Consider the following 72,089-nt stretch of genomic DNA (forward strand, 5'->3'; position numbering starts at 1 on the left):
CCTCATCTTGCTTTTTCTTGATTTTAGGAGCTCCATCTTGAAACGACTGTAACTCTGTACTTTCGGATTTTTAAGTTTTGATATTGTGACTTGTAGTAGCCCTCTGTGTTCTCTTTCCAATGCCACCAGTCTGATCCAAATTGGATTCTCCAAGAAAGCGTTATGCATAATCTCCCAAGATGACTTGATTATAGACATTTCTAGAAGAGTGAACTTGTATGAAGTGCCACGTGTCAGTTTTTCAACCTTTGGCTCTAAAACAATATCTACAAGAAACTACAGTCCGTCCTATTTTTGTACCTTCTTACGAAATTTCAATCCGATGCTCAGATAGAAAGTTATGACGATTTTCCCCAGGTCACATGATTGGAATGTAATTTAGGAGTCTGCAAAAAGACCAACTTCCTGAGATCATATCTCCGCAAATATAGCGGGAAAAGCTCTGAAACCAAATGTTATGAAACCAGCTCAAGAAAAGATAGAAAATATAGATCAACGCCTTATAATTCAGCCTCTTCGAGGGGGCAACCTCCTTTACATTACATAAATGAAAAATTATTGGATGATACAAATGAAAAGACCTCCTTTCTATATATAGGAGTCTAAGGGGTCATAACATAATCAGAGCCGACATAACAATAATAATGTAAGGGCACAATAATAACAATAGTGGGCTTCTATGGGGCACAATAGTAACAATATGGGCACTACATGGGTACATCAATATAATAAGTGGGTTGTACTAATAACAATAAGGGGTTACACTAGTAGCATAGGGGCCTAACACACTGCCTGCGCGATCATGCGCAAGAGCCTGGTCCATCGACTCGGCACACCAGTAGTGTGGCGCTATAACCTCAAAGGTAACTCATCGGTCTTGACATCCTGAATACCGAGAGTGAGGCCCTTGATCTGATCCTACAGCACTACCAGGGTCTCTGATATGTCCAGATCCCAAAGGACGGCCCTCCCTACAGCCTCTCCTGCTGGAGCATCATCTGTTGCCCGTGGGCATGCCACTGGTCGCACTGGTCCAATATCTGCACACACATATGAGTTTGATTAGTCTTGATAACATTAAAAAACACAAAAACATTATAAAACTAATAAACAAAGATGTGGTCGAATCATTTTACCTATAGCACTCCACTGCTCGCCAGCTAGTAACGCCAAATCCGGGTCGCCTTGGAAATCCATCCCGACATATGGATACTCTGCAAAGACCATCTCCTAACAGTCGAACCACTTGAAAAAGGCATCAAAGAAGGAAATTTGTGACTGAACAACATGTCTGGCCATAAGATCAACCCATCTCTGCATCTGTGGTTCCCTCGATGTTGGCAATCCCAGTGAAATGCATCCGTGGTTCCCTCGGTGCTGGCAATCTTAGTGAAATGCATCCATGGTTCCCTCAGTGCTGGAAATCCTAGTGAAATGTTCTGAGGCTGCATCAGTGGAATCCTCTCCAAAGCGAAAGCAGTCAATATGGAACCGTAGCCAAAATTCTTGGATCTTCCATTCTTTACTTTGGAGAGCTGTTCTTTTATGACAGGAAGTACTGCGTCGCACTAGTTGAACACCTTTGGTTCCAGGCATTCCAGGGCTTATTACATGTAAGATCTATTTGCCAAGTGTAAAGTCGTGCTACCAGCCAATCTAGCAAAATTAAATAAACTGGTCCTCAAGGGTTGATCAGTGACATCCTAGATATTGATCTTGCCATCTCTGCTGGGTTGAGATCCATCTCTACAGAACTAACAAATGTAATCTTTCACAGATTCACCTCCACGGGCGGATCCTGATAGTGAAAGAGGGGCACCACACCTCAATAACCCCGTCAGAAAGTAAATATCCTCGACTGTCAATGGAATAGATTTGCCTCTGATCTAGAATACCTGGTCAATCGAATCCCAAGCATCGAGAAAATACTGCAACAAACTGATTTGTTGCCTCATGCTGGATATGCAGAACTTCAGCAAGCCACAGTTTCGTAATGCAACAATTGTACCCTGGTCATGTAAGGCAATCATGTCCTCTTCTTCATGTTCGTGTTCATGCCATGTGACAACCATCTTGATCCAACAAAAATATAAAATGCAAACAAAAGATGAGTTAGGATCCAAATTTGAGCAAAAATAGGAAAAAAATTGATAAAAAATCACTGTGTAAAGATGCCCTTCTACACCCTTCGCACCCTGCCTTTGAGCAAGGTGGGATGCATACTAACTGGCCTATTGGTAGCTCAGTATGAATCACACCTTTCGATACTGGCTATGTGCGATGATTGGGGAATGAGATCTTCAAACCCCAGAGGCCCAGAAAAGTAAAAAATCTAGCTCAAAATCAAGAAAATATGGAATGAAAATGAAGAGCTTAGGGTTAGCTCCTACCTAGTCCTAACGTTGCGGAGAATAGTCCACCAGATCTCCCGAAATCAAATGATGAAATTTGTAGGGAAAACCACTCCAGAGCTCCAAAATCCCAAATTTGAAATGAAATGATGAAAATGAAAGGTAAAACTACCTTTTATGTTTACTATTCACGTACTTCAAGTAAAATGTTAGTTTTAATTCATTTTTCGTACATATATATGTATTTCTAATTAATTTGATGGAGTGTTTGAGCAGGTTAAACGACCGTCGAAAGAATCTCATGTGCTAGACAGTGAATCGAACATATTTGACCACTTGTCTGAGCATAGTTTCCGCAAGGTTCAAGCTCGTTAAAAAATGAATCCGCACCCACACTGAGCATATGTTATTGCATGGTTCAAGCTCATTAAAAAATAAATCTACCACAGGGCATACGCCCCCCCAGAGTTCAAGCTCGTTAAAAAATGAACCTACCTTTGTTAAATAACCTTTGTGATTGCCATTACTTCAGCCTTTTGAGCCTTGGTTGTGTTCCTGCCATCACCTCCATTTTTTTGGCCAATCATACGCTTCCACTTGATTGGTTACCCATTTGAGGAACAGCTGTGATGAGTGGTCCTATCAGCCACCCTCTTCACATCACCATGTTTTGAGAAGTTCCAAACTTACCCGAAACCAGTTGCTACCCTAGACACCACTCGTTCCTAAAAAATGAGTCCTCTTTAAACCCTTTTAAATATGAAAAGATTGTCGAGCAATTGGACTTTCCAGCTCGTTAAAGTGTTGGGAAATTCCATCCCTCCTGTAGATCTTAATCTTTTTCAGACCTGAGGGATTATCTTACAAAAAAGTTCGAGCGCTTGTCTTTTTCGGCTCACTAAAGTGATCGAAAAGTCATCCCTTTTGTATTGTTTTAATCTTTTTCGGACCTAAGGGATTATGCTACGAAAACGAACTGTTGGAGTTTCCTTTTCATCCCTTTTCAAACTCTCCAAACATGAAAAGGACGGAGTTATCCTTGTCGTTAAACTCATTAAAACAATAGTGACAAACTTGTCCACCAAGACAAGAACGAGTTTCACTATCACTAGACTCACTAAGAACATAGCGACATGTTTGCCTGAAGGGAAAATTATAGAACAAGCATATGTTATCCTTCTCAAGATTGATAAAAATAAAGAGGTATTGGTCAGTAATGACTAGGGAAAAAGGGAAGAAAACTTGAAAACTTTATGGTAGCAGGTCACTCTTGAACATGACACTTTCACTCCATCACCATGATTGAGTCGGGTTGGGCTATTTCGTTCACCGGTCATTTCACCATTGGTCTTTCACCTCATCCATTTTGGGGTTAACGCTACCAATCCATCTCAGTGTCGCTAATATGCTCAAGAGAAGTCATTCAGTTGAGAATTCACCATCCAGTTAATGCCTCATCCACTGCAATACCTTCAACCTCCATTTTTCATGACTGCCATTCTTGAACCTTGTGTCGTCGATCATTTTCACCTCCAGAAAATCATTTGCTTCGTTTCATGTTGTGGATGTGGGATACATTAAGGCCCTCCTATGACAGGTCACTTCTTGTCGACATCAGCTCATTATCCAAGAAGTTGACTTAGAAACAACCCTTTCAGTACTTTGAAGCTTGCATGCCTTACTGGCAAGTTTCTCACTTCTGGCGAGAGGTTGACATCAATGGCCTTCGACCGAAAGATTTTGCGTGGTGTTTGACATCGGATAATATATTCAAACCACATGAATTGTATTGTAGTACCTTGAGGGTCATTATCATTATTGGTGATTCCTCTCACATCTGTTAATAGCTTACATTATTGGCTAGTAATCAGGCGATGTCTTTCCATGTTTGACTTCAGAACATCTTTTCACATGGATTGACTTGTACATCGGGCGAAGATTGAACGAGTTTGAAGACCCCGGATCTAGTTTCATCCATCCGAGCTGCGATATATTCATGGATATAAAGACATCAAATGTACACAGAAGTTGCACAAATGGTCATCCAAGCCAGGGACGATGACCCTATATATGAAGAATCACCAGTCTGCAACTATAGACGATTTTCTATTCTATGTACATGAAATGAATTTATAAAGCTAAGCATGGGAATGCCCTCCTCAGCTAGATCATGAAAAATTATATTATGATGATGTATTGTATTGTATCTTATACAGGTCACCTTCCAGTTGTGAAACTTCGGATCCTCTTGTTAAATCATTTCACCCGACATCAAAGATTTATGAATTCATGCTTTAGGGGGCAACTGTTATAGACATATTTGGGCACTTCAATCCCAATCTTATATGTCAATAAACTAGGTCTCTTTAACCCCTAAAATTTTTGTTTCATACCCTAAAAGATCATGGTCAACTAATTACATCATTCCCCAAAAGTTACACATGAAAAACCATCCAGAACTGGCCTAAACTGGACCATACTAAAAGCTCCACTGTCAGGGTGCGATGCATACTAACTTCTACACTAGCCAGGTGCGATGCATACTGAAGAGGCCTTCTATGGGGTGCGATGAGCGAGCATGGACAAATGTTCGAGACAGTTTGCTAAGTGGATGCTCATGGAATCTCTTAGAAACTTCTCCTATGACACTTGCCTCTCTGAATTCACCCATGGATGAGTAAGAGATCCAAGAAATCTCCAAGTGGAACCAAAAACAACAAGTGGAATGACACTAATAAAAAACCCAGAGATGACTCACAGCCTTGCATACATCTATAAATGGATCCCTCATTTGAGAGATCTGGAGGCTGGAATTTTGTAATTTGTAAGGAAGTGTTGATAGTTTGTGTCTGAGAAAGAGCATTGTATTGTTGGGTGATCTTTCTTTTCATGAGGTGAAGAGGGCTTTGATGCTAGGAAGATGATGCTAGATCAGATAGCTGGGTTGTAGTTCTCCCTTCTATTTTAATAAAGTTCTTTTAGTTTTCCTCCATACAATTGTGTATTTGTGAATGTTGTCATTTGCGAATGCCATTGTATTTTCATTGATCTGAATTTGAAACTACTTGAAATTTGTTTGCAAGGTATTCAATTCAGAATTAAACATGTTTAAAAGACTTCCATGTCTTGCAGAAAGAAAACACATGAAATTTTCAGCTGTTCATGACTCATTTAAGCATAGCAGAGTTAATTCCTTTTACTGTTTAACACATTAAAACGAATTTGTTCTACAAAATAAATCAACCACATATGCAAAAGAAGTTGATAAAGCAGTTCACCCCCTCCAGGGCTACGTCTGCTGGGTCCAAAGCTCCCAACCGGGCTTGTCCTTGTTTTTATTAAATGCTCAAATTGAAAATACAGCTGAATAGAAGCATCTACAGGATAAATAGATGGTAGAAATGGATTTAGAACACTTGAATCCTTCAGGATTGACTATTGGATCACCTCTAATGGGTACCTGCAACCCTGTACAATCTTCCCAATATTGGGCCCTAGTGGCTCCTAGAACTTCCATGGCTTCAAAACGTCTGAAAATGACCTCTGATGGCTGTAAGAGCTGCACCAATGGCTTCAGAAGGTCGAAAATACGCAAAATAAAAAAAATAAAAAAAAAATCGTCCAAAACCGACTTTCCTAGCCAAAGTTATGGCCATTTACTCCCAACTGCCAGTTTGGCCTAACAAAACCCTAGTTAACTTTAGTTACGGCCAGTTAGGCCTGCCAAATATGGCGGGACCGCCAAATTTGGCGCTCCGCCAAATAATCCGCCAGCTGTAACTGCAGTTCATAAATGCGCAAGTGACCACAATATGTGGTTGGCGGTTTCCCTCGGATTTTGTGTTGGTGGTTAGTGCTGAGCTCCTGGTTCCCGCGTCGAGGTCATATGGAGGGCGGGGGCTGGCGCTTAGGGGTTGGCCCCCTTAATTTTCCCGCTGAAATGAATTTTAAACTTCATTAGCTGAAGGTTCCGCCTTTTGACCAACGGATGGTCCTGTGGGCTAACGGTAAAGCGTGGTACTCTTAAACCAGAGGTCGGGGGTTCAAAACCCCATTCGACCAAAACCCATTTTAACACACTGCCCATCTATTCCGCTGACGTCATCTGGGGCCACGTGGCACCCTCGGATTGGCTGTTGAAAAGGGAATATTCCCTGAAATATTCCAAGGAATATTCTTTTTTTAATTTTTTTTTAAAAATTCAAATTTCTAATGTTATTGAGCCAACTATTCTTTTTGCCATATCTTCCTCATACGGCGACCGTTTTTCGAACCAGTTGCGGCGCCAGAATCGGGAGGACGAGAAATTTCCAGACGTTCAACTTTGAACCAGTTCTGAGCACTTTAAATTTTGAGCATTTTTACGACACTTAGGACATGAGCACCTGATCACGCCTCCCCATTGGGAAGCTTTTGGACCACAAAATCCTTCAACTACCTGTTAAAGAGGTGAGGGTACAGCTCCCTCACTCTATCCACCTCCATCCACTTTGCCTTGTTCGGTTTGCTACCTTTGAAACCAACCCGAACATAATCTACACTGCCCCTTCTTGAAGTGCGTGTCCTTCTGTCAAGGATTGTATCTTCTTTCATCTCATCTAAGAATTCTGGCGAGAAATATTCTATAGATGGCAGCTGAACAGCACTTTCATGATCAGCAATCAAAGGAGGTTCATACAAACGTAAGTTCTCCACATTGACAACAGAATACATTTGCATGTAGGAAGGCAAATCTAATTGAAAAGCATTATTTCCAACCTTCTTGAGGATTTTGAATGGACCATAACGAATAGGCTTCAGCTTTTTACCTTCTCCTTGCATCCTTTCCTTACTAATGTACAACCATACCTCATCCCCTTCTTGAAACTTGTGATCGACTCTATGCTTGTCGTATCTTTCCTTGTACTTGCCTTGACTCTTCTCAAGCTGTTCTTGAATTTGTTGATGTATTTGCTGAATTATTTCAATGAATGACCAAGCTTTTTCAATATCACTATGTCCCTCAATGGCAACATCTTTCTCAAGAATGAAATCAAGAGGTGATTTTGGCAAGTAACCAAAACAAGCTTCAAACGGTGAGGTGTTTGTGGAAGAGTGCTTGGCACGGTTGTAAGCATGTTGTATGTAGTGTAAATGTTCATCCCAAAGCTTGGGATGCTTGCTGCAATAACCTCTCAAGAGGTGCACAATGGTTCTGTTCACAACTTCGGTTTGTCCATCTGTTTGCGGATGGAAAGCAGTACTTTTCTTCAACTTTGTGTCCATCATCTCCCATAGGTTGGACCAAAAATTCCCCACAAATCTGGAATCCCTGTCACTAATAATGGAAGTAGGCAAGCCAAAGTGAATCCATACATGATGAAAAAATAATTCAGCAGTTTGTTCAGCAGTTATAGTTTTCTTACAAGGCATAAGTATACACATTTTGCTGAAACGATCAACTACTACATATAAATAATCATGTTGCTTTCGAGATTTTGGAAAACCTCCTACAAAATCCATAGAGATGCTCTCCCATGGTCTAGAAGGTACCGGCAAAGGAGTATACAAACCAAGCTTCCTATTGCTAGGCTTGCTTGTAGCACATAATGAACAACCTATTATGAACCTTGAAACTGAATCTACCATGCGAGGCCAATAGCAATACCTCTGTAGATGTGCAACTGTTTTGCTCACACCAAAATGGCCAGCAATAAGAGAAGAATGAGCTTCTCTTATGACATTTATCCTCTCCCCCTGTGGTATACACAACTTGCCCAAATGAAACAGCAAATTGTTATGCATGTGATAATCATTTTCCTCTACATGATTCCCTTTACTCAAGTTAGCATACACATCTTTAAAGTCATCATCAGATGCATATTGTTCTATGTAACTATCATGTACAATGGAAGCATTCTTAAGTAAAGTAACAGCACCAATAATAGGCTTTGAAAGCATATCAGCAACCTTATTCAAAGTACCTTTCTTATACCTTATTACCAAATGGAATTGTTGCAAGAAGCCCATCCATCTGAAGTGTCGTGACTGTTGTAACTTTCTTTGTGATTGCAAGTACTGTAAGGGCTGATGGTCGGTATGTATAACAGTTTCTTTGCCCATCAAATAGTGTTTCCACTTTTTGACGCTTTGTACCAACGCATACAACTCCTTATCATATGTAGGATAATTTACAACAGCACCATTAAAATTTTCAGAATGAAAAGCAATAGGTTTACCATGCTGTAGAAGAACTGCACCCATAGCATAATCACTAGCATCGGTTTGTATCTCAAATGGTTGTCTCAAATCCGGTAATGCAAGGACTGGAGCTGAACTAATCTTCTCTTTCAAAGATTCGAAAGCTTTTTGCTGCTTGCCTCCCCATTGGAAAGCACGCTTCACACTTGTCACTGCATGCATAGGAGCTGCTATAGAAGAGAAGTTAGAGATAAACTTCCTCCAATATTGAGTTGCACCCAAAAAACTTCTTACCTCTGTTATGGATTTGGGAGTAGGCCATTTCACAATAGCCTCAATCTTAGCAGGATCAATTCTCAAAGCACCTCCTCCTACTATGTGTCCCAAATAAACCAAAGAAGTCTTTCCAAATTCACACTTTGACATTTTAAGAAATAACTGATTCTTCTTCAAAACATCAAGTACTTTCTTAACATGCATGACATGATCTTCTCTAGACTTGCTGAAAATTAAGATGTCATCTAAGTAGACAATAACGAAATCATCAAGAAAAGGATGCAAGACATCATCCATTACCCGCATGAAAGTTGCAGGTGCATTGCACAAACCAAACGGCATCACAAGCCACTCAAAGAGTCCTTGTTTGGTTTTAAAGGCTGTCTTCCAAATGTCACTTTCTTCAATTCTTACTTGATGATATCCACTACGCAAGTCTAACTTAGTGAAATATCGAGCATCTTTCAGCTGGTCTAGCAAATCATCTATCCTTGGGAGTGGGTAACGATTCTTTACCGTTATCTTGTTCAAGGCCCTGAAATCAACACACATACGCCAAGTGCCATCTTTCTTTGGAATCAATACAATCGGTGACCCACATGGCGAAGTACTTGGCCTTATGAAACCCTTGTCCAACAAGTCCTTGATTTGCTTCTTTATTTCAGCATTCTCCATAATAGACATGCGGTACATGCCTATGTTTGGAAGAGGACAATCTGGATGCAAATGGATTTCATGTTGAATCTCCCTCTTAGGAGGCAAACCTGTTGGCTCCTGAAACATCTCATGATATGCATCAACTACATCATACAGATCTGATTTAAGTTTTGGATCACAATTTTCAAATGACTCATGATTCACATCAACCTTGGGCTTAATCATAAGAAGAACAAAATTCTTACTTGAATTGACCAGCCTTTTTACCTGTCCTACATTCACCATCGCTATATTTGTCTTCTTACGATGAGATCTAACAATGAACTCCTTGCCATCTTTGAAAAGATGATATTTGTTTTCATGGCGATGAAAGATAGCTTTCCTGTCAAACAAGTAGGGACTTCCCAAAACAATTCCTGCTATATCAAAAGGTACCACATCAAGTTCAACTGTCAATAAAATGTGCAGTAATTGCAAAGCGCAATGTGCACTTTCTTGAAACTTGTAAATTTTCATCCTTGCAAATCCATCCAAGTGGATATGGCTTCAGATGTGGAACAGTCTCAAGTTTGAGCTGCTTGACCAAGTCCTCTGATATAAGGTTTGCTTGTGACCCACTATCAAAAAGTGTGTCAATTTTAGTATGTTTTGAAATCACCCTCACATGAAACAGTTCAATTCTTTCTTCCTCATTAGGAGCTTGTACATGGCAGTTTGAGGTACTAGTACTGGCTTGAGTTTCAGCTTCTTTTCCCTTCAAGTTTTTCAATCCCATGGCTGTAATTTTGGTTTCATCACCTGAATCTTCCCCTAAATCTTGTGGTGTAGATGTAGCGGCAGCAGTTTTCTGTTTCCCTTTGGATTTGTTAGATTGAGGTCTTTTTTCAGGATGTAATTTCCAACAGTTTTTCTCCTCATGGCCTGGTTTAGAACAGTGTTTACAGATCACTTTCTCACTCTCCTGCTTGACAGATGCATTCTTTTTGCCCTTTCCCTTGGAGGTTTTCTCTTTGTTTTTCCCCTTGGGGGGCTTGCTTCTACCCTCTTCAAATGTGTTTTTTCCCCTTGCCTCTAAATGGGTAGCTTGGACACAAACCTCGTCCAGGCTAGTAGGGTTAAACATCAAGATGGTGTGTCTAAGGTAGCTATGCAAGCCACCGATGTATTTTGGCAGGGTTTCTTGGGTCTGTAAATCTACCCCTAACAAGAGAGCTCTTCTCCTAAATTCTTGGGTGTAGTCTTGGACACTCTGACCCTTAAGTTGTCTGAAATTTTGCCAGTTCATAATGGCTTTCTGCATGTGAGCAAGAGGATAAAACTGTTTTTTAATGGCTAATAGAAATTCAGGACATGTTAAGGTAACCTTACCAAATTTCTTGATCTCCTCTTTAGTCTTGGCCTCCCACCAGACCAATGCTGCTCCATCCATTCTCAAAGAAGCCAACTGAATCTTTGTGGCATCATCATGCATATTTTGGATCCTCAAGTAAACTTCCAACTGCCTAATCCAGTTGTCAAGCTTTTCTGCATTCACTTCACCATTAAACATAGGTAATTCGAATTTTACATCAAGCTTCAAAAAAGGACTTTTTCCAGAGGATCTATGCTTATGAACAGAAGAAGACGAAGATGAAGAGGAAGAAGGTGAAGATGGGGGTGGTGGATCACCATTTCCTCCATGTCCTTTCTTGGAATGATCATCATCCTTCTTACCTCCTGAAGAGCCCTCTCCTTCATGTGGATGTTTGGACCCTTCTCCAGCCAATTTCTCATTTCTTTCTTGGTACAATATCCTCACCATTTCAGTGAGGTCCAAGAAAGCCTTTCTGAAGACTCTTTCTTCTTCTCTTGGATCTGTCTCTATAGGAATTTCTCCTTCATGTTCAGACATCCTTGAAGCTTCTGCTGAGACTCTTGAGGGTGAAATTGAAGGTGGAGGTGATGGCTCTCTAACCTTCCTTGACTGAGGATTCTCTCGTTCTCTAGTCAACTGTCCTTCCCCTCTTTTAAGTTTCAACCTGGTAAGCATCAATACTTGCAAGACAGTTAGAAGATCTTTGCACAAAAAACCTGAGCTTTGATACCAACTTGATCTGAATTTGAAACTACTTGAAATTTTTTTGCAAGGTATTCAATTCAGAATTAAACATGTTTAAAAGACTTCCATGTCTTGCAAAAAGAAAACACATGAAATTTTCAGTTGTTCATGACTCATTTAAACATAGCAGAGTTCATTCCTTTTACTGTTTAACACATTAAAACGAATTTGTTCTACAAAATAAATCAACCACATATGCAAAAGAAGTTGATAAAGCAGTTCACTCCCTCCAGGGCTACGTCTGCTGGGTCCAAAGCTCCCAACCGGGCTTGTCCTTGTTTTTATTAAATGCTCAAATTGAAAATACAGCTGAATAGAAGCATCTACAGGAGAAATAGATGGTAGAAATGGATTCAGAACACTTGAATCCTTCAGGATTGACTGTTGGATCACCTCCAATGGGTACCTGCAACCCTGTACAATCTTCCCAATACTGGGCCCTGGTGGCTCCTAGAACTTCCACGGCTTCAAAACGTCTGAAAATGACCTCTGATGGCTATAAGACCTGCACCAATGGCTTCAGAAGGTCGAAAATACCCAAAATCAAAAAAAAATTCGTCCAAAACCGACTTTCGTAGCCAAAGTTATGGCCATTTACTCCCAACTGCCAGTTTGGCCTAACAAAACCCCAGTTAACTTTAGTTATGGCCAGTTAGGCCCGCCAAATGTGGCGGGACCGCCAAATTTGGCGCTCCGCCAAATAATCCGCCAGCTGTAACTGCAGTTCATAAATGCGCAAGTGACCACAATATGCGGTTGGCGGTTTCCCTCGGATTTTGTGCCAGTGGTTAGTGCTGAGCTCCTGGTTCCCGGGCCGAGGTCATATGGAGGGCGGGGGCTGGCGCCTAGGGGCTGGCCCCCTTAATTTTCCCGCTGAAACAAATTTTAAACTTCATTAGCTGAAGGTTCTGCCCTTTGACCAACGGATGGTCTTGTGGGCTAACGGTAAAGCGTGGTACTCTTAAGCCATAGGTTGGGGGTTCAAAACCCCATCCGACCAAAACCCATTTTAACACACCGCCCATCTATTCCACTAACGTCATCTGGGGCCACGTGGCACCCTCAGATTGGCTGTTGAAAAGGGAATATTCCCTAGAATATTCCAAGGAATATTTTTTTTTTAATTTTTTTTAAAAAATTCAAATTTCTAATGTTATTGAGCCAACTATTCTTTTTGCCATATCTTCCTCATACGGCGACCGTTTTTCGAACCGTTTGCGGCGCAGGAATCGGGAGGACGAGCACTTTCCAGTCATTTAACTTTGAACCAGTTCTAAGCACTTTAAATTTTGAGCATTTTTACGACACTTAGGACATGAGCACCTGATCACTCATTGTATTTCTGATTCTACAATGCTTATGATATAATAGATCAAGATGCTTTGATGGTGTTTTGTTACTTTGTTTCTACAGGTATTCTCTAAGCGGGATAAGTAGGAGAGGAGGTGCAAGCTCTGTCGAGGGGGAGAGAGATCAAGCAAGGAGTTAAGCGGAAGATCCAGGTTGGTTCTTTTGCCTCTCTCTTATCTGTTATACATAGAGGAAATCACAAATTTCTTTAAACTATTTGCTTCTAGGGTAGCTACCAATCCTAGAGGGCTAGTCGATCGAAAAGACACTAGTTTTCCCAGAAACACTAGGCATAGTATCTCCACAATTTTCCAAGGCATCCACACACCAACCAACAATCTATACTAACATATGTAACCATCAAGCTAAGGTTTGCAACCAATGTAAAAGCTAAGTACCATCTTACTGGCATAAGTACAGTCCTGTACCAATCAACCATGTGCATAAACAATCACATACTACCAGGTTGACATCAATGCCAACCAACACCAATGCATCTCTTAGCACCAATGCTACTAGGTTGACATCAATGCTAATTGAACAATTGAGCCATAATGCCAACAATATCCCCCTTTGGCATTGATGGCAACCTGAGATAAACCAACCAACTAGCCTCTAAAAAACTCCTCATTCACTCCCCCTTTGACATTAATGGCAAAGGGCTAAGCTATCTAAGAAAGCATATTCGAATAAATACTACTCCCCCTGAACACTAGTTGTGTCTCAACAAGCAACAATAACTATAACCATCAATACAATGTGGACAACATCATACCATAACCAAAAAAAATAGAAACACATCATATACATTAGCAATTTCAAATCATAATGCATCATTGGAAATCAATACTCCGCATGGTAGCAAGACATCAAACAATAGCAGTAAAACTCTCCATGAACACCACTCTCAACCAGTGGTAACAACTCTCAACTCTATAGCACCATGGGAAACAATAACAAATACCATGAGTAGCATCACTCTCTCCATTAGCATAATAGCATAATCATCAACAACATCTAATGTGAGCAGCAACACATCATAAGCAGTTATAGCAGCAACCTCACAAAGCTCAGCAACACAACTACAACAACCTCACTCTCATCGAAAACAACAAAAACATAATGTAGCGACAACAACAACAAACCATGTTTGATCAAAAAAAAATACTAGATATGCTCCCCATGAGCATCATCATTCTGTAACCAATGCCTTCTAGTTGAAGGCTACACCCCAAGAATCAAGAGATTGACTACACAATATGACTGATATATAGTACATGACTGAAATAACACCCATCAACCCATTTGAACGGTTTCCCTCATCAATGGATACTAAACGTTAAGACTCTTTCTCCAACATAACCATGACCAATTATATATAATAAAATGTAGTACATGACTGTATAATGAGATATAAGGTTATAAAGTGACTATGACATGACGTACAATAGCTGAAGGATGGTTGTAACAAACCATAATGACACCAACTTGTCATGACTCATAATATTGCTAGCATCAACTCATGACAACATAAACTCAATGACATGAACACTTGATTACATGGCTTCATAGACAAGATACATGACTAGAATTGATGAAGCATTGGGTTGTTACATGACCATAACTTATGACGAAAACATGCCTCTCCCCAAGACATGCTCAAATATGCTCCTTGACCAACACTAAATTTTTTTGGAAAACCAACAAGATGATGAATGATCAAAAATATAAATCTCATCATGCATACAACCATCCAAGTGCATAATATAGAGCCATCGTCTAGTAGCAAATGAAGTGATAACAACAGTAACCGATCATCATGAGATATGAAATAGTGACCGATAATAGCATGTAGCCATGGCATCAACTCAGTAGGATAAAACTCCAATATGTAGCAGCAACATAAATATAGCTCATGAACTTGCAGGAACAACATATGACCATCATCATCCATAACACATCAATCAACACATCTATAAGGTAGCAACAATAACATGTCAAAAATATGTGCACCATTTTTAGTACCAGGAATCAAATCAACACATCTCATCATAAGATAGGCCTCAAACTAATTTTGCATCAAACCATGGATCCATAAAATAATAAATCTGATTAGAAAAACCTCCAACTAGTATGAACATATCATGCCACTAATAATCAACAAACCATATATGCATAATGCCAACAATTAAGCAACAACTACTAATCATCAACATGGGCCAAAGTAACAGCAATCGGCTCTGTGGCTCGAAGACACAGGATGGCTAGGGTTTACCAATCCCCCAGCACCGTCGACACACTGTGGATCAGTGAAGGGACCGCGACAGCAGGAGGTTACCTGTTATGAAACCAGCTCACAAAAAGATAGAAAAGAGAGATCCACGCCTTAGAATTCAGCCTCTTCGAGGGGGCAACCTCCTTTACATTACATAAATGAACAATTCTTGGATGATACAAATGAAAATACCTCCTTTCTATATATAGGAGTCTAAGTGGTCCCAATATAATCAAAGCCTACATAACAATAATATTGTAGGGCACAACAATAACAATAGTGGGCTTCTATGTGGCACAATAGTAACAATATGGGCACTACATGGGTACATCAATATAAATAAGGGGTATAACTACAATAGTAATGGGGTAATCACTAGTATTATAGGGACCCAACATGCCCCTCTCCTTCAAAAAAGTGTTGTCCTCAACGCTTGAGTAGTTCAGGATACTTCTGCATAAAATTCTCATCCTCCCATGTGGAATCTTCAGCGGATAAGTTCTTCCACTTGATAAGGTACTCTGAAATTGATCGATTTCGTAGCTGTCGAGTTCTTGTTTCTATAACTGCTTCCGGTTCCAATATAATTTTTCCTTCTTCGTCAAGTTCTGGCAATATTGTTTGAACTGGGAGCTTGTCGCCTATAACCTTCTTTAAGCATGAAACATGGAAAACTGGGTGCAATCGAGAAGCTGCAGGAAGCTCCAATTTGTATGCCATAGTACCAATCTTTTGCAACACCTTGTATGGACCATAATACTTTGGTGATAATTTATTATCCTTCTTAGCTTGCTTGAGGGACATTTGCTTATATGGTTGTAGCCGTAGGAATACCCAATCACCTACATCAAAACTTCTTTCACTGCGATGTTGATCTGCCTGTTGTTTCATTCTATTCTGTGCCAACACGAGGTTATCCTTTAAGAGTTGGAGGACTTGTTGTTGATGTTCGATGTGATGTTCCACTGCCTGAACCTTAGAATTTTCTCTTAAATATGATGTGATGGATGGTGGTTGATACCCATAAAGTGCCATAAATGGGGTCATTTTTGTTGCTGTATGGAAGGAAGTGTTATACCACCATTCAGCCAGAGGCAACCATTTGACCCATTGTGTCTGTTTATCAGATACAAAGCAACGAAGATATCCTTCCAAACATTTGTTTACTATCTCAGTTTGCCCATCAGATTGAGGATGATAAGATGAGCTATGAGCTAACTGAGTACCAAGACAAGAAAATAATTCTGTCCAAAAATTTCCAGTGAAAATGGGATCTCTGTCACTTACAATAATCTTTGGGTTTCCATGTAGCTTTTGAATTGTTTCCATAAATGCAGTAGAAACTGTACTGGCTTTAAATGGATGTGATAATGCACAAAAGTGTGCATACTTGGTAAGTCTGTCAACTACCACCATGATGACACTCTTTCCCTCAGACTTGGGTAAACCTGTGATAAAATCCATTGAAACCTCCTCCCAACGTTGGCTTGGAATGGATAAAGGTTGTAATAGACCCGGTGTCTTAATTGTTTCAACTTTATTTTGTTGGCAAACCAAACATTCTGCCACAAACTTTTGAATATCTGATTTAAGGCCATCCCAAAAAAATTCCTTCTTAACCCTGTGGTAAGTTTTTAAAAATCCTGAGTGCCCTCCTAAGGGAGAAGTGTGCAATTCCATAAGAATCTTTTGTTTTAGCTGGGAATTCTTACAGAGGTATAAGCGATCTTTGTACCATAACGAATCATTTTTCCAGCTAAATGTATCAGACGTACTGGAATCTTGTTGTAGCTTTCGAATAAGTGCCCACACTTCTTCGTCATTCTTCCATTCCTCCCTTGCTTCATTTATCCAATCTGGTTGGATAATAGAAATGGCGCACAACAATGCTTCCACATCCTCATCCTTTCTTGAGAGTGCATCTGCCACCACATTTTGCTTCCCTTTTTTGTAGATGATTTCAAAGTCATAACCCAACATCTTTGTGACCCACTTTTGTTGCTCTTCAGAGGATAATCTTTGTTCTAAAAAGTATTTAAGGCTATCATGATCTGTTTTTACCTTGAAGTGTCTTCCCATTAGGTAGGGTCGCCATTTCTTAAGTGCATGGAGTATTGCCAACATTTCCTTCTCATAAATAGCTTTGCTTAAAAACTTTCCCTTGATTGGACGACTTTCAAAAGCAATGGGTCTTTCATCTTGCATTAGAACAGCACCAATTCCATTTCCTGAAGCATCACATTCCACAATAAAGGTTTTTGTGAAGTCCGGTGTAGCTAAGACCGGTGCTTGGCACATTGCCTCTTTAAGATGTTCAAAGGCCTTTGTTGCTTCCGGAGTCCATGAAAATGCATCTTTCTTCAATAATGTTGTTAGAGGTGCTGCTATTCTCCCATAATTCTTAACAAACTTGCGATAATACCCTGTCAACCCAAGAAATCCTCGCAGATGCTTTATGGATGTGGGGATTTTCCATTCCTTAATGGCTTTAATTTTGCTAGGGTCTACCTTAACTCCTTCATGAGATACAATATGACCCAAATATTCCACCTCCTGGACTCCAAAGAAACATTTGGATCTTTTTGCATATAATTGTTTCTCCTCCAATAGTTGTAGCACCCTGTCAACATGTTCAACATGATCCTTCCAAGACTTGCTGTAGATTAGTATATCATCAAAAAATACTAACACAAATTTTCTAAGGAATGGTTTGAAAATTGAATTCATCAAACCTTGAAATGTTGAAGGTGCATTGGTAAGGCCAAAAGGCATGACCAAAAATTCATAATGACCCTCATGAGTTCTAAATGCCGTTTTCGGAATGTCTTCAATCTTCATTCTGATTTGATGATATCCTGAACGAAGATCCAACTTGGTGAAGTAAATTGATCCATGCAATTCATCCAGTAATTCATCAATGACAGGAATGGGGAACTTATCTTTAATAGTGAGCTTGTTGAGCTCCCTATAATCCGGACACATGCGCCATGATCCATCCTTCTTGTGCACCAATACTACTGGAGCAGAGAAAGAACTTTGACTCGGTTGAATTATACCAGCCTCTAGCATTTCTGCAACCATACGTTCAATTTCACTTTTTTGGACATAGGGATATCTGTACGGCCTGATGTTTGGAGGAACACTTCCTGGAATCAGATGAATAGCATGATCATGATCACGCATAGGTGGGAGACCTTTGGGAGTCTCAAATACCTTGGAATGATTGTCCAGGACTTTTTGGAGATCTGGAGAAATAGATGATTCCAATGTGGAAACATCTAGCGAACATAATTGTGCAATTACACCTCTTTGCTCCTTTTTTAGAAGCTTTGTCATACCATTAGAGCTGATTATCTTTCCTGGTTTCCCTGCAATACCCCTTAATTCAACTTCCTTTCCTTCCACAGAAAATTTCATGAAAAGTTCTTGAAAATTAAAAGCTATTGTACCCAAGGATTGTAGCCATTGGACTCCTAGTACAACATCAGCACCTCCCATTGGAATGGAAAGCATTGGGCTAGTCAATACATATTCTCCCATGGATAGCTTGATATTATGGCACTTTCCAGAGCAATTTATTGTTCCTCCATTTGCAATCATCACTTGACACTCTGGTGCTGGATATAGGAAGCAATTCAATTCTTTTGCTACCCTACAATGAATAAAATTGTGGGTGCTTCCTGAATCAATCAACACTATTACCTTTTTCTTCTTGATTTGTCCTTCTATCTTGATGGTTTGAGGAGTGGTAATTCCCGCCAATGCATTACAAGATATGGTCGGATTTATTTGTTCTTCATCTAGGCTTTGTTCCTGGAGTATATCTTCTTCTTTTGACCTTTCTTGCTCCTTTTCTTCTTCCTCTTCACAATCTATGTAGAATAATTTCTTCTCAGCACACTTATGACCTTTGTGTATTTGCTATCACAATTGTAACAAAGCCCTTTTGCTCTTTTTTCTTCCAATTGTTGTGGTGTCAACCTTGTAGGTTGTGGAAGACTATGGGCAACAACACTTCCATCTTTATAGTTGTGAATGGTATGCTTCCTAGTTGCCATAATTTTGCTTTCCATTTTTCTTGCTAACCTGAATGCCTTCTCTAATGAATCAGGTTCCCAAAGGCGAACATCATGTTGGATATTATCCTTTAAAGACCCTATGAACACATCAATCCTATGCTCCTCTGGAATATCTTTTACCCTTATGTTCAATTTTTGGAACTCCTCAATGTGCTCCATTATTGAACCCTTTTGTTTGAGACTTATCAATTGGCTAAAAAAAGTGTTGCTTTTTGTATCCTCATAATGTGCTATCAATTCTTCCGTAAAAATTGCCCAAGTGATAAATTGTTTACGAGAGCAAAGCCATTGATACCATACAAACTGATTTGGTTCCAAATATAAAGTTGCCATACGTACCTTTTGTGTGTTTTGCACATTATTGAGATCGAAGAATTGCTCCATCTGTAATATCCATGTGGCGGGATCCTTGCCATCAAACTTCCTCATATCGATTTTTGGAATATGGTGGGTCTTCGATCCAACATTAGAGTCTATGGAATCATGATTAACATTTCTTTTGTTCACATCATGAGTTTCCTTTACAACCTTTTCACCATTAGTAAGTATTTCTTGTAGAAAATTTGTCAAATCTGTCTTCAAATCTGCCATGTCTGTCTTCAAATCTGTCTTCAAACTTGCCATGTCTTTCTTCAAATCTGTCTTCAAATCAGTCTTCAAATCATCCATCTTAGCTTCCATGCCCTTTATCTTAGCATCTGTTAGCTTTTGTGAGCGTGACATTTGTTGCACTTGTTCTTGTAATTTTGATATATCATGTAGCATTTCTTCCTCTTCTTCATGAGTCATGCTAGAGCTTTCAGGTTCCTTACTAGGTGTTTGCATTTTCTTTCCTCGGGGCATCAGTTACCGATAATAATGCTTTACTATGCCCTTTGAATTCCTTCAAACCAAGCTTATGCAAAAATAAAAAAAAAAACTACACACCTTTTTTTTACTTTGTAGAAGCCTGATATTGAATCTGATGTATCTCTGTAATTTCGAATCATCCAATTCTGAAATTGTGATCTGTAGTAGCTTTCTGTGTCCTCTTTCCAATGCCACTAGTCTGAACCAAATTGGATTCTCCAAGAAAGAGTTATGCACAATCTCCCGCAGTGACCTGATTATAGACTGTTTCAGTAGAGCGAACTTGTATGAAGTGCCACGTGTCACTGTTTCAACCCTTGACTCCAAAAAATATATAAACGAAAACTAAAGTTCGTCCTCTTTCTGTAACTTCTTACGAAATTTCAATCCGATGCTCAGAAAGAAAGTTATGACGATTTTCCCCAGGTCACCTGTTTTGAGTGTAATTCAGGAGTCTGCAAAAAGACCAACTTCCGCAGATCATATCTCCGAAAATATTGCACGAAAAGATATGAAATTTGGCCCCAAGGTTCAGCGCCAATTCTTCTCAAATGGGTTGTTTTTACGACTTCTGAAACGTCACCGAAAAAAAGTTATAGCGAAAATGCCACGATGACCTGTTTGGAGCAGCGAAACCCTAGAATCCAAAGCTCTGATACCAAATGTTATGAAACCAGCTCACAAAAAGATAGAAAAGAGAGATCCACGCCTTAAAATTCAGCCTCTTCGAGGGGGCAACCTCCTTTAAATTACATAAATGAACAATTCTTGGATGATACAAATGAAAATACCTCCTTTTTATATATAGGAGTCTAAGTGGTCCCAATATAATCAAAGCCTACATAACAATAATATTGTAGGGCACAACAATAACAATAGTGGGCTTCTATGTGGCACAATAGTAACAATGTGGGCACTACATGGGTACATCAATATAAATAAGGGGTATAACTACAATAGTAATGGGGTAATCACTAGTATTATAGGGACCCAACATTACCGCACAAAACCAGGCGCTGGCTTAACCGAATCGTGGAAGCTGTCAAGGAGCTGGCTTAGCAGCAGACCAGAAAATAAATCCCCTGTGCCAGATCGATCCCCGAGGGCATTACGATCTTCACATGGGTCCAAAACGAGCTCTGTTTACCTGTATCAGGAGCCTCTCTACGGTGCGCCGTTTGTTTTCACTGTAACACGACATGGCATGGGCGATACAACCCACCAGCGCCCAGATCTGCAGACAAAAACATATGGCTACCTTGATTCCCCTGATTCAGTACTGCTTAAAGACAAGGGAGAAATGTTCAAGTCGGGAACGGCTATGCAATTAAGGGCAGAACAGAACGATGCGCCAATACCACACAGTCGGCCAGATCCAGCAAAGCGAGGGCTCCACAAGCCTGATCTACTTTGCATGTGCGCAGATCCGGTTCAGCGAGGGCCTTACAAGACTGATCCACTCTGCACGGACGCAGATCTGGTTCAGATCTTCATCAAATCAATCGAGGGCAAACACTTTGGCATGTGAATCAGTAAGGGAATGAGCATACTTGAGTTAAAAAAGGAAATCCAGGGTCTCCTTGGAACCCCAGCGCATCTTCAAAACCTCATATGCTCAGGGCACAGTTTGCAGGACTACCAAACCCTCCAATACTACGGCATTGCCACAGATTCAACTATTTTTCTAAATCTCAGACTGCGGGGCGGAAGTACCGGAACCAGCTCAAAAAATACAGGTTCCTTTCGGGATGCAGTAAAAGGGAAGGAAAAAATGAAAGCAGCACCGCCATCAGAATTACCAGGACCCTACATTGTTGAACAGAAGCCAGAATCACCAACGCTACAAATATCTATGCCAGAGGTAACGAGTTTACATAACGACTTATCTAATAATGCAGTAATTTGTAGATTTAATGGCTTCTGGCCAAAATCAGATGCCCTGCACCAATGAATCTTCTCAACATGGACATCTAACTGTGAAATTTACCTATGCCCTAAAGGGTTTTTTATAGTTAGATTTAACACAGAACAAGAAAGAGACAATATAATCAATCAGGGGCCTTGGTTCTGGGGCAGTGCTGGCCTCTTCACCACCCCCTGGTTTTTTTATTTCGACGCCAATACAATGATAGTCTCGAAGATGCCAGTATGGGTAAGGCTACATGGGCTCCCTCTACATTTTTGGCATCACAGAGTATTAACAGCCATTGGGAATACCCTTGGGAAATTCCTCAAAATGGATGAAGACAGAGCTATCAGGGGAATATTTACATTTGCAAGAATATGTGTAGAAGTGGACTTGAGTCAGGGGCTACCTGACCACATCACGTTGAACTTCAATAATTCTCAATGGATTCAACAACTTGACTATGAGAACACAGCGTTTCGGTGTAGGGGTTGCATGCAAACAGGGCACCTTCAATACGACTGCCCTTTTGCTCGAAAGGATCCCAGGAGAACTAAGAAACAACAAAAAAAACCCAAAGGCTGGCAGCATATTGACCCATTGGAAGAAGAAGACATAAATGTGGACCCTACAGAGAACCAGACACAATCAGACACTCAAATGAGACAGAATCAAAATCAGGAAATAAACGCCCCAACTACTCATTTGGGGCCACACATTTCAGATCTACAACCAGAGTTACAAATGGAAGTAAGTGGCATCAAACGAACCCATGGATCAGAGGGCTCGGAATCTAACAGAGAACTTCAATTGATCCCAATGGAAAATCAGATAGCTATTATTACATCCACACCTGTCTCCGGAGGGTGGCGACAGGTGGAGAAGAAGAAGGGTAGGAAAGTTTAGGCATGCTGGAACTTATCTTTTTTCTGTCATTCTATTTATGTTACTTCCTGTCATTACAGGAACAGTCATCTGCTTTTTTGTGTTATTTCTCTGTTTGCTGCCTGTCATTATGGGAACAGCCATTTGCATATGCCTCTGGCATCTACAAAATGTAATTTTATCAATATGAATAAAATTACGACTTTTTTCTACGGGAAAAAATCAACATGGGCCAAAAATGAACCATAAGAAGATCTACTAAATGTAGAATAGGCCAAATAACCACTAGTCTCCTCAATTAGAGAAATTAACACAGGTGATAAATCATGTGACCAATAGATCAATATCTGATGGAACTAATATCACATCATATGTAAGAAAAACCAACAACAATAGAAAATCCATAGGCATAAATATGGAGCATAAACACCATCAACATAGCTGAATCACAATTATCTCATCTGCAAATGTATTGTCTCTTATAATCATTTGAACTAATGCATCAATGCTCAAAATAACCATCAATCTAAAAGTAATCAACTGCATGCATTTCTCATATAAGGAATATAAACTCAAGGAAGTTCCCATAAACCTCTAATAGCTCCTACAATGGCCAACGTTAGAAAAATATATCATCATGAGAAACATACCAACCTCCTCCAAATAATCTCATGGACCGATATTCCATCAATAACCACTAGAAAATGAAAGTATGTGAGATGCTTCCCCTACACATGTGCCATCTCTAAATAGTCTCCTGCAACAAACAATTATTAGTGATACAAAATCATCACAATCATCTACAACATAATTCTCATTCAAAATTTTCAATATGACAATAATTTTAATGATTTTAATGCAATTCATAATACTACCATATGCTTCCCCTGACACCATGTAGGCCTTAGTTTTTAGTGGGAGTGATTTGCTTCTCCTTTCTTCTCCATATCGTGTGTGGATTCCCTCTAGCATGTGGATCATTTTCTGTTCTTTTCCCTTTTATAAAATCATGAGGTTGTGTCTTGAAGACCTTTGGAGGAATCTTTTGGCATTGTTTACCTATTGGTTGAAGCTTCTACTAATATTCATCCTTGGAGTAAATTGAGTATGATTTACCCGATGAGTATTTTTAGGCCTTTGCTGATGATTGACATATTGTTCACTGGTCTTTACAGCATCAAGATAGCTTCCGGTGGAGGTCGATGGCTTTTGTGATTGAGATGGTTCTTCAGTAAATCCAAGACTTGTCTTTATCAGAGGAGAACGCTAAACTTTGATGATTTCATTTAAAGTTTTTGATCCTTTAGAAAATCTGAGATTAAGATATTTTGTCTTCTCAAGTTATTTTCTTAGACCCACAATTTCACATTCTAGATTTTCATTGTGTTTTTCTATTTCAGTGAGTTGGTGTGTCAACATATCTATGATCATATTCTTTTCTTCTAAACAGATTTTGAGTTTAGTGATTTCTTCAAGAATGTCTTCCTCTTCTAAGGCATCCAAAAAAACATCATTGTCATAAGACATGAGTAGTCTATAATCTTGTTCAGTTTCATATTCATCACTATTAGATAAACCATCACTATCTTCATGCGTATAGTAACTCTTTCTATTGACAACCTATTTTTCTTATTTCCTTTTACATATTCCTTTCCCTTTGCATATTTATCTTTATGAAGACATTTGGCAGCATAATGACCTACTCTACCACAAGCAAAGCATTTAAATGGTAGCTTACCTATGAATCTTTCGGAACCCCGTTGAAGCTTCATGACAAAATTTACCTCATCTACTTCTTCTAAAATGTATCCTGGTTCATTGTGCTCTTCCTTTTCTTTTCCTTTGTTGAAGCTTTAAAAGCGACTTCTCTAATATCTGATGGACCTCCTTTCCTCATTTCAAAGGTAGTTAGGATTCCATGGAGTTGAGTCACAGTAATAGTTTGAAGATCTTGTTTTTATTCTATGGCAGACACTTTTGACTCAAATTTAGAAGACAAAGACCTCAAAATTTTCTCAGCTAAAGTAGCTTCCTTTATCTCTTCACCCAGATTCTTCATACAATTAACAATCTCATCTATACGTAAAAAGTAACTAGCAATACTCTCATCACTATGCATCTTAAGAGTTTCATATTGAATTATCAGAGTTTGAAGCTTAGCACATTTTACCTGGGAGTCTCCTTCATAGCTCTGAATGATTTTTTCCCATATCTCTTTGGCTATCTTGAGCTACATGACTTTGACAAATTCTGATTCTGACAGACTTCCCAATAACGTATTCACAACTTTGGCATTGGTCTCGTATTACTTCTTACCTGTAAAGTCTGAAGGAATTGCTGTTGGAAATTGATATCCTCCTTCCAAAATTTCCCAAACATTGGCTCCAAGCGATTGTAGATAGTCTCTGGTTCTTATTTTCCAATATACCAAGCTTCTCCCATTGAATATTGGTGGTCTAATAGATCCCATGCCTTTGTTATTATTCATCTTGAAAGATTTTCTTTCAAGCGATCAAGCTTCTTCTAAAGGACCTGGTCTCATACCAATTGTTGGAAATAATACTGAGAGGGGGGAGTGAATCAATATTATCAGTTCAATAATTTTTCATTTCCCAATAGATTTATATATGCTACTTCTATGAAGTGAAATAGCGTGTACACGCTATTTTTATTAGAGAAACCAACTTATACCCAGAGAACTTATGATTTAATCAATTTATCATGTGTTGATCTTTAATTAGTGCATCAGTAACTTGTTAAGTAGTGCAGTAAAAACATAATAAACAATCACACATAAGCAACACAAATGAACACCAAGATCTAAGGTGGAAACCAATGTGGGAGAAAAACCACCTACTATTGTTGCTCTGTCTTCTTTTAATAATAAGAAATTCTATTTACAATCTTATACTGGTGCAGACTCATACCAGTACACAAGCACCCACCTACAGAATTCTACAACCTTCTCTCATTTTCCAGCTTCTACTAGAAGGGAGCTACAACCCACTTGCTCTTGTACTAGCCAATGTGTTTACTAGTATGTAGGTGTTGACCTACAGAAGGCTACGATCTTCTCTCTTCTTCCAGGGACCACGTTTCATAAATTTTTCGATTGGATGCTCCTGGTACACAACAATACAATTGAAAGCCTCATTTCATCAAACTTTCATATTGGGACCATCAGAAGCTTTGAAACTCAAATTGCATCAACCAACAATCAGTTAATCTGAACAATCAGATCACTATCATCAAAACACTGTGCTGAACCCACAAACCTGCATCATCATTTAGAACCAGCTGTAACCTCAAAAATCATGCATCAGAATGTATACGCTACTTTATTGAACCCAACCTACGTGTATACGCTACTTCCTTTAACCAAACTTGCGCATACCCTCAAAACTACTAAAACATAAAATTTCTGAATCAAGTTTGTACCAACCAGCAATATACTGAACATCTACTGTCAATTTATAGAGCTTTAGACAGGATGTAGCAGAGTTAACCCTTCTTACTTAGACAATCAATCAAGCAGACACCAAACTCCTTATGCATTTAGTTTTGCATTCATATTTAAGAAGAATTCATTAACAGACACCAGTAAAACAACATAACTGATCAGATAAATTAGTCAGATTTGAAGAATAATCTTTTCTTTTGTATACGCTACTTAGAAGAGTAGAACCTGCGTGTATACACGCTTTTAGCGAGACGAACCAATGTTATTCCATACTTCATACAAACCCATATCATGACATTTAAAGAATAAAACAGGTGTACACAATTAGATCTAGCCCAGCCAATATCAGATCATTCAATGATAATTCATTTCAAGTCTCATGATCTTGATCCAACATTGAATTCAAGGTGCACATAATATTTCATATCAAATCACAAACACATCCCCTGCAACATAAAATATACTTCAAATAGAAGTTTTCCTTAGAAAACCCTTTTACTTGCACACCCTGGCCTTATGATCTTCTCCTCCTTATATATTTTTAGGCCTTTCTCAATACCTCGGACCAAAACCACTTACGACTTGTGGTATTATTGGACGGGATCAAATAGTCATTACTCTGCTCAATATTGTGGGCTAATATCATGGTATTGACCCCTAGTATTGTTTACTCTTAAATTTCCTTTATTTTCCAACATATATGTGCTTTTCTTCTTGTGAAAGTGCATGTATACGCATACACTCTTTTTGTTCTATGAACCAGCGCGTATATGCTATTTTGACTAAGTGGACGAGTGTACACATCTTAAACTACTTTACATCATCCTTTTCCTTTAACTTCTTTTTTCTGATCAGTAAACCTTAGTTCCATCTGCATGTTCTTCTATACCAATGCCTTGTTACATCTGAATAGACTTGTTACATTGTGAGTTGCCTTTCATCAAAACTAAACTGACCTGTGAGTGATTTGCCATCAAGGACAACACTTGTATCATAATGCCAACATTAGGTCCCTATAATACTCATGTATTCCCCTTATTATTATTGTTAGTGTGGACCCCTATTGTTATTATTGTGCCCATATATCCCCCATGTTGTTATTGTTGTGCCCCATAGAAGCTCACTATTATCATTATTGCACCCTTACATTATTATTGTTATGTAGCCTCTGTTGGGTGTGGAGCCTAATTATCTTCTTTATTCAGAGGTATCACCGCATTGGACCCCAACTCGTAATGTGGTGGCAATGCCTCTCGTCATATTTTCACTGCAAGGGGGGTTGGGGGGGGGTGGGGGCGGGGTGGGCGGCTGCGATATTTGGGAGCCCCCCCCTAGTGGGGGATCGGGGGTAGCACCCCCGAAGCTCAAAATAGATTGTAAAATTACCGTGTAAAATGTTGTAATTTCGTAGTCAATCTAGGTTGTTCATTAGGTGGATATATGACGGTAGAAATTATGTTTAATTTAGGTTTTTTTTCCCTAGAAGGCAACCCCTCGCTATATATGAGGGAATTGTATTGCATCTATGTATATCTGTATTTTGAATGAGAAAGAGAGAGGAGATTGTGTGAGAGCGAAGAGGGAATTACAGCGAATCTGCTGTAGGTTGTATCTCTTCAGTTTGTTGGATAATATAAAAGGAAGGACTGGTTGTTTCCCATGGACATAGCCCAAATTGGGTGAACCACGTATATCTGTGTCTCTCTTGTTTTATGTGTTTTTTGTGTTTATATTTCTGCAATATGTTTTATGTGTTTCATTGCTCTGTAATATATAATAATATTATAGACTCTAATTACATTGTGACCCCTTAGACTCCTATATATACCAAGGAGGTATTGTCACTTGTATCATTCAATAATTGTTCATTTATGCAATGTAAAGGAGGTTTCCCCCTCAAAGAGGATAAATTTTAAGTCGCTGATCTATCTTTTCTATGAGATGATTGCATAACAAGCCCCATCTCAATCAACATAATATCCTGGGCTATCTCAGAAAATTCTTGGGCCATCTCAACAAGGTCCTCCAAAATGTCTCACTAAGACACTTGAAAGTTCTCATCCTAGTGAGGTTGGAAAGACAAGAAAGTGAAGTTCTACTAGACAAAATAGAGGTGAGTAGATGATTATGATTCAGTTGTTGATATGGACGTTTCTTATGATTTTGAATTAAATGTTTCTATTAATTTCGAACCAACTTCATTTAAATAAGTTGTTTCTCATTATGAATGGAAAGAAGTAATTCAAAAAGAGTATGATTCTCTTATAAAGAATGGAACCTTGAAGCAGGTGGACCCTCCATTTGGATCCAAACCAATTGGCTGCAAGTGGGTATTGAAGAACAAGTATAAATTAGATGGCTCACTTGACAATCACAAAGCAAGGATTGTGGTAAAATTTCTTTGATAGAAAGAAGGGGTCTATTATGAGGACTCATTTTCCCCCACAAAAAATGGGCTACTATCCAGACTCTCTTTTCCTTCACAACTCAGAATGGATGGGAAGTCCATCGAATGGATGTAAAAATTGATTTCTTGAATGGAGATATAAATGAAAAGATTATTATGTTTCAACTTGAAGGTTTTGTTGTGAAAGGACAAGAGCATAAGGTATGCAAAATTATCAAAACCATGTATGGCCTCAAACAGGAACTGCAAGCTTAGTATAAAAAAATGATTGGGCATCTTCTAGTGCATGTAGATGATCTATTGATCATAAGTAAAAATGTTAATTATATTGCACCCATAAAGAAATAATTGAGGAAAGGACTTGAGATGGAAAATTTGGGATATGTCCACTATTATTTGGGTATTGAAGTAACCCAACATCAAAAATTTACATTCCTCTCTCAAAGGAAGTACATTGGAGATTTGTTGAAAAAATTTGGCATGGTTGAATGCAATCCTTTTTCGACTCTAATGGAACAAAATTTAAAGCTCATCCAAAGAATGAAATAAATTTGAGGATGCAACTAAGTACAAACAACTCGTAGGAAGCCTTAACTACCTTAATACTACCGGACCAAACATTTTATTTGTTATTGGAATCCTTTATAGGTTTATGAAAAAACCTTGTGAGGGCAATTGGTCTATTTCAAAAAGTGTTCTAAGGTACTTGAAGGTGACTCAAGACTTTGGACTCAAATATGCACAGGTGGATGACTTCAGCTTGATTGGATACTTTAATTCAGACTTTGATGGAGATAAAGAAAATGAAGTATATACTTCAGGCTATGTTATGAGTTTTGGATCAGGAGTTGTCTCTTGGAGGTCACAGAAATAGTTAGTTGTAATAGATTCCACATACAGAGGCAAAATATGTGGCAGCTGCAGAAGAAACCAAGGAGATTGTGTGGCTTAGGAAAATTTTTGAATATTTGTAGAAGAGACAAGTGCACTATACTCCTCTTCTAATTGACAATACTTTTGTAATTAAATTTTCCAAGAATCCAAAATTCCATGATTGAACCAAGCATAAAAATACAAGTATCATTTGATTTGACATCATGTTGAGGCCAAGACTATTCACCTACCCCATTGTTCCACAAATGAGAAGGTTGTATACATCTTCACCAAAGAACTTGGAAGAGAAAAGTTTGAAAGATATATGATGTCAATCATGATAATATTCTTCCACAAAATATCCTTCATAGCAGTTTTACATGTGATCCACACTCATCTATAAAATGTTTCCCACTTTTCCACACCAGTCATTATACATATCATGATAGGATGGAAGATTTTTTAGAATAATATTTATGTGCAATGTTTCCTATATATATTAACATTTTTTTCTTGCACATGTTAGATTTTTCTTTAGATATTTTCAATTTTTTGTCTTTATTAATGATTCATTTTTTTTTAATATACATATGACTGTACTCTTTCATTTGTCTAACAATCTTTGTTGGTATTTCAGTGTTGATGTTTTAGTGGGGAAATATGAATTTATTAATTCAATTAATTTTTTTGAAATTGATGAAATAAATTTATAATTTCAACTCATGGTTATGTTTCATCGTTTTGTTGTTCCTCTCAAAATCAACCTTCATGATTCCATACAAACTCCAATACTTGAGATCGTTCCAAAATTTTCCTCCCAACTTTCATCCAAAAGCTCTTCCTAGTCTCTACCATTTTTCAACCTAATTTTATCAACTAAACTAAATTTTAGTTGGTAAAATTATCGATGAAGGAATTCTTGTTACATAATGAATTTTGTGATAGAATCAAAACAAGGCTAGACGAATCTATTCAAGAAAAGTTTCCTGTAAATAAGAATAATTTTTTCTTGCATATATTAGGTATATATCTAGAAATTTAACTATTTTTTCATATAGCATATTACTAATTCATTCTCTGTTACTAATTTGTGTTATATATATGTTTGCAGGATTAAAGAAAATTGAATGTCTCTATTGGAAGATTGATTTTACCTAGTTCTGGTTGTCTTTGTAGGTTAGAATTGGTTTAGGAGTATATTAGTTGTGTTTTAACAATTCACTATGTTTATATTCTAATATATTTTATTCACATATGAACTATCTTGGTGAATCTTCAAATATTTTCTAGAATATATGAGAAGGAGAAGATGAATCGACTAAGGATTTTATTCTTTTAATTAATAAACTTTCTTTGATCCAACATGTTGAACATTTCCTACCTCACAATTATCTTTGTTTTGAACAATATTAGTTAGATATTTGTTTGCTTGATATCATATACTAACAATGAAATCAAATGTGATTTACAAAAGAATTATTATCTTAGTTCTCCGCCTACTAATAAATATAGAATATTATATGTTGAAATCGTATACCACTTTATTGTTAAATCCCTCTAGAAGAGTTAGTTGTGAAAAGTAATTAATATTGATGATGAGACATTTTAATTCCAACTAGTAGTTATGTCATGATTTCATCATTCACTTTTATCTATAGGGTCACAAGGATAATAATAGGAGGACAAAATTTATACCTAAAGAACTAAGAAGGAATTCACCTTTTTGAAAATTTGATAGCTACTTGGTAAAATTTTGGGGGAAAATCATTCTTTTGTAATCAACATTGTCATTTGTAATAATATTGTTTGGTTTTTACTGTAAGGAAAGAATAAATGTTTGAAGAGAACTCCTAGACTTCTCATATAAATGTCTCTTCAATATGTTTCTCAGACCTTATTGTTTTGGAAATTTTATGATACCCCTTTATCCTTTTCAATTACTTCTGAACAAACATCTTGATATAAACAATCTTTAGAGTTCTAGTGTTTTATAAGAGCATAAGGAAAACATTATTTAGATAAGTATAAGAAGTTGTTTCATATGAACATGATATCAAACATGTTTAGGATAAAGTATAGTTAATGAGGTCAAATATGTGAATATGTTTCTTAAATCAAATATTTTGAATGATACATTAATAACTATTAATTATTTAGGAAATAATATTTCCTTCAAAAGGGCTCTCAATAGAAAAACTCATCATTCCATTATTTATATCATCTTTTATATCTTGATGTGTTGTATGCCTCTCATGTGCAAAAAAATGCGCCTGATGTTATGAGAAGCTAAGTCTCAGTGATATGCAGTGTACCAATATGAAATATGAAGGAGTGGCTTCAGAATCATTTCAACTCCCAATCATTTGTAGTATCAATTGCAAAGTAAGAAGGAAAAATGGCGTTTTTTCAATTCGTTATTTAGAAACAAAGGACATTTTCGTAGTACGAAGTGAAATATCAAGTTGAAGACAAGCCATCACCAAGATGCTCTTAGGGAGGTTAACTTCACTTTTCATCTCTTATAGTTATTTATCATCTCGATCATGTCTACATTCATCAAATATCCTATCTCTAACTTTTTGTTATCATTTAAGATTTACTAGGATCTCGTTAGTAGATACTTAATGTAATGTGTTTAATCATGAAGCAATGAATATTTGGAGGCTCTCATGTTTTAGTCATAACTATATGATCATTTTAGGAGTTTGGTATGACTAATTTCCTAGAATAACAACCTCACTGATAAATATAATATGAGAAGAACCTATCATAATCTTAACATAAATTAAAACTTGTATTGATATCGCACTAGTAATGTACTTTTCCTTTATGTTAAGATACACATTCACATTTTGTCTGGTTGGACTATTGTTTTTGCACCTTTTCATTATTTTCTCTCTCTTTTTCCATGTTTTTAAAGTTATTGTTTTTCTTTCAAAATTTGTGAGGTTTCCTATGACCTTGTTCTCCATAGTCCTTTGAATTTATGTACAGTTTCTTTGCTTTGCATTGGATTTCATTTGGAAGTTGATTTCATCTTCTTTTCAAAGATGTATATAGGAATCCCTTCAAGGCAACGCAAATTGGTGGTAGAGGAAATTTATACTCTACAATTATGAATGGGGATTTTATTTAGCTAAGAATAACTTTATTAGGTTTCCATTCCCCTACATTGGTGAGTGACTATGGAGGAACACTAGACCTATTTCAAATACTATGGTTCTATTGTACATACAGGAAAGAATCTATATCAATATTTTTCTTTAAATCCCACCCCCTATCCCACCACACTTCTACATTGGTAGATTAGGGGAAGGATTTTGGAGACAGATCCATTAAGTGTTACATCTATTTTCTCTAAGACATAGGAAAATATCTTTTACCACCCTGCTCTCTTCACCCAATTACCAAATGCAATTTTCAAACAAACTAATTTAAAGGGTGGAAACACAATAGATTTGAAAGCACTGAAATGTGTGGGAAGTACAAGTAAACTTTTTGGGGATATAGATGCTCACTTGCAATCGGGCTATGCATGTATGGTATCAAGACATCTTTGTTGGGGCTATCGACACTTGCAGGTAGTGAAACAATGTCGAGAAAAAGAGATAATATATGCACATAATGGATGCTTGCTTATCATAAAACTCCAACAATATATCTTTCCCATTCAATCGTATAAGAATAATTTAAAATGAATCCCCCTATTTTGGATTCATCATTTAAGATTGAGTAGGTATCAAGTGCTCAAATATTTATAAATTTATATTATTTTACTTGTCTTATGTGGGACCCATAGAAATTAGTGCTGTTGACACCTAATCCGAAACGGATGGGTGAACTGGACAGTCATCAGGAAGATGAACTGATCCGTTTTATTTATGTATATAAATATGAGTTAGCTAATGAATAATAGTACTCAGTTTTCTCTCCCGCTCATTCTGGAGTTACCCTGGCCTGACATGGTATCAGAGCTCAGGTCCCAGTCCCTAAAATAGTTGTAACTCCTCTGCTCTCTGGCGCACTAGCGCTGCATCTGCCTGAGCGTTTGCCTGACATAACGCTCTCTGCTCTCTGGCGCACCAGCGCTGCCTCTGTCTCTGAGAACGTTGAAGATTCTTCCGTTGAGGAGATTTGACACCGATTATGCAGCACGTTTCAGGTACATTCCGCTGGTATCATCGAAATTCCGCTTGAATTGTTTTTAAAACGCTATATGCGCATACCAAACGACTTTTCTCTGAACCTATCCACACATTCATTGGTCGTTTCTGCTGAGTTTCATGGTAGCTAACCGCAGGCTTCTCAATAGGAATTGCAGTCGTTGTTTCTCCTCACTTTCATAGCAAGCCAGCACTCAAGTCAAGGGTGATACCACAAAATTAGTCTCCTCTGGACCAAATCCTAGAAAGGCATTTGTGTATCTTTCTTCAGGAATGTCTCGCTTTCGAAGAAGCTTCATTCCCAAGCATTCAGTATAAAATTTTATAGTTTTGTCTAAATCCCCAACACGATAGACAACATGCAGTAGCCTGCGTTTATCCTTTTTAGACCACTCTTGAAGACTTTCCTCACTAACCGCGGCATCTGCTTGTGCCATATTTCCGTCAGCCCTCACATTATTTGATGCTTTGACTCCAAAGAATCTTGCCTGCTGAAAACCAGCTCCAATATGCACCAGGGTAAGCCTGCGAGATAGAGCACCAGGCCTTAATGCGGTTCGAACACGCGCACTGTTTGTTTCTCTGAAATCGAATGCCGGCAGGAGGGCTGTGGAAGAACGCAAAGCCAACGGCTGAATTGAAGATGATGCCATCATCACCATCCTCGTCATTTGCATGCTCTGCTCTGCTATGCTGCTATTTGGAAAGAGTATTTTTTTAAGTCTAAGGTAAACTTCACTAAGAAAAAGGGTGATTCAATATTGATGATACCATATGTACACGTTCCACAGAATCGCAGACTAAGTTATGTGAAAACTATGCTAAGGGTACATGCACTTTTGGGGATAGATGCAACTTTGCACATGGTGCGAATGAGTTGCGGGAGCAGCCTGCCGGGTCCTAATCCACTCAGAAACTCACGAGTGCAGAAAGCTTAATTGAATATTTTATTATGTTTTGTTTTAGAGGCATAGTCACCATTAAAGTATTAAGACTTGTTAGAAGAGAAGTGCAGTGTATTTGCGCAGTTTGTTTATGTATTTATGATGGCAGTTTTAAGTATTGAGTTGTAAGCGTTTTCAAAGGGGTTATATGATCAGTTTTCCTGACATAATATTTCAATGAAATTCTGATGCCTTCTGTCACACATTAGAGGGATTTGTAGAAAATATAGTGCATAAGGCTGTAAGGAAGTTCTCTTTTTTCAAGCAGAAGTATTTTTTTTTACAGAATGCATTCAATCATTTCTATGGTAGGAATAGTTCTCACTGGCAAGGAGAACTATTCTGAATGGTCTCGGATGGTAAAACACACCCTCATCTACAATGAGCTGTGGAAAGGAGTGTGTGTCGGAGAAGAAGACAAAGACCCTGTGCAGCCTACATCAGATAAAGAACTTGTCATTTGGGAAAACAAGAACAGCAAAGCCTATGCATTGATCGCAGCATCTGTAAATGAAGAAGTAAGTCGTCATATTTCATCCTATTCCACTGCCTTTGAAGCTTTACAAAAGCTGAAAGAACTCTATGATTCACATTCTCCACTTGAAGTTGTTCAGCTCATGATTAAACTCTTCACTCTTGAACTGAAAAATAATGATCCCCTTGCTCTTGCATCTGAAATAAAGTCTATAATGCATGATATTAAATCCACTAAGGTTGAGCTAGATATCTCTCTTATTGCCTTTCTCAAAGCACTCTATCCTACCTACTCCAATTATCTTGAGTCTTTACAAGCAAATGGAAATCTTAAAGACATAACCTTTGAGTCTCTTGTGAAAAAGTTTGCTGAAAGAGAGAAAGCCTTTGGAAAGAAAACAGTCCCTGAATCTTCTGAAGAGACTGTTTGCCTTGCTCATAAAGAAAAGCATCCTGCTCAAGATTCTACAAGAGGAAGAGGTGGACGAAGAGGAAGAGGAATATACTTCAGAGGCAGGGGGGCAGACATTCTCAAGCAGAAAAGGCAGATCTGCATTGCATTCGCTGCAAATGAAATGGATCACATGATGCTTCTACATGCAAGCTACCATGGGACAAGATTGAGTAGAGAAGAAATCAGCAGAAAGGTAAAACTGATGACACAGATAAAGGTAAAGCACCTGAATCCGCTCACTATATTGAGGCACAATGTAACATTGGAGTAAATGAAGATTTGTTTAATGCTTCACTTGCTTCTTCGAAAAATGACTGGTTGCTTGATTCAGGAGCAACCTGTCATATGACTCATAGGAAAGATTTTTTTGAAGAGTTCACTGACAATGTTGATGGAGCAGTATACTTTGCAGATCAGTCAAAAATCAAGCCATCAGGGCTTGGCACAATCAGGCTTAAACTACCTGGTCTTCCAGACTTTCTTCTGGATCATGTTCTATATCTCCCACAGCTCAAGAGAAACTTGTTGTCCCTGGTCCACATCCGCCAGCAAGGTCACTCCATTCATATGTTTGATGGAAAGCTTGAGGTAAGAAAGGCATCTGACCATTCACTTGTCATGAGGGGTATAGAAGAAGAAAGACTTCTTAAACTGCAAGGAACCTCTGCTCATGCACAACATTTTTCATATATTTCTCATCATGAAGAAGGTACACTTCCATCAAGTTTATTATGGCATGCTAGATTTGGACATTTAAACTATGATAGTCTCCGCTTGTTGAAGAAAAATGGTGTTGCTGGTTTGCCTACAATTCCTAGAAAACATAAGCAATGTGATGCTTGCATTCTAGGAAAGCATAGCAAACAATATTTTCATGATTCACATTCAAGAGCACATAGGAAGCTTGAACTTATTCATTCAGATTTATGTGGTCCAATGCTTGTTCCTTCTGCAAATGGAAATAAATATATCATGACATTTATTGATGATTACACCAGAATTTGTTGGGTTTATTTATTGAAGAACAAATCTGATGCTTTTCAAACATTCAAGAATTTTCATAAATGGATTGAAAATGATGCACAATCTCATATTGGGTCTATTCGCACTGATAATGGAAAAGAATATACATCAAATGAATTTGAACACTATCTTCGCCAACATGGGATTAAACATCAAACAACTGTGCCTTATAATCCTCAACAGAATGGTGTAGCTGAAAGAATGAACAGAACAATTTTGAATATGGTACGATCCATGCTTTTCTTCAAAAATGTAAAGACAATGTTTTGGGCTGATGCTGTTCTATGTGCTGCATATATAAAGAATAGATGTCCATCTAGTGCTATAAGAAACAAGACTCCTTATGAATTGTGGTATGGACATGTTCCTTCGGTAAAACATCTCAGGATTTTTGGTTCCACCTGTTATGCTTTAATACCAAAGGTACATAGAAACAAACTTGGTGCTAGAAGTCGTAAGTGTATCTTCCTGGGGTATTCAAACACATCTAAAGCATACCGCCTCTATGATGAAGTAAATAAAAAGTTTGTTTTATCTAGAGATGTCATTTTTCTTGAATCATCCAAATCTGACAGTGTTGTTGAGCGGCAACTTGATCGCTTGGATAGATTCACAAAACCAAAATCATTTCAAGAGTTTGATAATCAGATTCCACATCTTGAAGGGGGGATTCCTATACTAGATCAACATGTGGAATCTTCTTCTGAAGAACAATCTCCCCTGCATGACACTCCAACAACGGATGATGCTTTAAGTGATGTAATTGATAGAATTGGGAGACCTAATCTTGATTTAGTCCCAACTCAATCAATAGAACAGCCTGGACCATCTCATAAAGGTCCCCCAAAGTGGCTGACAAAGACACTTGAAAGTGTTCATCCTGATGAAATTGGAAAAACAGGAACCAGAAATACAAACCGACAAGATGGAGGTGATGTAGATAACTCTAATTCACCTGTTGATATGGATGTTACTTATGATTGTGAATTGAACTTGTCTACAGATTTTGAACCAACTTCCTTCAAAGAAGCTTCTTCTCATGATGAATGGAAAGAAGCGATGGAGAAGGAGTATGATGCCCTCATAAAGAATGGCACTTGGAAGCTGGTTGATCCTCCATTTGGAACCAAACCAATTGGCTGCAAGTGGGTCTACAAGAACAAGTACAAAGCTGATGGCTCACTTGACAAGCACAAAGCTAGGCTTGTGGCAAAAGGTTTTGCACAGAAGGAAGGGGTCGATTATGAGGAAACTTTTGCCCCCACAGCAAATTGGGCAACCATCCGGACACTCTTTGCACTAGCTGCTCAGAACGGTTGGAAAGTCCATCAAATGGATGTAAAAACTGCATTCTTGAATGGAGATCTAAAAGAGAATGTTTTTATGTCCCAGCCTGAAGGATTTGCTATGAAAGGACATGAACACAAAGTATGCAAACTTGTGAAGTCCTTGTATGGCCTCAAACAAGCACCACGAGCCTGGTATGAAAAACTAACTGAGCATCTTCTGAAACTCGACTTCAATCATTTTGATCTTGATGATGCAACTTTATTTGTCAAGAAAGTTGGCAAAATAGTTGTATATCTTGTGGTATATGTAGATGATCTTTTAATGACAGGGAACAATGAAAGCTATATTGCATCCATAAAGAAAGAATTAGGAAAAAAATTTGAAATGACTGATTTGGGCTATGTTCATTACTATCTTGGCATTGAAGTAACCCAACATCCAAAGTCCATATTTCTTTCTCAAAAGAAATACATTGGAGATTTGTTAAACAGATTTGGCATGACAGAGTGCAATCCTCTTTCTACTCCAATGGAACAAAACTTGAAGCTCACATCTATTGAAGGAAAGGAATTTGAGGATGCAACAAAGTATAGATAGCTTGTAGGAAGTCTCATCTACCTCACTACTACTAGACCAGACATTTCATTTGTTGTTGGAATCCTCTCCAGGTTTATGCAAAAGCCTTGTGAGGGACATTGGTCTGCTGCAAAAAGAGTTCTAAGGTACTTGAAGGGAACTCAAGACCTTTGAATCAAGTATACACAGGTGGACGACTTCAACTTGATTGGATACTCTGATTCAGACTTCGATGGAGACAAAGAAACTGGGGTATCTACTTCAGGATATGCTATGAGTCTTGGATCAGGAGCTGTCTCCTGGAGATCACACAAACAATCAGTACCAGCAGATTCCACAACAGAAGCAGAATATGTGGCAGCAGTTGAAGCAACGAAAGAAATTGTGTGGCTCAGGAAAATCCTTGAAGATTTGCAGGTAAAACAAATACAATCAACTCCACTCATGATTGATAACACATCTGCAATAAAGTTGGCCAAGAACCCAAAGTTCCATGATCGTACTAAGCACATCAATACTAAATATCATCTGATCCGACATCATGTTGAGGCCAAAACAATCCATCTCCATCATTGTTCCACAAACGAGCAAATTGCAAACATCTTCACCAAAGCGCTTGGAAGAGAAAAGCTTGAAAGATTTAGAACGATGCTTGGACTCACCAACATCCCTTCATATTAAGGGGGGGAATGTTGACACCTAATCCGAAACGGATGGGTGAACTGGACAGTCATCAGGAAGATGAACTGATCTGTTTTATTTATGTATATAAATATGAGTTAGCTAATGAATAATAGTACTCAGTTTTCTCTCCCGCTCATTCTGGAGTTACCCTGGCCTGACAAGTGCAATGTTTGAGGATATTTTGAAACTTGTCACATAGTTTTTAATATATATAAACCCATTAAATTGACGCCATAGATAACTTCTTCATCCCAATGTGTTACTGATTATTGATGACTCAACAACTCCCCTTATCTTTTCTCGAAAATAAAGGGGCCCCTATATAAAATTTTGGAAATATTTCCTTGGATTTATTTTCGTTTCCTATTTTCAATGATTTTTAAGTTTTTAAGTTTTTCATTTTTGATAATCCCATCGTCTTCGTCTCATCAAGACCTTTTCATTGATATAAAACTTGCCTCATATTGACTACTCAATCAAAATTGTGGTTGTTTGAAGTTTTACATTTTTCTCCACTGGTTTTATGAGGTGCCCTGACACATGGTAGCCTACATAGCATGTTGACATGGCATAGCCCATGTGACCAAAAAAATACACATAGTGCTTCCAGATCACCACCACATGTCACTGCATCTTGGCCACATTAGTATCCAAGCACGCATTTCCACATGCCATGTGGCACCTCCAAGAGGTTGAAATATCAATTTTGCTCGACACATAATTTCCACAGGAAACCTCTATGAGGATGCCACATCAGCAAGTGGGTCCCACTACTTGTCTCTTGCTGGGTTTGGTTTGGTCCATTTCGAGGTTTTGGCATTATTGGCAAGAGGCACAAACATGAATTTTCTTCACTGGGTGATGAGAATTTTTTCGTTCACTCCCATAGGATTTTGTTTACTCTCAGCAAGAAACATTTCCAAATCTGGAAATTGACAAAAGGTGTAGTGGTGGGAGACAAAAAATTTTCCATTTATGCTTTCTATCTCTCTTTCCTCCACCACTTTTTATTTCATATAATCCTAAAATAGAGGTAAGAGGCACAATGAAACTATGGGGAACTACATATAGTTTCATTTTTTTATTTAACTCACACAAGGTTTGACTTTATCTTGTCATATGTGGGCTCCAAGGTTTATTATTTTATTACCTAAACATTACCATATGCCATGTTTTAATTTGAGTTAATTGAGACCTCACAAATGAGTTTCTCAGCATTGTCGAGAGGTATGTTGGTGCGATGACATGGAATTGATGGAAATATATGTCGTGTTGACCTTCATCAATTACATCATTAATTCACGAGGATCCCTGATAGCCTAAAAATCAAAACCATTGGATTGCAACAAAACTAGGACCAGATCTGAGAGCTCGTCACAACGAATCTAATAGCACAAATGGCACCTCAATTTGAGGTTGTATGTGAAAGTTACGCCCAATCAAAGCTCTCATCAAACTTTGAAAAAATGAAATAGTTCGTAGAGGGCCGGTTAAATTTGGATCATCGCTGAAATTGGAAGTCTGTCTAAAATCTCAGCTAAATTCGATAGATCTTTGCTAAACCTGACGAAATTTTTATTTAGATCTTAAGATTTTGTGATCCATAATGTAATAAGCATGTCTTTCAGATTAATCACATCAACATTAGTTGTGGTTATTTTGGGTGGAATCCCCAAATCTGGTGGAATATGCTAGCTTTGGAGGCAAAACTATGGCCCAATAATATGGGGCCACGTGGCCCAATCAGATGGTTCCATGTGGCACATAATGGATGGCCAAATGGCCCCAACCAACCAACCCATTTCCAAACGGATTTGGTGGTCAAATGTTTTGCCTGGAAAAACGGTTATGTGCTAAACCATATATATATATATATATATATATATATATATATATATATATATATATATATATATATATATATATATATATGCTTAGCAACGATGACGATTTAATTCCAATAACAAAAACAAACGGTGAACAATATTTTACATTGGCAGTCATAATCATATGTTCAATAGTTTAACAAACATATATATGTGTGTGTTTGTGTTAAAACGGGTGAATCAATAATCAGTTGGTAGTTTAATTCAATGGTTCGGTGGCTCAATGAAATTTTAGCAGCAGTATAAAGCGTGGTCTCAATTAATCAATAGGTTTTAAAATATTGTCAGTAGAGTGTTTTAAATATTTGTTTGGTATATAAAAATGGGCTGGCAGGAGAGTTGACCCTGTGACCCCACTATACCCAACAGCCTACAATACACTATGCAAACTGGTGTGCTAGTTGGGTGGACCTTGTAATTCCATTTGGAACCCTCCTACATAAACTCATCATTTTCCAATTGAGCGAACAGGGGGGCGGACAAGAGAGCGGAATGTCGAGCGGAGGCTAGATGGAACAATGTGTGGGTAGTGGAACCATGAAAGTGCAAAAGACTAACACGCCGGGTTTCTAGGAGGAAGAACCCTATAACATAGTTTTCAAGGAAGGTATATTTCATGGGAATATTACCTAGAATATTTTTATAATATTCCTTTTAGATGTTTTTGTGGAATATTGAATATTCTCTAGGGGGTCCAGAGATGATGGTGGCAAAATATAGCTGACTTTATTGTAATTTTACTCAAAATTTCACAAGGATTTCACTGGTGCAGTTAGAGTTTGGATTTAAGCAGTAGATCTCAAGGCTCGTGGTAGAAGTCCTCATATTTTATTAATTATTGGGCACAAATATCGAGATAGTGATGTACCTTTCAGAAGTTGGTCATGTTTACAGTCAAAAGTCTCAGAAGGACGAGACAAACTTGTTAGTGTTGTGATTGTTGTGTTTTGAATAGTGGAACTTCAAGTCACTTCTAGGATTGGAGGTATAATGATGTATTTTTCCACGCACTGATTTTCATTTTTGTTGAGATGAACGAAGTGGCATCCCCACTATTGATGCAAGGCTTGGAGACATAGTCCGCATTGGACAAACTCCATTATCAAACCCTTTGTGTGCATTGACTTTATGGTCTCTTTTGTGTCTCTTCTTATTTAAGTGTTTGCACATATGGTTTTTACATGCTCTTTCATTCAATTTTGTTAACATCAACCGAAGAAAAGATATTGGATAATGCTAGTATCACAGGAATATTGGATCAATCATTGCAAGGGAAGCTTAGGTCGGGCTGAACTTGGTCAATCGAATCCCAAGTCCCGAGGGATTTTTCATAGTGCATTCTAAATACATATGGAATCATGTGGACAATCGAGAGGGTTGGGTGATGTGGTTCCAAAGTTACATTTATTTATTTAATTTAATTATTCATGTATGTTCTACTCATGAAGATTTTTAGTTTGAGTTCATTTATTATATTTTATTTCTCAATTTTAACTCTCCATTTAAGCCAAAACATATACAAGTGCACCCTCCACCATGGTGCCCTCATTATTCACACAAACCATGATGGAGGAAAACAATAATATAAACACATATAATTTCATTCTCATTTCCCCCATGAATATGGGACTACAATTTTTAATTTTTTAATGTTTGATAAAATGCACCAACCGTTAACCATAATGCACCTGAAATTTTACAGGACTCTGTCTTCCAAAGGCCATATCTCGTGCTATGGGGCACAAAATTATCCCACGATACCTCATTAGAAAGATTAAATCAAGAAGAAAAATATGGGATGAAATTTTTTAGGAAAATCTAGAATATAAATGATCCTAAAATTCAACAAAAAGGGCTACAAATCTGGAACAAACTAAGATCTCTGTGTGGATTTTTAGGAAAATTTTGACTACCAGAGCATCTTCTTGATTGTACCACATTAAAATGTCATCTATTGACCAATAATGCAACAAAAAAAAATGACTTGGGATCAAATTTAGGATTCTATTTTTAATTGAATTAATCTTTCTTACAAGGATTCGTTTTGAATGTTTTTACATCTGAGTTTTGGCTTTTGATTTTGACATGGTTTTTAATGATAAATTGGTTGATATTTTTGTAGGAATGTTTTAAGGCAATCACCAGTTGGAATATTAGGATTAGTGAGATGAAATCTCTGAGCTAAAATCAGATCTACCAACTCTTAAAAAATGAGAAAAAAATCTTCATGAATTGTCTTGAAACATCTCTCTATTTTGAATTAAATTGTATGACTATATAATGGAGATGTGTAGAAGAGAGGGGGGTTTCCAATTCTTTGAAAAGTAGAAGGAATTTGCAATATTGTAGGGGGATTTTCTTGGAGGAAATTAGCTACCTACTAAACTAGACCCAAGAGATTTTTATTTCATAACCAATAAGAGCATTGTTGATCATATTTGACTACGAATATATATGTCATTCAATTTTGATTTTTCTTATGTTCCATATAAGTGGTTGTTGTTTGATTTATCTCTATTGTTAATTTTATATCAATTTATGCTTATTTAAAACTAATATTAAGTTATCTTTACATAGTTGGTTAGTTTAAAATCAACATTGAATATTGTATTCAAGTAGACTTGTATGTGTTAGTTGATAATTGTTTAGCAGTCTAATTACATGCTTGTCTTTATTCTAATTATTGTTATATTATATTAACTATTTCCATTATATGACAAGTACATTTATATCTTGAATGCAATCATAGCTATCTAAATCTAAGTATGTGCATATAAGGATTTGGTAACTACTTATTATATAACTATATATGCATATATACTCAAATTGTTTTAGGTGATATGAATTGTTTCTATGACTTGTTAGTTCATCTTAACCCTACGTTCAATCCTTGTATATTTATCATTTGCTTTTGATTGAGGCTAGGACTATTCATTTCCTTAATCAAGATAAGATAAATTGAGTTATCTTTAATGATAGATATCTCTTTCTATTGTTTGCATATTACCTTACATTGTATTTTCATTTAGGAGAGCATATCAGGAAGTCTCCGTTTTTGAAGAAAATCTTCCAGGTGACAATTGAGCCCACATACAAGTCGAAATCATCATCCCAAATGGAAAGGGTTCTAATTGGGGTCTTTGGCCAGGTGATTTCTAAAGTCTTGATATGGTCATTTTCTCCAATCAACAGAGATTTAATACACCCCTTTTAATCTTTATTAAATTAGAGATTAAATTGCCAAATACAATATTTTCAAATAATAAATTATTAACATGTGAAATATCATTCTGCATAATGGGATATGTTATCAACCAAAGTTTAGATGCATACAATAACAACAAAGGAAACATTCATAATAGACCTAAATAACCATATATTTTGACAATGTCATTTTATTTATCACTAAATTTATGATTGGCGTGGTTAACTTGATTTTTTCTTTTGTCATTAGTTTGTTTATAATTAATTTGAAAATGTGTGTTGTATTTTTTGGACCCTATATTAGGTGGGCAGATCTACCTATGGTTTTGTGCATGGTTTTCTCACATGGTTTTGGGCATGATGGTTTTCTTCCCATGGTATTTTGTAGATCCGGTCAAGGGAACTATGGTTATGTTCTAATCCATGGTTAATGGATTGGGGTTTATGGATGCTTTAGCATGTATATATATATGTATTGTAACATTGAAAGAAATATGATGAAAAATCAATCTGGTAGTCTTGTTTTGGGATCCAGGGGAAAATATCTGTGTATATTTGTTTTATGTTTTATAACCTCGTCATTGTTTATTTTATGTTTTTAAGAATTCGTTTGCAAGTAATTTATGTACAGGGTTAAAACCTACATTTGGTATCTAAGTTATTTTAGCTTCACGGGAACGCCTTTGCTGCTAAGGGGTTTTGATCGGGCCTGTGGTAGACATTGTTCAGTGGGAGATCTACGAGATCAATTCTTGCAGTGAAAGAAGATGGCGAGCAATGGAAAGATAGAGATCGAGAAATTTAATGTTCACGGTTTTGAAGTGTGGAAACTCAAGATGGAGGATCTACTAGTGGATAAACATTAGTGGATTGTGGTAGATTCGGGTACTAAACCAACAACAATGTCTGATGAAGACTGGAAGAACTTGGATCAGAAAGAAAAGAGCACAATACGATTGTGTATCTAATATTTAGTATTGTTGAACGTATAGGGGAAGCTTCAGCGAAGACTTTGTGGGACAAGTTAGGGACTTTGTACCAATCTAAGTCTTTGGTGAATAAATTGTTCCTATGGAAAAAGCTATACAACCTGAGGATGAAGGATGGAGACTTAGTGACAGACAATCTGAACGCCTTCAATATTTTGGTAAGCCAATTGTTATCTCTTGATATTAAAATTTTGTATGAAGATAAGTGCATCATTTTATTGTCTTCCCTACCATATTTGTGGGATAGTCTAGTTGTTGCAATAGGTAGCAATACAACTACCTTGCAGTTTGATGAAATAGTCTCCTCCTTTTTGTTTCAGGAGATGAGATGGAAAAATATGGAGGGCCAGAATGGTGATGCCTTGTTTGTACGATGACGGTCACATAAAAGAAATAAAAATAAGTCCCCGAGTGGGAGATCTAAATCTCTAGGGAAGCCTGTAAAGGTTTGCTGGAAATGTGGAAAGGAAGGGAACTTAAAAAAGGATTATAGATCTAAAGCTCCTAATAAAGGAAAGGGATCTGATGATGCTCATTCTATAGAGACGAAAACCACCTCAGATGAAGGTGGGGATGTGTACTTGGCTTCTTCTTAAAGTACACATGTAGATCATGATGCATGGTTGATTGACTCAGGTGCATCCTTTCACTTCACTCCCCACAAGGAGTGGTTTTGCAAGTATGAGAAATATGGTGGTGGTGATGTCTTCTTAAGGGATGATAGAAAGTCCAGAATCATCAGACGTGGAAAATTCAAGCTAAAGTTGCAAGATGGAAGGATTAGAACACTTTCGGATGTTCTGCATATTCGTGCATTGGCCAGAAATCTGATTTCTTTAAGTAATATAGATGATGCAGGTGTAAAAGTAGTGTTCAAGAAAGATACTTACCAGATGGATAAGGATCACTGATACTGATGTGGGGAGTTCAGATTGGAAATTTGTACAAGATTTTAGGTAGCACTGCAGAAAATCTTGTGGTCTCTAGAGAAAAGACCATGATATGGCATCAAAGGCTTGGATGTATTGGATAGAAGGGCCTTCGAATACTTCATGGTAATGTTATGGTAGAAGGTATATCTAATTTCTCACTGGATTTCGATTTCTGTGAACATTGTGTATATGGGAAGCAAAATCAAGTGAGTTTCCCTCTAGTGCTAAGAGGGCGAAAGGGGTATTAGAGCTTGTTCACAGTGATGTGTTTGGACCTATGTCGTTTCCATCACTGGGTAAGTCTATGTACTATGTATCATTTATAGATGACTTCTCAAGGAGTACATGGATATATTTCCTTAGGAATAAATCTGAAGTCGTTGACAGGTTTAAAATATTTAAGACTCTGGTGGAAAACTAGACAGAGAAGAAGATAAAGGTGTTGAGGACAGATAATGGTGGAGAGTTTTGCAAGAAGGAATTTGAAGAGTTCTGTAAGAAGTGTGGTATAGCATTGCAAAAGACTACCCCATACACAACTCAAAAAAATAGAGTTGCAGAAAGAATGAACAAGACGTTGATAGAAAAGGCAAGAAGCATGCTTAGTGGTGTCGGGTTAGGACAACAATTTTGGGCATAGGCGGTGGAGACTGCATGTTACCTAGTCAACAGATCACCTTCATCAGCATTGGATGTTAAGACTCCACAAGAGGTATGGACTGGTAAGAAACCCTCTCTTTCAAATCTAAGGGCATTCGGTTATGATGTATATGTACATGTTCCAAAGGAGAAAATAACCAAGTTGGATAGTAAATCTGAAAGGTGCATCTTTATTGGGTATAAGGATGGTTTAAAAATTTATAAGCTTTGGAAACCAGAAATAAGGAAGGTTGTGTACAACCGAGATGTGGAGTTTAGAGAGGTGAAAGATTTTATTAAATATGAATTCTTACCAAAGGAAACTGAGAAGATAGAGTTTGAGCTTAAGGAGGAAGAATCAGACTCTACTACAGAATAGGAATCAGAAGATGAAGAACCACAAATTCTAGCTTTGAGAAGATCAATTTGAGAAAGAAGGTAGCTAGAAAGGTATAGTCCATCTGTTTTTTTTGCAAATTTTGCTTTATCTATTACTAATGATGATCCCAAAACTATCACGGAGGCAGTAAATTCAAAGGATGGAAAACTCTAGGAAGACGCCATGGTTGATGAAATGGCATATTTGGACAAAAATGAGGCTTGGGATCTCGTGGAGTTGTCAGCTGGAAAGAAACCCATTAGAAGCAAATTGGTGTTTAATAAGAAGATGAATGCAAAAGGCAAGGTGGAGAAATACAAATCTCGGTTGGTAGAAAAAGGTTATTCCCAGGTGCCGGGAATTGATTTTGGTGATATTTTTTCCCCTATTGACAAGGTAGCTTCTATTAGATTACTTAAATTTGTTGTGGTTGCTTTTGATTTTGAGGTAGAACAGATGGATGTGAATACAACATTTCTTCATGGAGATCAATAAGAAGAGATCTACATGAAGCAACCTGGAGGCTTTGTAGTGAAGGGTAAGAAAGAACTAGTATGCAAGTTAAAAAAGTCTTTGTATGGGTTAAAACAATAACCAAGGATGTGGTATCAGAAATTTGATACATTTATATGGGGACTTGGATTCACTAGAAGCAAAGTAGATCACTCTATGTATTTAAAATTAATTGGTAACTGTGTTATTTATTTGGTCTTGTATGTGGATGATATGTTGCTGAATAGAAATAACAAAGAAATTATCTAGGATTTGAAGACCTAATTGTCCTCCAAATTCGACATGAAATATATTGGTGTTGCAAACTATATTTTGAGAATGGAAATTAAATGAGATCGGGCAAAGAAAAAGCTCTGGTTAAACCAACGGAAGTACGTTGAGACAATATTATAGAAGTTTAATATGCAGGATAGTAAACCGGTGAAGGTTACTATTCTTGTAGGTGTAAATTTATCTGTTGAACAGTGTCCCAAGTCACAAGAAGAGGAAGAGGACATGTCCCGTGTTCCATACGCAAGTGAACTCGGTAGCCTGATGTATGCAATGGTCTATACTAGATTAAACATTACACATGCAGTGGGAGAATTGAGCAGGTTTATGTCAAATTGGACAACAGTGAAGCGGGTTTTCAGGTATTTGCGTGGCACTAGCGATTATAGTATGTGTTACCAAGGAAGACCATGATTGGACAGAGTATTGTACATCTGTGGATTTGTTGATGCAGACTAGGTTTGAGATCTGGATCAGAAAATATCTAAAAGTGGGTATGTGTTTAACCTATTTGGAGGTGCAGTCAGTTGGATGAGTAAGAGATAGTCTGTAGTGGCACTTTCAACTACAGAGGCAGAATACGTGGTAGCCACTCATTCAAGCAAGGAAGCATTTTGGTTGAAGGAATTGTGTTCAAGTATGGGGTTGGTATAATGAGCTATAATGATAGACTATGATAGCCAAAATGCACTTTTCTTGGCAAGGAACCCTACTTATCATTCAAAGACAAAGCACATTGATGTTCAATATCACTTTGTAAGGGATATGGTTGAGGACAAAAAGGTGTTGCTGGTAAAGTTGGACAGTTTGAAGAATACTGCAAATGCATTGACAAAGTCTATGAGCACTGAGAAGTTTTCTTGGTGTAGAGAAACAATGGGCATTGCACAATTGGACCAATGACTAAGCTCTCTTGTGACCCCCTCCTGGAAAAGAAAACAACAAGTGGGAGAATGTTGCGTGTTTGTTATTTTCTTTCCATGAATAGTTGAGGGGTTAGAGGTAGGGCGGCGAGCGCCCCCTTCGTTGCATCAAGTGCAGTGGAGAGGTCACGGGGGGGGGGGGGGGGGGGTATCCCCCCTTGCCGGGGGGTTTGCAGGAGGGTAGTAGCCCCCCTACACGGGGTATGCGGCAGCCCCGAGAAAAAAAAATTGGACCTTATATTAGGTGGACAGACCTACCTATGGTTTTGTGCATGGTTTTCGCACATGGTTTTGGGCATGATGGTTTTCTGCCCATGGTATTTTGTAGATCCTCGGTCAAGGGAACTACAATTATGTTCTAATCCAGGGTTAATAGATTGGGGTTTATGGATGCTTCGGTATGTATACATATTGTAACATTGAAAGGAATATAATGAAAAATCAATCTGGTAGTCCCGGTTTTGGGATCCAGGGGAAAATCTCTATGTATATATGTTTTATGTTTTATGCTCTCGCCATTGTTTATTTTCTGTTTTTAAAAATTTGTTTGCAGAGAATTTCTGTACAAAGTTAAAACCTATAATATTTTCAAATAATAGATTATTAACATGTAAAATATCATTATCAATAATAAAATATATTATCAACCAAAATCTAGATACATATAATAACAACAAAAGAAACAATTAGATAACCCTATACTTTGATTATCACTAAATTTATGATTGACATGGTTAACTTGATTTTTCAATTCGTCATTAGTTTGTTTGTAATTAATTTAAAAATCACATTTTTTATTATTATTAAATTATTACTGTATTTTATATTATTGATAAATTAGAATATTGTTTTTTTATTATTTATAAATTAATAAAATTATTAATAATATTAATGGTAAAACTAATATATTAATTAATTAAATTATTAACTAATAAATACTTTCCAAGTTATATTAATTATTTTCATGTCTAGATGAAATGTTATGTTTGGAGATGTTCTTTATTTTCATGTCCACATGGAATGTTATTTCCAAGAAAATAAAGATTAATTTTTTTCTAATTTTAATTTTGTTCGAAAAATTAAAGATATTATATTAATTAATATAGTTATATTTAGATAAAAATATTTAGAAGAATGGAATAAGGAATTCACAAAATTTAAAAGATATTATATTAATTAATATAGTTATATTTGGATAAAAATATTTAGGAGAATGGAATAAAGAGTTCACAAAATTTAAATCAGTAAAAAATGTTCTTAAATAAGTTACATTTAAAATTTTAAATTAATTTAGAATTATAATAAATTTAGAATTATAATAAATTTATAATATAAAAAATTTAGTTGTTAAAATTAATTTTATTATTTATATTAATTAATTTTATTTCTCAAAATTAAAGGAAATCTTTATTTTATTCTCTTAATTGAAGTTAGTTTTTTCCTATTGAAAGTTTGGTTATGATTAGGTATCTTATGTCTAAGAAAAATTTATACAACAAGCAAGCCAAGAGGTTTCTTAAAATTGCTTCTAATTTTAGTCAAATCTCATATTCGACTCAAATGAGGTTGGCATAAGGATATTCAGTCATGGCTAGACCATTGGGTGGTAAAGGAGGATATCATCTTGAAGAATAAGGATAATATTAAAAATATTATTACTTCCAAATTTAAGGATAAGTTGTGGATGATAAGGTGCTAGAGGGGAAAGGGAATCTAACGGATTATAAGGAGGTGATCAACCCCAACTTTGAAAACCAGAATTATCTTTATGTCTTGACCAGTGCTAAGAAGAGAATAAACATTGCCAATGTAAGAACTAATTCTCATGAGCTTCAAAGTGAAATCATACATTGGCCAATTCCCAAAACACCTTGGGACGAAAGAGTCTATCACCTTTGCAATATTAAGAGGGTTGAAAATGAAAAGCACTTTCTCTTGGATTGCCCAGCTCTTACTCACATCCATTCTAATTTTCAAAATCTAATAGACGATATTGATCTTAGTGAATGTTAATCATCATCATTATTTTTTTAATTTTTACTATAAATAAATTTACAATGATAAATGATGACACTAATTGCTAATATTTATTTATTTATAATTAATATTTATTTATTTAATTTTAATTATAAAGTTTCAAAAATAATTATTTTATTTTTTTAATTTATTAAAGAAAAACATTTTTCCATATACATATATACAAAATATTTCCATCATTTTTATATTAAATTTTTATTTTTAAAATATTATATTTTAAAAAATATTTTGTATTAAAGTGAAGAAATTGGTTACCACGTCTATATTAAGACAAAGGGCAACATCCAAATAAGTAAAAGCATGTTGAGCAAAATTGATCACTATCTCTATATGCAAACTCCCCTAGTGCGAGAAAAAATGAATATGGAGTATATATGTTCACTGTAGGAGGAAATCAAAGAAATTTTTGAATTACTATAAATATGTAAAATGGGGAAATTAATTCTAGTATTACAGAGTAGCAATTTCATAGGGTAGTGATTTTAGTCTATGTGTTTGTTTCAGTATAGACTTATCTTAAGTAAGTATTTAATATGAGTCCAGAGCGATCAAATTTCTTCACGTGTAAACTTCTTTAGAGTACAAAATACAATGTGTTATTTTTCAGTATTTAAATTGTATTTTTCAATACTAAATAGAATATATGTATGACCAAATAAATATTTTAACCATAAAAAACTTCATTTTTTCATGATATATACACAACTTTTTTAAATAATATATAATATATATCTAATTCACATTAAAATATTTTACATCACATATACATCAAGACATTTTATCACACAAATTAAAATGATTTTTTATTATTAATATATTTTTAAGTATATGTCAATATTAATTCTTATTAAAATATTTTATTGATAACCCACATTGAATATTTTTTTATATACAACATTAAAATGTTTTATTTTAACAATTTTTTTTCTATATATAGATATATATGAAGTTGATATTGACATAAATTACTAACATAGATCTTCAAATAGTTTATTTAAATCTCTTGTTGAAATATATTTGAATAGTATATGACTTAAACATCTTACTCATACATTTTTTTACTTTTATTCATTTTTTTATTATAGCTCACATTATTTTTTATTTAGAACCTAATTTTTATTTTTTATTTTTATTTTAAAGGGGGGCGGAAGGACGGGCTTACACGTCCCCATATTGGGTTGTAGCATGAGGGCCAAGGCCACAAGACCAATACAAATGTAAACTTAAGTTCCCTTGAAGAGGTGCCCCACATCCACTTTGGTAGTAATTGTCGTGCCATCAAAGAAGCCTGTGAGTAGGTTGAAACATCGCAGTCTAACCAGACTTCAAATTTGAACAGAAAATCATGGAAAATCCAACAATTTTTTTTGTAAATTGAGGTTACATCGATCAAACTTCAAGATTCTGGATGCCTAGGGAATTTTTATGGTGTTGAATTCATTTCCACCATCAAAAACACGATTCAAAGACCGGTCAAACAAATTTACCGCCTCAATAAACAACACATGTTGAAACAGATTAAGAAAATTTCACAAACTCTGCACGAGATTTACTAACATATAAAATGCACCACATTAAACAAACATCTTACACTTATAATACAAGTTGTCTTTAGTGTGACTTTTTGGAAGCATTTCTCGTCTAATTTCTCTAAAATCCTGCATGAATTTATTGAAATCACAAGTTTGATAGGTAAGTATGCACAATCCAAGTGTCCTAGGGGTTTTTAAGGATGCTGAATCCATATTTATACTCAAAAAACCAGTTTAAATAACTCAAATCAAAATTTCACCTCAAATTTTTTCACAAAATTTCAACATCGAAAAATTCAAAAAAATCACACTAATCACAACTCTTTTATAATACTCACATCTAAAATACACCCCATTATTTTTAGTCCCATTATTATAAAAAAAAATGAAATACATTACTTACTAAAGTTTTTGGATTGATGATGGATAAAGCCCTCTTAAATGGACACTGGAATATGTCCTCTCATTCAAGCGTGAGTCATATAATTTGTCCTACTATTGGACATTGGCGGTTTTGGTGGTCATATGGTTTAAATTCTTATAAATTTAAATAATGATTGTTAACTGGGTCAAATTAAAAATGTAATATTTTAGTTGTGAAATGATGGAGCTTATCATCGCTTTGATCGTCATCAATGCTTCGTTCTCGCTTGGGCAATTTCAACGGTTATTTTATTAGCGGATGGCATTCTTTGGCAATTTCGATGGTTTTTTTAATTAGTGGATGGTTTTTTAAATTGGGAGTAGATATTTGGACAAGTTCAAATTCAATCAAATTCATTTTTTAATAGTTGGGGTTTGTGATATGTTATGATATGTGATGCTTACATGATTAATTTGTTATATTATAATTTCTCTTTGAATGAGCTGTTTTACAAAGTCAAGTTTTAATGAAATCTAATGTTTTGCTTAATTTCATTATCTATTGAGGAATTTTGAGTTGACTTGATCCCATGTAAATATTGATGATTGCACAACATGTCTCATTCATTTCTTTTCACAATGTGACGAGCCTGCTTACGCATCCTTAACAGTCGAGCCTGCTTACGCATCCTTAACAGTCGAGCCCCTGCCGGTCCTCACCATCGGAATGGTGAGTCCCTACCGGGCCTAATGCTAATGGTTAATTTTAAAAGTTTTTTTCTGTATTTTGTGATACTGATATGTACAAAATAATAGGTAATTTTAAATAAATTAATAAATTGATAGTGGGTAAATAATCCTTATACTTTGTATTTTTTTGGTTGAAAAAATTGCATCTAGAACAACTCTCATGTCTACATAATCTTGTTTGAGATTAGACTAGAGTTTGTAGAGACCAAGCCTCCCCATATAACCATTGGACTACAGCCAACCTATGGAGTAGATAATAATAGTTGCTTGTTTGTTAGTAATATGTGGATGGATGGAGAAGTGTTTTCTCTAATAAAGAGTTTTAATATTTTAATTTTGTGGCGTGGATTGGTGATGATTTTTTAATTAAATAATTATAATTAAATGTTTAAAAAATTGATTATTATTTATTAAAAGTAATTTAAATTTATTTAATATAAGTTTAATTAATTATTGTGATTATTAATTTATTTTAAATATTTTGAGTTTGAATAATGATTAATTATGATAGTCATATGGATGAAGGGAAATTTATAATGAAGATTTGTTTTAAAATTTCAATATAGAAAAGTCAAATTTTTAATTTGTTTTTCCTTTTAGACATATAGAGAGTTTTAAAATGAAGAAAATTCTTTTAAAAATAGTTTTGTTTTTTTTAATAATTATAAATTTGTCAAAAATAAAGTCTAAATATGATGAAGTTTATGGTTATGTTTGGCTATTTCATATTTAAATAATTCATATAGTTTTATTTCATTATGATTCCTCTTTTTCTATTTCATTAATGATAGGGTAATAGCTTTGTAGAGAGTCCACATGTTCTTTATAGCAATTTATATTTGTTTTATATATCACAATATGTATATTTTTTGAATTTGTTTTTTTTAATAAGAAATCATAAATTTTGTACTAATTAAAAATGTTGAAGCTAAAATTTATAATAAAAATACAACAATTATGGCTCACCTTAGTGTTGTGACTCATATGAGTTAGAGAAGTCTCAATATGACCATAGTTTTAAACCTTTGTAAAAATGTTACTTGATTCACATATAATTTATTCCACCAAAATTGGTCATGAAAAAACAAAAAGGGACCGCAATACATGAAGGATAAAGAGAAGTACAAATTTCAACTATGTCATCAAAGCATTACATATTGTTTGGCTTTTTGGAGATGATGAGTTGTCACTTTTACTTCCGGCTACACTAGAAGCTTCCAACACCAGTTGTGTCTGACCTTCTTCCTATGTCTTGAGTGAAACTTATGCATTGGGCCATAACTACAATGCTACAGGTGGGTTTGAAGGTGGTTATGATTGTGCTCCAATACGTACATTTTCTAGTGTACTAAATTTCCACAAAATCCCCAACATTATTTTACTGTCAAATTTCCCACTGGTTCATGCTTCTTGTGCCATTCTGCTTGAATTGTCAAGCATTATCAAGTACATATATTGTGGCATTGTAGAAACTATCTTATCTCATCAAGCTATCAACATTCCATGGTTGAGGATAACACTTCAATAATAACAAATATGGAGGAATGGGTCCAAGGATTGGGAAAAGTGAGTTGCTGAAATGTCTAAAGAGGATGGGACCTCAGAAATGCCAATTGCACTGGTCGAAAAAAAGGAGGTGTTTTCTACCCATAGGGGATAACAAAGATCAAGGCAATGAATCCAAAATTCAAGTACATGAAGGCCTGAAGCTACTATAGAGAATTAAAGGGTGACAGATCTAGAATTTTCGAACTGAAAGGTTATTATCCTACCTTGAACTATGGGAGCCATTATAGAGGATTCACTAGTGTGTATGGGAGGGGAGTGAATCATAATGTTGGGTCTTATAAGTCTTATCATTCTTTTCCTATAATCATGAAGGGGTTGTAACCATCTACCAAGATGCATGTGATTAAAGGTGGTGATTATGTGATATATTTGTCAGGACATTGATAATTGATAATTAAAGACCCCCAACTTTAGTTAGTTGCATTGTTGGCCTTCGTATCAACTAGAGAATTACATGCATGGAGACTGTGATGTCTCTCTATAGCTTCAAAGTAGATACATATTTGACAAACTATTGCAATGATGGAAGCTAGGCATATATCATTTAGAAGATTTTTGGAGAACATATACGGAGTGATAAAGAATCAATGATCACTAAGTTCCATGCCATGTATATTGAAAGCATGATGTAATCCTTGAAATAATGTATATGCTTATGTTCTATTATGAGTCTTTATTCTGAAACTCCATTCAAAGGTATTGACGATTGTCCCGTAGGGAGCAGGATGGCCCCTCCTGTTAATATGTCCTTGGTATATTCCTTGAACATTTAACAAGAGATTGTTTAGCAGTGTCAAGAGTTTTTGGGAGTCACTATTCCAAATATATATTGTTTGTAGATGTATATACATGAATTAGATCTACTAGTTTTTGTCTAGTATAGATTTAATAGGGTCTTTTTTGAGTTACTATGTTAAACAACTATTTTATTGGAAGGTTTCGAAATGAAAAAATCATTTTCAAAAGATAACTTATCCTCTTCTTGAATTGAATTGACAATTTTTTCCTATTAAGAGAAAAAAAGAAAAATTATAAGTTAATAATTTTAAAAATAAACTTTTAATACCAAGTGACCTTCAAATGTACTAAAATATTTTGGGTCAAATTTCAATAGTCAAAATTCCTATCAACTAGTTGTGAAATATGACTAGTTGGATGATTTGGAAAAACAAAAAGCATGTGCAAAAGATAACTTCTCCTCTTCTTAAACAGAACTTACAATTTTTTTCCAAAAAATGAAAAATCATCATAAAAAGTAAAAAAAATAACACTAAATCATATTCAAATGTACCAAAATCTTTTAGGTCAAAGTTTAATAGTCAAAATTCCTATCAATTGAATGAAACTATGAATTTCAAGAAAACGTTTACAAAATTTGGAAAATAATTAATTAAAAAAGGGATGATTTTTTTCTACTAATTAATTTACTCAAAAACATTCAGCACTCTTCATTTGTACTACTATGATCTTTCATTTTTAACACAAATTCCGCAACATAGTCTTAAATACAAAATAACAATAATAATAAAAAGAAGAAAAAAATATTAATGTGTTTTACTCACACAACTATCTAATATTTTTTCCTCGGAGATTGGATCACTGCTTAAAAAATAAAAATAAAAAAACAACATTAAATGCACAGTAACTCCACCCTTATCATCTATTGAGTAATAAGTCAACTAAATCCAATGAGCCTTAGCTTAGAGCAATTGTTGATATAGAGAACTCCTCAACCTCTGCAATGTAATTGTTGATTTAGAGAATTCCTTGGCCTTTACAAAATTTTACACAGTTAGAAGACCAATTTTTCCCGGTGGTGGTGGTGGTGGTGGTGGTGGTGGTGACAACGATGACTATGCACTAAGACCAATAGGGTCTATTGAAAGTAAGAAATTAATTGAGGCTCTTTAATATTTTATTTCTATGATAAAAAATAAAGGAGAGAAGCACTCTCGAATCACTATAGTTTTGTTGAATTAAAAATTCAAGAAGGTTGGTAGTGTGGAAGAGGTTTTGGAAATGAGAATAGATGTGAGTAAGAGCTAGGCAATCCAAGAGAAATTTTTTCCATCTTCAACCCTCTTAGTATTGCAAAGGTGATAGACTCTTTCATCTCAAGGTCCTTTGGGAATTTACCAATGCCCAGATTCATTTCAAATCTTATTAGAATTAGTTCTTATCTTCGCAATGTTCATTTTCTTCTTAGCACTGGTTAAGACAAAAAGATAATTATGGTTAATAAGAATAGGGTTGATCACCTCCTTATAATACCTTAGCTTCATTTTTCCTTCTAACTCCTTATCATCCCCCAACCTATCCTTAAATTTGGAAGTAATATTATTTTTAATATTATACTTATTCTCCAAGATGATATCCTCCTTTATGCCCCTATAGTTGAGCCAAAACTCGGTATCCTTATGCCAACCTCGCTTGAGACAGAGGTGGGGGTTTTGGTTAGAGTTAGAAGCAATTTTGGGGAAATTATTGGCTTTTATGTCGTAAAGATGATTAGTATACACTAGATACCTAAACATAGCTATTATTTCAATGGGGGAAAGGCTATCTTCAATCAGGAGGATAGGGTAGGGAGTATTCCCTTTAATCTTGAGGTTGTAGGTTATAAATTTATTTTGGATCAACTCAATCTTCCTCCACGATTCTCTAGATATATTGTAGCCCCAAAACTCATATCCATATAATATAACATGGGTAACGAGAGTCTCAAATCGGCACTTTTTTTTACTCCATACACAAATATCAGTCGACTTACAATTGTTTTCAAGTCCATATTAATCTTTCCATCCTCCTACCATCATTTTCTCAATACTATCATTCCTTTTGAGTTGATGATGAATGTCAATGCCTAAATATGTGTATGAAGAAACCTTCCCCAAGTAAATTTTATCATAAATTAAATTATCATAGTTGACCTTTTTGGATTTAATTATCATGACTTTAGTCTTGTCGGTATTAACAATCATACCCATCTTGGGGAAGTAATCATGGAGGATTTTAAGCTGCTTATCAAGGTCATCACGGCTTCTAGCTAGAAGAACAATATCACCAACATAAAGGATAAGAGTAATGACCATACCAGCAAGATTGGGGCCATCACATCCTGTAGCTTCCAAACATTCTTCTAGCTTATCAATGTAAATGCCAAAAAGGGTAGGGGATAGAGGACACCCTTGCTTAACTTTGATATTGCATTTAATATATTCAGACCAACCCTTGGTGGTCTTAAGCTTGACAATTTCATTCTCGTATAACCTAGACATAGAAACTCTCAACTTGGTAAGAACCATTATCTCTTCAAGTTTGTGCCATAGCTTATCCTGAGGAACTGTGTCAAATGACTTTCTAAAGTCAACAAAAGAATAGAAGAGATCAGTTTTGTTATTTCAACATTCCTTGACAATGATCCTAAGAGTAACAAGATGGTCTAGTTGAGTGATGTCTCCTAAAACAAACTTGTCCTGTAGGTCTTTCACCATGGATTTTAAGCCAAAGGCTAATCTTCTTTTTCAAAATGAGCCCATATAATTTGGCAAAAATGTGGTTGATCATTATGGTCTTGTAGTTAGAGGGAATGTTTTTATCCCCACTTTTAAAGATAAGCATAATTAGGCTTTTCATTGAAGGCTTAAGTCATGTTTCACTGCCAAATTGAGGATTTTGTGTATATGAGGGATGAGGATAGATCTTCCCATTTTGAAAATTTCATCTTGGTAGCCTTCAATATCCCTAGCTTTCCCATTAGCGAGCTTCTTAATCCCAAACTCCACATCTTCCAAAGAAAATATATCCTCCTCTATAGGAGTGTTTAAGATGTTGTTCATGGTGTCTTGGGAATTGTAAAGATTCTTAAGATAGATATACCAGTTCTTTAAGGGGATCGATTTATTTTGTTTCATTTTACGAACAAGAATATTCCTCCAAAACTTTCTAGACTCAACTTTAGAAAGGTGAAGAGGATGTTCTTGCCTCTTATTTATATAGGACATTTTTTCTTTTGATAAGATCTTTACACATACTTATTTTTCAAGCTTTATAGTTTCATTAGGAGCATCTCTAATCACTTTCCTGGAAATTTTACAATTATTGTCATACCAAGGGTTTGAAATACTATTATTCTTTTTATACGGCATCTTGATAGAGAACTTGTTAATGGCAGTGGAAAGGGTTGTAGTAAAATTGTGGTAAATGTGATCAATGTTATAATTATACATTAAGAAACTTAAATCCTTTTTTAACTCCTTTAAGAAGAGATTCATTTTACATCTGTCAAACTAAATATGCCTTTGACTCTCACAATTATTTTACATGTGGCTGGTGGGCATGTCAAGGTTTTGAGTTAAGGATAGAGGATTGTGATCAGAATGAGGCTCGTGGTTATTTAGGAGGTCAAAATTTACAATATGATTGAGAACATGGCTATTAGATATCACATAATCCACAACACTACTACCACGCCCATGAATACAAGTCATCTGGCCAAAGGTTTGGCACTTATTAATTCCATTACAAATTATGAGGTATTGGGAAATACAAAGCTTGATTAGCTCGGTGCCAGATAGGTCTCAGTTATGTCTTCAAAATTTCTTTTGAATCTACTAGCTGAGTTAAAGTCCTCATCTAGCCATCGAGGTTAGATGAACATTGTGAAGATAAGAACTAATTCTCATGAGCTATGAAGTGAAACCAGGCATTGGTCAATTCCCAAAACACCTTGAGACGAAATATTTTGTCACCTTTGCGATACTAAGAGGGTTGAAGATGAAAAACACTTTATCTTGGATTTTTTGACTCTCACTCATATTTTTTCCTCTTTCCACTTATTTTATTTTCTTTAAATTAATCATTAACATATATAAAGGATTTATTATTTTTTATATAAAAAAATTAATATGAAACAAGTTTTTACAAATCAAAATGTTATAAGTGTATTGATATAAAAAAATAAATATTTATTTTACTTAAAAAAATAGAAAATATAGATAAATTTTTCCTTTTTATTTTAAATAAAAAATATATAAATTTATTGTATTCATTTTGTTAAATTATTTAATAAAAAAAGTTTTAAAAACATATTGTTATTTTTTAATAAATAAAATTTAATTCATTTTGTTAAATTATTTAATAAAAATTATTTTAAAACATATTATTATTTTTTAATAAATCAAAAGATAATTTATCAAATGATAATCACTAAATATAAAGTTTTAAAATATTTACTATGTGTAACATATTTTTTTAAATAATATCAAGAATCTTTTGAGAATCGATAACTTCGAAAGATTAGCTAACACTATTGCAACAAATACAACTATTTCATAAATGCCACTAACAAGCAGGTTACAACATGTTTTCAAAGACTTGAACTCACTTAGCTGGAGAAACAAATTGTTCTCCAAACCACTCAAACTAAAATCTTTTGAGCAGTATGTATAACATATTCAAAATAAGGAAATAGTAATAAAAATTGCATTTTTTCTTTAATATGTTTATATTTACAATTTTCCATATCATACATAATATATGATTTTGATACCATAATTTACATAACATCTGTTAGGATGGTTCAACTACACTTGACTTGGTCAAGTTACTAGCAGTTTTCAAGCATGAGGTTTATGAGAATCAATGTTTTTTCCCATGGTATTCATGTGGAATATAGCTTATGTAAAGGCGGAAATACTCTAGGTAAATTTGTCCCAGTAACCAATGTGATCCCAGCAATGGTGTCTTTAGAAAACACCACTTCTCTCAGTGTTTTGTGATCCTAACAACTGGTATTAGAGCAAGGTGTGGTGAGAAATAAAAAAATGATTTTTGTGTGGAGGCACAGTCAGTAAGGAGTATCCTAAGTAACCAGAAGAGACAAGTGGAGGAAAGAGACTTGTTTAATAAGAAACTTAGTTATTGACTGGTCAATGTAGATGGTGGTAGTTTAATGCACAACATGGGAGCATGGAAAATGGTCTAAAGAGACAGAGAAGAACTTGCTGAGAAGAATCTCCTAGAAAAATTATCCCCAGCACATAGAAGAAGCTTATTCCTCCCAACACTGATAAGAAGCTTCCCAGCAAAGACAGCAAGAAGAATGGAAAAAGGAAGCGGAGATAGATGATTGTACCAAATCCATGCAAGTTGTGTTGAGAGCACCAATGGTTTCTTGAAGGACTAAAGCCTCGACCATTTTTGATGGGTCCTATGGACAATGAGCCATGAAAAGGAGGAGTGAGTGATTTTCAGCACATATACATGACATGTGATGAGCCATGATGGAATAATGGTTATGAACATGAGATCATATAAGACTTGGTAAATGACGTCTCCATGTGTTGGGCACCAGAGGTTGGTGTAGAGAGGCTGATGGCACTAGTTTAGCTGATTGAAGTTGATATCTACAAAAATTGAGATCTGTTAGCATGGTGGTGTCAGTGGATGAGCTAACAAGAAAAAGTATTAGAGGCATAATGGAGGTTGTCACCTAGCAGAAGTGGTATGTGAAGTTACCAAGAAGGACATTGATATATTTACAGTAATAATTGATATGTTGGCAGTTGTGTGAGGTCATAAACCAACCATTTTTTAGTGTAGTAGATAGAGACATAGATAACAATTGATAGAGATAAAGGAAAGAAAATTTTGAGCCAAAGAATCAATTTAGATTTGGTAGAATCACGTGGAGAAAGAATTTGAAAGAAGTTGGAAAAATGATGTGGTTTAGTAAAATTAAATAAGACGAGAGACTTAAATAGAGGATGGAGAAGCCAATGCCCCCAAGTGATGAGATAGAGACAAAGACAAACACTACTCAGTTGGAGGAGATTTCTATGACCACCAAAATACCTAGCTTTCAGGGAAGTGGTCGAAGCTATGTGGAGTTGATATTTTAGAATGAGAATGAGAAGGAGAGCATCAGAGCAATCGAGGATGTGTCAAATGTGTTTGAATACAACAAAATAGTGGCAAGGGTCTACCATGTAAATTGAACCTCAGATGACATTGTTAAGAGAAGAGCATATTGCTAGAGAGGGAGCCAATGTTGAGGTTTGAGAAGGAGTAGCAAAAATAGTTGTTGTTGAGAGGGAAGTTGCAGAAGCATGGAAATATGTTTTGTGGTTAGAGTGGTAAAATAGTGCGGCAAACAAGTTTTGGAGGCCATGGAGGAGCAAACGAGAAGATAGTGTGTATGTGCATCTAAATGCTATGGGGGTCCTAGTAAAGGAGAATGATGTCTAGTAAATGAACATGAGTTGTGCTAAAGAGAGTTTGCTTGGATCTAGTGAGTGCAAATAATATTGAAAGGCTAGGTCAAGTTATGGATCAACAAAGCTAGAGATGTAGTGAGAGAGTGGTCGTATTGAACCAAAAATGGAGATGAAGTCAATACCTTGAAGTTTAATGAAGGAGATAACATGTGATGAGAGCCACAATTTTATGTGAAAACCATAAGGGTTTTGGTCCAAGGTAGGTGTTTCCGCAGGAAGTTGTAAGATCTATTGTTTAAGCATGTATGTTGTGTAAGAGCATGTGACTGTTGTAAGGCCTTAATACTTTGATTAGGCATACATGTACTGCAATGACGCATGAAGTCATCAAGTTGTGGAAAGGACCACTTGGATAGGTACCAGGGTGCTAGGTGTATAGGTATCCTAGCTTGAGGGGGGGAATGTGAGATCTTAAGTGAGATAGTTGATGAATGAATGAGACCAGGTTAATGATCTCTTTGAATCAAGTTTAAGGGGAGGATTGTTAGAGTGGTTTCAATAAACTTCACTTAGTCATGTCACTGGCGTTTTCAGACTTCAGGTTTATGCCAACCCATGGTTTTGTTCATCATATTCATGTGAAATATAGCCTATTTAAATGTGGAAATACTCTAAGTAAATTTCTCCCAGTAACCAATAAAATACCAACAGCAATGTCTTGAAATATCATCACTTCTCTTAAAATTTTATGATCTAATAATATCTTCACACAATTCACTATATTATTTCTTAAAATGATATAGTAATCCAATATGTTAAAAAATCCAAACTACTACATTTCAAAAGAAAATAAATTAAAAAATAATAACATCAAATGACTTTTTAATAAATATAATTTTTTAATAATTATAAATAAAAAATAATATATAGTTTATAATTAACCCAAATATAATTATATAATTTAAAATAACATTCACACACTTCACTATATTATTTTTTTAAATGATAGGGTAATCAAATTTGTTAAAAATCCAAACTATTGCATTTCACAAGAAAGTGAATTAAAAGAAATTAGCATCAACTCTTAACTTTTATAAATATAAATAAAAAATAATATATAATTTTTAATTAACAAAAATTAATTATATAATTTAAAATAAAATTATTACGAGTAAGTTGAAATGTTTAAAAAAATTAATATAAATATAAATATTATGGATTATACTTTTAAGTGTTATGGATTATATAATCAGATAAATATAAAAAATTCAGTTTAATAACACTAAAATTAAATGAAAAAGTGAATGAATAAGAAGTTTTGTTTTTGTGTTTTTTGGGAACCTCTTACTACAAGTTATCCAATGCAAGATAAGTGGTTGATCTCCTTGATATAATTTTAAAGAGCACTATAGAGTAATAGAAAGTCAATAGAATTATAACTATTATAATTCTATTAGAAAGTCATAAAATGAACGGCATTTTAGGGATTTAACATGTCTCTCCCATTTAAAAGGGAACCTCTTACTACAAGTTATCGAATGCAAGATAAGTGGTTGATATATTTTTAAAGAGATAAAGAGCACTATAGAGTAATAGGAAGTCAATAGAATTATAATAGATTATAATGACATAAAATGAACGGCATTTTAGGGATTTAACATGTCTCTCCCATTTAAAAGGGATGTTCTCAATGCCTATTAGTGGTGGACCTTAGGTATATTTGTAAGTTTATTTTTTTATTAGTGAGTCATTTTACTTGATGAGGCATTTAGTAATTATCTAAGTTTATAGTTTCTTGCTTTGTTTTAAGGGGTTATTTTAGGTTTTAAATTGATTTTTATCTTTTCATTAAGATTTGACAAACAAGTTTTAATAAAGATTTTATTATTGAATACCATTTGTAAATAAGAAATGCGGAAGACTAAATGTACATGTCAAGAAGGAGGTAACTCTAATTCGTAGGTTATTTTTCTATTTATTCATAACACCGAATAAGGACCATAGTTCTTAGGTGTTAATTTGTTATCCTTATTTTATTGTTTGAAGAACAAATATTTGTATGATTGGAGCCTTAAAAATACATGTTCTCCCATTTCTAAGTGCCTTTAACTATGTTATTGATTTGATAGTTGTTTCATCATTTGTGTAGCTAGTTTTTTCCTACAAAAGCTTGAGAACTCTTGCCAGTGTTGGATGTGAACCTTTAGTTCTTGAATCTTAGGTTTCCCTATCAAGGGTAATGTGATGAATGAAGGATGATACCCATAAATTTTAATAAATAGGAAAATTGTGGGTGAAGTATGGAAAGAAGTATCACGTCACCATTTTACTATAGGTAAGTATAAAATGAAGTGTTGTTGACAAGTTGCAAGATAACTCCAACCCCCTTCCTTTCCATGGTTGCCCTAGAAGATGATGTTAATACACCTTTGGTTGACTCTACTAGGTCTTGATAATTAGTTGGGAACCTTTTGTACCTTACCTAGTCTCAACGCAACATCTCCTATGTAGTAGGAGCAATTTCTGATTACATATAAGAGCCACAAGAGCTGCATAGGAAGGCAACAAAGTGGATTCCTAGATATGTCAAAGGGACTACTAGCTTTGGTTTATACTGTGTAGTGTTGTCTTCATTAGATCTTGTTGGATACATAGACTCATATTGGGTTGGTGATGACACATATTGCAAGTTCACCTCATGATATGTTCTTTAAGTTGGATCTAGTCTGATATGTTAGTCAAGCAAGAAGCAAGTTTTAGTTGTTGGATTAGTTACCATGTTGTATGATTCTATAACCATTTTGTCATTTCTTATTTCACCTAATTGGCTTTTAGAATGGAAAGGACACAAAGCAAGACCTCGGCAGCCTCTTCTTTCCTTGAAAGTACATTTTCCATCACCTTTTATTTCCTTTTCTAAATGTAATTTCAAATGCATAACCTCTCTATGACCATTTTTACGTTTCTCTTTCAAAGATCTAGTCATTTTAAAGAAGTATTTCATGCTTTGATTATATGTTTTTATATTGAAGTGACTTCCTATTAGCTAGGGATTCAATTCCTTATTTTCATATAGTATGTCCATCATATCCTTCTCACAAATGATTTCAAGTAAGTTATTTCATTTACTCTATGTTTATAGGTGAAAAATCCCTCCTATAGCAAGGGATCACATCCTGATCAAGCCCCCAAATCCTATACTTAACTATTTTTAGGTTCTTGTGGTTAGAATTTTTAGATATCAAATTCAGAATATCATCCACAATGTTTTTTTGTTTGATGTTTTGAATCCTTAACAGAATCCATCTTCATTACATGATTTGAAGAGAAGAGATGCATAAAACAACTAATAAATATATGATATGCATGGAAAGGAAGGAATAACAAGGCTAATGTTAGATAGAGGTAAGGAAAGCCAAGGAATACAAGGAGGCAAAACGTTGAAAAGAGAAGAAAACCGTAAAAATAAAAAATAAAATAAAAAACCCAAAATTAAGATAACCTAAAGTAATATGATATAGAGTAAAATAAGAGTACAAATCAAATAATAATGTAAAATATTCAAGGAAAATTTTAAGGATGGAAAATTTTCTTGAAGTTTAAAACATTGGCGAATCTCACTAATCCCTAATATGCAAATTATAAATGTTTATTGACATATTTGTAAAATTAATCAAATTTATAATTATTTTATATATAGTCTCTCTATAATGTTGGCGATTTTTAAGGTAAAATAATTTTATATTCTAAAATTTGGGCGAATCGTCTTTTATAAAATTGGAAATTGGCGAATCTTTTTTGTGGAAAAATCATGGAAAATTAGCCCACTGGGCGAACATTAGCCCCTAAAATTTTCCATGAAAATATTATATAAGGTATTTAATATAATAATACCTAATAAATAATAAATAGCAATGATAGAATATAGTAAATAAAAATACTATACTAGATTTATAAAAAAATTAGAATACTAATCAAAACAAATTACAACCAACCAATCAACAAAACAAAAGCTAAAAAATACTAAAACAAAGAGGAAACCAAGGACAAGAGGAAAAGGAATGAAGACAAATAAATAAATATGAGACAAGAACGAAAAGGAGGAGCAAAGATAAATGCTAAAAGCCAAAAAAAGGACATTAAAACAAGACAAAAAACTAAAAAAGATGAGTCAAGGAAGACTAAGCCTAAAACAAAGAAAGAGAAAACCAAAAAATATATAAAGGACTAGGAACCACATAAATAGGAGTAACTAGAAAAGGAAGTAAGAGAAGGAGTGATTTGTAAACTACCATGGATATTCCACTGTATAGTTCATCACAACAAATTTGATAAAATTATACATAAAAATATGAAATCTACACTATGAGGGTTTATTTCTATTTAGATTTTTGAAACTATAAAATATTATTCACTGTGTATGCATGAAAATTATAACTACGAAAAAAATAGAGAATAGAAATATAAAAATTCACAAACCATGATTAACACAAGATATAATCTAGGAAACCATTTCGAGAGAAAATATAGCTAGAAGGTGAGACCACTATGCCCTCTTTCTTTGAATAGAAAATGGTTGCAAGTATAAAGAAGTAAGGCTTGTGCGTTGTGGGATATTTCAATGCACAAATACTCTTTGTATGCTCTCTCTATCTTTCTCAACTACTCTACTCGTCTATGGAACAAATGCAATCGAAAAGAACGAAACCCCTTTTCCTCCTAGTGGCTCGGTTATAACACATCCCGATAGCCTACTAGTGGCTAGGTTTGACTCCCTCAAATCATAATTAAAGATATAATATTGAATCTCCTAGAGTATTATTCATCATGATCACATGGCTAGCCCATTTTCCTTAAGTAATGGGGGCTAACGTGGCATCCTCTCGAATTATGGTGGTCAAAATAAGAAGGTAACTTTTGAGTGGAATTATTTTTTCATACAAACTTTGATTGAGGCAATTCTTAGACAATTGAAAAGGTATTTGGGTGTAGAATAGGGGAAAAAAGTGCAACACTAAAATGGCAATGTTTTACCCCCAAAAAATGTCATTTTGATGCCTCAAAATGCTCTCAAAAGGTTTTATACCCAAATTTTCCAAATTGGGTCCCACTGGCAAAAATGGTCCAATCTAGATCACAATGGGAGGATTTTGGTCCCCAAAATATTTTACTACATGAGGTGAGGAAATTTTTCCTCCACCTTCTCTCTAGTGTATCATTTATCATTTCTAGGAAGTTGTTCTTTCAACCAAATTTTCCAAAGGTCATGCTACCCCTATATTATAGTTCTAGATGTCTTTTGTAAACTTGTATCCTATGTCAAAACTTCCTGAGCATCTAGTTCCAAATCCTCTTAAAAATGTAGGACATGTTCCTCTTCCTAATCTATCATTGAAGGCCCATAGAGTTTCAGATTCTCTACATTCAGAGTTGAGTAAATGTGCATGTATGGGTGTACGCTATGTCTACAGGTGTTATCTACCACCTTTTCTAGTATCCCAAAAAGCCCTGATTTTATTACCAAGAACTTGTAGCCTCTCCCTGTTTAACTATAACCATACTTTGTCTTTCACTTTGAAAAAATTCTTTGTTTTGTGTTGACCATTCCCTACCTTTTATTTTTCCGATGACTTCTGCAATGTCTCATGTACCTATATATGGATTTTATTGATATTTTCCTAAATATTTCTTCCCTTAATCCTTTGTAAGATCCACCCTCACTCCTCCTTGTTTCCAATATCCAATTAACAAAGGTTAAGGTGGAAAATATCTAAAATGAGTTTCAAATGGAGACTTACCAATAGAAATGTGGATTGATCTATTATATGAGTGTCATATATATACTATATTTTCATCCCAAGTCATCGGATGTTTCTGATTGTAACACCTCAAAATATGCACCAAAGTCTTGTCAACTGCTTTTTTCTTTCCATCTGTCTATGTATGGAATGTTTTTTACCTCTTCAACTTCTTTTGCATGTTCTCGCACAATGTAGTCCAAAATGCACTAAGAAATCTTGTGTCCCTATTTGAAAATATGTTCCTCGATATCACAAAGTGAACCCAAACCTGTCCAAAGAAATTTTTTCCACTTCTTTCCCATTGATGTTATTTTTATAAGGCATCAGAACACACATAGATTGCCATGGAAATTCTTTCCTAGGGATGATTAATTACATGTAAGGGATGATATAGACCATGTTTCCTATTACTAGGCTTGTTGGTACAACAAAACATGCATCTTATTATTATTCTAGCTACATGTTCTTGCATCTTGGTCCTGTTGAGAAATACTTAGGGCAGCTTATTAGGGGCTTCTTATTAAATTTATTTTTCTTTTCTTAACAATTACTTGTGATTCTTTATTACTTCTTCTTTAAATTCTTATGTTCTTTTCATCAATATAATTTCCAAACAATGAAGATTACAAGAAAAAGAAAGAGAGACACCAGTGATAAACTCTAAGCCAGGGAAAAACCCCTCCAAGGGGAAAAGCCAAAAGAAATTCTCTTCTTATAGAAACAATTTCAAAGGATACTTCCAAGACCCAAGACCCAAAAGCAAATATTCTTGACAATTACTTGTGATTATTTATTACTTCTTATTTAGATTCTTATGTTCTTATCATCAAGATAATTTCCAAACAATGAAGATTACAAACAAAATAAAGAGAGACACTAGAGATAGGCTCCAAGCCAAGGAAAAACCCCTCCAAGGTGAAAATGCAAAAGAACTTCTCTTCTTATAGAAACCATTTCAAAGGAGAATTCCAAGACCCAAGATCCAAAAATGGATACCTCTATCAAGATCAAGCTGACCACCAACAATGTCTTTCAAGACAAGATAATGCCACCAATGTCAACAAAGGAAGATTCTTTCACAGTAAGAGTTTCGACCTTCAAGCAATGGCTATAGTCTTCATGAAACTCTCAGACCTTTCGAAACCCTAGCAGCTTCAAATACCTTGCATGTGTGAGTTGTGAAGAAGAAATTCAAAGATTCGAGACTTTCCAAGAGTAATTTTATTATTTTCTAGACTCCACTTCTTCTTCTATGCCATGAAACTCTTATCTTATCCATAGACCAAACTAGATATGTTTGATAGATTGTCTCTTATAAGAGATCAAAGTCTTCCTATTTATATAGTCTTCTAAGGGCCTCATAAGGCCTCTACAGGCTGACTTCATATTTTCTATCTAGCTTGATCTTAGGGTATTTCTAGACTCTTCTAAACATTAAAATATATTTTATTTTCTTGACCAATGGGTATTTTGCAATATAAAAATTACCATGACTCATGAAAAAACCCTTGGAGCACTCAATGGGTGTTATGACCTAATGACCAATGACCTTGAGCATGAAACCCATGCTTAAATAAATAAATTTTATTTTACAAAAATATTTTTCTTTTTCTTCTTTCAACAAGTACATAAGAATTACATCATGTCATGAGCCAAGTATAAATTATGAAGACCGATACTAGTTACACTTTTCAGTAAGGCCAATACACATACCTTTGCAATTTGGCCATTTTATTCCCTACACCAAATTTCTCTGCAACTTTGGAGGTGTGATCTTCTTTAATTAGGTAGAATCGTTCACCTTTTAGGAACACATAACTTATCCAACCTGTAGAGTAACCTATCTTGGAGATGGTAGTCAACTAGGTTGTCACCATCGTGCACATCACTCTAGCTTTGCAACTACTAAAACACCTCCATGATGTCCTCATCCTCTAAATATGCCTCTTTGTATGCATCATGGGTGAATGGATCCATGTGCATCAAATCTCCCAATGTTGTTATCTTTGATGTGGGTGGCCTTGAAAGCATGTTAGTCAACTTGTATGTGTTTCCTTTCTTGTACTTGATTACTAAATGAAATTGTTGTAGAATCCCCATCCACTTATAATGATTGGTCTATTTTAGCTTAATCTAGACCTAGAGGTACTATAATGGCTAGTGATTTTTTTGGATTAATATCTCCTTTCCCATTAGATAGTGTTTCGACTTCTTCATATATTTCACCAAGGATTATAGTTCCTTGTCGTAGGTGGATTAGTTAAGAATTTCCCCATTGAATACTTCATAATGGTAGCATAGAAGCCTTCTTCCCTACATCAAGGCCACTCCCATAGCATACCCACTTGAATTTCTCTCCACTTTTAAGGGCTACTACAAGTTCAGTAATGCCATAATTGGTGCTTGACTGATCTTCTTCTTTATCTCCTCAAAGGCCCTTTTTTGACCCTTTCCCCATTGGAAATTATTGCCACTTGTTGTTATGGAACAAAGTAGTGTTACTACTGCTAAAAATGAGGCTATGGATTTCCTCAAGTACTATGTCACCCCAATGAAACTACTAACCTCATAAACATTAGTAGGAACCATCCATTTCATGATGGCATCCATCTTAAGAAGATCTATCTTGAGCTATCGTCCACCTATCACGTAACCCATATACACCAAATACTATTGTGCAAACTCACACTTCTTGAGATTTGATAACAATGGCTTATTTTTTAATGTCTCCATCACCTGTCCCAAATGTAAGATGTGCTCCTCCTAGGTAACACTATATACCAATATATCATCCAAATAGATAATAAAAAATGAATATGTTATAGGCCATTTTGTCACATCCGATCAGTGAGCCTCTTAATGGGATCAATCAACATCCTATTCCCCCTTGTCACCATCTTGCACAAATACCTAAGCATGTACCTTTCTTTTCCTAGAGTTTGATCCATCTCACATATTGGCATTCAGAGTCGCCAATTTGAGTTATATGTTGGGGTAATGCAAATATATATTAAATCCTGGGAAATGGGAAATGCCGGTGATTGGAGGTGCATATTGTGACAATTATTATGTTATACAGGATTTATGATTATGGACGGGATCACGTATAATGGAATCAATCAACATCATATCCCCGTTGTTTCCATCTTGCACAAATCCCTAAGCATGTACCTTTCAGTTTGAGCCTTAAACTACATCATCTGAGCCAATTTGAGGACCAATGCTCCCTATAAGCCTACTGGGGTGCATTCACCAGCAGGTTGCTCCACTCTAGCCCGTGTTGGTCACCAACAGGTTTCTTCCCTTTGCACCTGCGTTGGCTCTAGAAATCTGGGAGAATGATCAGGATTCTAGAAGCTTCCCTTTCTAGGAGTTTCCAGAAGTTGTTATAACTACTTACCTTGGATAAAACATCTGGATCATATCCTTCCCTACATTGGAGTTTTCACCACTTATCCTTTGATCCTATCCCTCCATCAAAGGTGGATCTCTTACTCTAGATTGGTAAATGGATAAGAATGCATGAACTACCTCTCCTTCCTATATATTTACCTCATTCCACAAGCACCTGGTTAGTATGGGTTGAATTTTGGAGAGTAATTATGCCCTTATGCTACTGTAGTGAGTGGTCATCATCTTGTGCATTTAGGGTGATTGGAGGTTCATATTGTGACAAGGAAAGGACAACTCAACAACTTGGAGGAGCTCTTCTATAAGATCAATTGTTACTTGTGGTTTTAATCTCCTTCCATTTATATTAATGCAACAAATTCATTCTTTTCCTATATTTGATGTTGTTATTTCATATATTTCAATACCATGTTGATCTAT

The 72,089-nt window shown here is 35.7% G+C and overlaps 1 pseudogene; it reads right to left on the reverse strand.

Annotated features, from left to right (window-relative positions):
- Window positions 1–34,003: 34,003 nt before the first annotated feature.
- LOC149243534 (putative lactoylglutathione lyase, chloroplastic pseudogene) lies at window positions 34,004–34,471 on the reverse strand (annotated as a pseudogene).
- Window positions 34,472–72,089: the final 37,618 nt, after the last annotated feature.

This window comes from Pinus tabuliformis, chromosome 8 (genome assembly GCF_031772625.1).
Source record: "Pinus tabuliformis cultivar Carrire ecotype Pingquan chromosome 8, CPIR1, whole genome shotgun sequence".
NCBI lineage: Eukaryota > Viridiplantae > Streptophyta > Pinopsida > Pinales > Pinaceae > Pinus > Pinus tabuliformis.